Raw genomic sequence first — 51503 nt, forward strand, 5'->3', positions numbered from 1 at the left:
CCATCTTACAGATGAAGAACCAGGGCCCACAGAGCGGACAGGGAGAGACGCGGGGTCAGGATTAGACCAGGGGAGACAGGATGTTGGCGAAGGATGGAGCCCGTGGCTCACTGTGTGTCTTCCCCCGACCCCCCCAGAGGGGAGCGGGTCTGTGGCTGACCGGGGTCCCCCCTGACCCCCCAGCCTGCCTGGCCCGGCTGGCTCCTCAGGTTTCCCAGCGAGCCACACGGGTGAGCCCACCTTGCCGCCCATGGCAGGGCTCCTTCAGAGGTTCTCTGGAGGATTGGAGTGGGTGCTGGGTGGCCCCCCGAGAGTCCAGACCTTTTTGGTCCCCGATGAGTTACTGGGGAAAGTCCCTCACCCTCTGGGCCACCTCCAGGTCCTCTGTCAGGAGGGCCGCGTCGGAGGCCTCCAGGGGCCCGACGGGCAGCGTGAGTGAGGGAAGCCAGTGGGGCCCACGTGCCCCAAGTCAGGGGCAGTTGGAACTCAGCTCCAGCCAACTCTTGGCCACGTGAGACATCCCCTTTTATTTCTTTTTTCTTTTTTAAAAAGAGATATGAGAAATGTCACGTTGGTTTTCAAACACTGGCAATAAACTCCATTAGAAAAAAAACCGCTCCATGGGCGCCTGGGTGGCTCAGTCGTTAAGCGTCTGCCTTCGGCTCCGGTCATGATCCCAGAGTCCTGGGATCGAGCCCCGCATCAGGCTCCCTGCTCGGCGGGAAGCCTGCTTCTCCCTCTCCCACTCCCCCTGCTTGTGTTCCTGCTCTCGCTGTGTCTCTCTCTGTCAAATAAATAAATAAAATCTTTAAAAAAAGAAAAAAGAAAAAAAACCGCTCCAGGACTTGAAATGGCCTCCGGCGGCCAGTTTGAGGCCTCTGGGGTTTGGGTTCCCTCCAGCTCTCCGGCTGCTTCTCTGATTGATTGGTCTGTGATTCCTTGGGGGGGGGAGGGGTCAGGTGGGGCTGATCCCAGAGGGGATTTCGGAGATGGTCATTCCTGCCTCCTGTTTTTTGGCACGTCCCCAAGCTGCCCTGTGTCACCCAGCCTTCCCCGGGGTGGGGGGGGCACAGACTTCATCCTGCCAACGCTGTGTGTGCCGAGCGCTCGGGGGACCAGTGTCATCTGCGCTGTTGTCATCATTCCAGCCGAGTGAAGTCTTCAGGGACGGGTCATCATGGTCCAGTCCCTTGGGAGTTTAGTGGCTGGTCTGGGTTTCATGGCGACTGGAGCCCTGCTTCGACTAAAGAAGAAAAGGAAAGAAAAATCTGCTCATTCCTTGGGTGTCTGGGAAGACAAGGGCTGTGGCTTGCTCCTCGCTGAGTCCTCAGAGCCTAGCACAGAGCAGGGCAGGGTCACAGCGACGGCAGCCCCTGCGGGGACAAGGCCGGACGGACGCTGGGAATACTGAGCCCGGCCTTCTGAGCTGGGGGAACAAGACTGAAGAAGGCAAATCAGGATCAAAGAGGGTGGGGTGTGTCTGTTTGCCCTAACCACCAGTTCGATTTTTTTTTTTTAAAGATTTTATTTATTTATTTGCGAGAGAGAGAATGAGAGACAGAGAGCATGAGAGGGAGGAGGGTCAGAGGGAGAAGCAGACTCCCCGCCGAGCAGGGAGCCCTGTATGGGACTCGATCCCGGGACTCCAGGATCATGACCCGAGCCGAAGGCAGTCGCTTAACCAACTGAGCCACTCAGGCGCCCTCGATTTTTTTTTTAAGTGACCTTTAAAAAGTTTACTTAAGTAATCAAAGCCACACAGCTTGTAGGTTGTGAAGCCCAGAGGTGGTGGTGTTTTTGTTTTTTGTTTTCATTGTGGTAAAATACACATAACATAAAATTCACCATTTTAACCATTTTCAAGCATGTAGTTCAGTGGTGTTAAAGACATTCATACAATTGTGTGACCAGCACCACCATCAGGCTCCTGTACTTTTCCCATCATCCCAAACTGAGACAAAGTACACATTGAACAGTATGTCAGTTAGAGTTTATGGCTTCATTGATGGGTTGGCGTTGGTGAAAAGGGTTCCCATAGAAGGTGGTGAGTGTCCCATCACTGGAGGCACGCAAGCCAAGACTGACTTAACTACCAGAATGGCACCACCAGTCTATGACTGTGAACTTGTCCTTACCAGGTTTCTCTTGGAGGGTGAGACAAAAAGCCTTACCTGTTGCTGAGGTGAGAAGTTTTGCTAAGTGGGGGGTTTTTGTGTCCCAGGGGACATGATTTGACCTGCACTTTATCTGCATTACAAACAAGCTGCCCAATAATGAGGCTCCGTTATATCTCACACATCCCCCAGTCACACATCAGGCCAGTCTGGGTCCAGCGCCCAGATGTGGCAAGTTCATTCATGCTCCTTGCCCATGCCTCGCCTTCCAGAAACGTCGAATAGCCCCCTCCACTTCTGCAAGGAGTAGGAGAGTATGTAGTGTATGGTAATCTGAGGGATAATGTTGGTTTTCTACTCCACAGCCTCCCCCCTTCCCCTTGATGACAAGACTCCCAAGTTGTTCAGGATTCAGATGAAAACATGCTCAGGGAAGGTGGGCCCAGGGCCAGGGCATGAATCAGGATTGGTCTAAGGTGTGGACGCTAAGCTATCTTGTGGTTTATGCCATTCCTCTTTGCCAGCACAGTCATGGAGGTGAATTCCCAGATGGAGGAATGACATGGTCAGGAGGTTTGAAGTGACTTGTCTTGAGCTGAATCCTGAAGGGTGAGTTAGTTAACTGGGGGCCGGTAGGGCAGTTCTAGAGGGCACAGCACGTGCAAGGGCTCTGTGGTCAGGGTGTGAACTGTCTGAGGTGTGAAAGCCAGCCTCTGTGTGTAGAGTGCAGAGACCTGGAATGTGGCAGGGCGTAGACACCCCCTGACCCCCACCCCAGGGCCTGGGAGGCCAGGCTAGGAAGTGGGTCTCTAACCTGAGAGCAAGTGAAGGGTTTTAGGTGTGTGAGTGTGTTGGGGTTTGGTGTGGGGGTTTTGTGAAACCCGGTCAGATTAGCCTTTTGACATTTATTCTGGCTGCGTGTAAGGAAGGCGTTGTGGGGAGGGCAGAGTTGATGCTTTAATCCCCTTGCTTCACACCAAGTCCAAGTCCAAAGCCCTCTGAAGATCTCTCAGAGCCTGGATGCTGACGTTTTCACCACTTCCCCTGCCCCCACGGCTCCTGCTTCTTCCTCAGTGATTCTGCTGGTCCTGTGCTGACTCAGATGTGAAACTTCACCCCTTCTCCATTTACACAATCCTACTCTTGACAAATACTTGTGAGCAGAGGATTTACTAAAGATCCTGAGGTCACAGAGACACTTTCACATGGCAACTGCGATAGGTCTGTTCTTCCGGACCTTTTGGGGATACCCTGTTCCCTCCCCTCCCCGGGTCTTCCCTGCATCCTCGGCTCCTCCTCCCCTCTCGCAGGTGGTTTTGGAAACCTGGGATTCCCTGTCACAGGCAAAGTGGTTCCAGTCCCCCCAGCCTCCCATCCCCACGCTTACACATCCGAGTCATGTTCACAAACCTGAAGGTGACAGACAGCGGTTCACTTTCTCCCACCGCTGCCTTCATCCAGGCCCAGCCTCCTGTCCGCAGCCTTTGTGATGCCTCAGGCAGTTTTGCTAACTTTCTCGGCACTCACAAACTTGACAAATTCCCTTCCCAAGCTCATCCTCCTCTGGTTTGACCCCCCCCCACCTACCTGCCCCTCAGTACTTCGGGGCCTTGCTGGAGGGACATGGGGGTTCGAGTGCCTGCTCCCTCGCCCGCCTTGGCTCTGTCCTCCTCCGGGTCCCTTTCTTGTCTGGTGGGCTGTGGCAGGGAGGAGGGAGACGGAGGGGCCTCTCATCAGCAGGGGCCACCCTGGTTCTTGCTGCGTGACACCCCTCTCTGGCGGGCCCTTGATGTCTTCTGTGTGGCCGGTGTCCATGCAGGCTCTGGATGGACAGGGGTGGGGGCGGTGGGGGAGTGGAAGAAGGGATGGCTCCATCTGCGTCTGTGCTGGTTGAATGGACCGCAGGGCAGGATGAACGAGGGAGGGAGGTGGGGCTGGAACAGAATGCTCTGGCTGGCTCAGCCTAGGGGGCTCGACCACCCCCTCCTGGCCCCCCAGCTCTGCTGCAGCATCGGGAGACAGCCCAACGCTGTCTGCTCTTGACCCTCAGCTGGTCAGCCATGGCCAGGGCCACGGCCACGGCTGAAGGGCTGGTGGGACAATAACTGGGGGGCGAGGGAGGGAGAGGGGCTTCCTGCTGGAAGTTGGGAGGCTAAAAGCCAAGATCCCCAAGTGCCGGGGAGGGCGGGGCCAAGGGGAGAGAACCAGTAGCTCATCTGAGAGTCAAGGTGCCCAACCTAGAGCCAAGTTTGCAGAGTGGAGGGACCAGTGCAGAGGCCAGGGTGGTCCGGACAGGTGGTGTGCGATGAAGAGTAAGGCCAAGGCCTGTGGCAGCCATGGTGGTGCCCCGGCCAGGGTGAGCCCAGCTGTCCTCAGCTCCTGCCAGTGTGGGTCGGGGTTCTGGGTGGGTGGGCCCAGTGGGGCTGGACGAACGTCCCTAGTTCCCAGGGACAAGGCGGCCTGGAATGTTCTGGCTGGAAGGAGAAACTGCCCGGCGAGCCACGCAGGACACAGAGTCCAATGATGATGCATACTGGAAAAGAAAAATATATTAATGCCTCCATGCATTGTAAAATGTTTTACAGACAACAAACCAAAACGGACAAGAAAACTTCCAAATCCAGGGTCCTTGGTGGAGAAGTCTACGCCCCGCTGGGCCAGTTGGTCTCTGGGGTGTAACATTCTGGAGGAATCTGGTGCAGGGGGAGGTGCCAAGGAGGGTTTCTGCACAGCAACTTCCAGTGCCCTTAGCCCCCCTTCTTGCTAGGCGGGTCCGGTGGGAGGTCTGCACTCTAGTCCCCCCTCCCTGCAGGTGGCCAGGAAGCTTCTCCAGACTCCATGGTGCAGTCCCGCCCCCCAGCTTAGGACCCCACCTGCATTTGCCCGTGCAAGCATGCACACACACACACACACACACACACGCTCACACACATTGTGCCTTTGCTGGCTCCCAAGCAGCCCCAGCCCTGGAATAAACTGCACCTTACCCCTACTCCCGCAAGGACCCTTTCTCCCCAGAAGAGAGCACTCAACAAGGCCTGTCCACTCCCCAAGCTGTGTGACCTTGCTCTGGTCGGCTGACCCTCCCGAGCCTTACTTTTCTCCTCTTTAAAATGAAGAGTCCTTTTCTTTCCGTCTCAGGAGCCTCAGGAGCGGCAAGGGCAGGGTTCCACTGCCTCAAGTGCATCCCAAGGGCAGGGAGCATCAACAGCCCCCTGGCCCTCCTCCTCAGTGGACCAGCTGCTTCCGCTTTCTGGGGGCTAGCTTGGGGTGGGGCCGGGGGTTGGGTGCCAGCGTGTTCCCAGCTTGGGTTTCACTTCCCTCCTGCCTCCGAGAGAGCGGGCCAAGCTCCCCAGTGGGCACCCAGCATGCTAGCGAGGGGGGATTGCCCGGGGACCTTGTCACTCAGAGCCACCCCGCCTCCCACGCCTGCTGCTGACCTGCCTGGCAGGTGGTTCCCCAGCCTGACTCAGGAGCCCCAGGCCAGGCTGGAACAAGGTAGCCTCCAGCCACCTTGCCCTGGGTGGGGAGGCAGCGTGGTGCCGAGGCAGGCCCCTCCCTTCCCTGGGCCTCTGTTTCCCTGTCTGAGGCCCTATCACAGTGGCCCCGCCGGCTGTGACTCTTATTATCAGGGATTTGTGGCCTGGGTAGGTATGGACTTCTTCCCGGTATCAGCCAAGTCCAGAGGTGCCGCGTGAACATGGGGCCAGACTGGACAGTGGGGGAAAGAGGAGTGGGGCGTGGAGTGGCCTAGGGCGGGGGCAGGAAGAGGCCACAGCCCTGAGTCAGAGGAGAGGGGAGAGGATGCTTCCCCAAGTGGGGTCCTGCCCTGGGGTAGGCAGGAGCGAACCCTGCAAACTCACGGTCTTGGGTCTGCTCTAAGACATATACTGGGTGGCGTGGGGACAAGGACAGCCCATAGCCCAGGCTCCATGTGGGCACCTGTGACCTCCTTTCCTCTACTCTCCCAACCCTAGTCTGCCCTTGGCCCCACTGGCGGCTCCTTCCTGGGCTCTCAAGGCCAGTCTGGCTCAAGGATGGCCCTTCGAGCCACCCCCACTCCTGTCCCAGGGGAGGGGGGCAGGGGAGTGGTGGGTGTTCCGCAGGGTCACCCTTCTGCAGAGCCCGTGTCCCCGTGCCGAGCAGGTGGGCCTGGGAGAATGGCCCCGGCCTGGAGGGCTCGGGTATATCTGACCTTGCTGGGCTGAGTGTGTCCCACCCCTGATTTAGTCTGTGAAGTCCTAGCCCCCAGGCCCTCAGAATGTGACTGTATCTGGCGATGGGCCTTGAAAGAGGGGATTACGGTTAACTGAGGTCATGAGGGTGGGCCCTGACCCGACCTGGCCGGACATTAGGACACTGCACACATAGGGACCGTGGGATCGCAGGGAGGCGGCGGCCCCCAGGGCGGACACGCACACCTTTGCTGTGGTTGAAGCTCCTCAGCCTGTTGTCCTTTGTGAGGACGACCCTACTTAACACGCCGACAACGCAGGGCTTTGGGGGGCTTTCTGACACAGGAGGTAGGCAGAGGCAGTTTGGGGGCGGAAATTCCAGAACCGCACAAACGTTCGGATGGTTTGTGGAGACAGTGGGGACGTGGACGTCACTTCAGAGAGGCTTACTCGGACCATCCTTCTTAGAAGCAAACGTCCTCGTCGTTCTCCTCCTGCTCCTGACCCAACAGTGGGTTGGAAGCCAGTAGATGGGGATGGGGCCCAGCAAGGCAGGCGGGGTGCGGGGTTGGCTGCCGCAGCCCGGAGTGGGCTGCCGGGGCCTGTGCAGGGTGAGGAGGGGTCTGAGCAGGGGCTCTGGGGGGTCCAAGCAGGGTGAGGAGGACGCCTGCGGGGCAGGGCAGTGGGGGCAGTGGGGGCAGCGGGGGTGGGGGGCCAGGTTCCGCTCTGTTGAAGGAAGCAACAGACAGGGAAGGGAAGGCCGGGAGGAATCCCGCGTGGCTGGATTGTAATCGGAGAGGCCGGTGTGAACGCGTGCGTTTCTGCGCGCACAGGCAGAACCGGGCACACACCATCTGAGCTGCACGCCCCTTCCGGTGGGAAGCGCGGGGCCAGAGCGCCCCGTGCCTTGTGGGAGGCACCGGCAGCTTCTGTGGGCTCAGAGAGGACAGGGCTATTTGCTGCCCCCCCCCATTGGTCTCATCCAATCCTTCCCATAACCCTGTGAGTCGGACGGAAGGAAAGGGCTGAGGTCCCTTGTCCAGACCCACAGAGGATCCTTCGCACTGGAGCTCCCAGCCCCGCACCAGTCAGAGACAGTGTCCTGGGGCCGGAGGCAGAGGGCAAGGGAGTTTGCGTGGTTTGGATTCGGGGACAAGGACCCTTGTGCGGTGGCGCTGAGGGCGGGGAGGGGGCAGTGCTGGAACTGGCAGCCACCTCGCCCCTCTCGGGGTCAACACCGGGATGGAGGAGGGCCGCCTGGGCGGTGTGGACCCTGTCCCACTTGCGGCTGCAGGCCCGGTGCATGCGGCGCTGCTGCCATCTCGTGGTCACCCTGGGACACGCCCTGAGCCCCCGAAACAGGCGGGGGGCGGCGGGGTGGGCTCTGCAAACCACCCACCGTCCGCTGAGCACGCACGGCCACCTGGGGTGGCAGCCCAGGCCCGTGAGTGGCACAAAGGCACGGTCGCAGGAACTGGGCTTGTCCTGGAGGCAGCGAGCGCCCTGGAGAGCTGGGGTCCCTGGAATGACCCGGGAGCCCGAGGCCCAGTGCCCCTGGCGGGGTGTCGGGAGCAGAGGCTGTTCCAGAAGGAAGGGGTACCCCCGTGGCAGTACGTAGGGGGTACTTGGACAGGGGCTGGGCTACTTGTCGTCTCAGTGAATCCTTACCACAGCCCCCCGAAAGAGCAGCGGCCACAGTCCGTTTTACAAGCGAGGCAACGGAGGCACAGAGAGGCTACTAATTTGCCTAAGATCACAGAGCTCAGGAGCAGCCCGGCCTGGATCTGCGGTGAGGACGGTTGGTGAGGCTGGATGCCGACACTGCGCTGAGGGACAGGTAGGGAGGTCAGTGTCGAAGCCCAGGGTGGGGTTCTGGAGGCCCCGGGAGGCCGGGAGGGAGCGCGGCGGGTGGAGGCTCTGCCGCAGCTCTGGGGTGTGCTTGCCACAGCCCCCAGGGGCCGCCTCCTGGGAGCCCCTTCCCCTGCCAGCGGGCTGGGCTCCATTCAACTTCCCCGTGTCCCTGGCCTCGTGCCACCTTCCGAGGCAGCTGGGCCCAGCAGGAGCGGCTGCTGCCTCATTAATCCTGTCCCACCGCCCCCGTGGCCCCCGCCGGCCGCTGGTCCTCTTTCCTGGGGGGCCGCGCGACTTCCGGCCGCTGCCGAGTGACGGCCCGGAGCCTGGGCCTGGGCCTCAGACACAGCCTCCTGCGGCAGCAGCGGGCTCTTGGGGGGAGGCTGCCCTTGGGGGGGTCCCCCCAGTGCTGCCCCCTGCAGGGGGAGCCCAGAGACCTTCCTGCCGGGCCCTGCCACCCGCCCCGGCTCACCTGTGCAGCCTCAGGCCGTCCCTGGCCTCCCAGCCCTGTCACTGCATCAGTCTCCTTCCTGCATGCAGAGCAGCACGTGGTGCTTTTGTATTTGTCTTTGTTGCCCCCTTCCCTGCCGAGTGACCCACCGGCCTGCCACCAGGCCGGTCACCTCGTGCTCCCAGCGCTTAGAACCACGCCCGGTGTGCAGCCGGCGCTCGGGGGATCCCACACACAGGAAAGAACCAACAACTTGGCCGCTCTAGCCATTAACTGGGCCACGAGCCCCTGGCGCCAGCCACAGAAGGTCCCCTGGGCTTCGGGGCCTGGATCCCCATAAAATCACCATTCCCCACAGGGGACCCCTGAAACGGTGCTGTCACTCACCTGGGGGACAGATGAGGGAGGAGGCAGGCAGTGGGGGGTGAGTCGGGCAGGGAGGAGAGGCAGCAGTGCAGAGGACTCTTCCATTACTTAGTGGGTGACTAGGCAAGTCCTTGCTTCCCTGAGCCTCAGTTTCCCCACCTGTAAGCAGCGATCAAAACCATCGACCACACAGGGCTGTCGTGACTGTGGAAAGGCCCAGGCTCCGCTGAATGAGGTGGGGAGTGCTGGGGGAGCTGCAGGGGAGAGGGAGGGAGGTCAGGCCTGGGGACAGAGGTCTGCGAGCAGCACCAGGATCGTGTGTCCCCCGTGCCCTGCCACGTGAGCAGGCATGCGTCTGTGTGTGTGTGGCCGTCAGCGGTCCAGCCAAGCCAGGAGCAGGGCAGTGGTCCTCTATGGTTGCCATAGGACTCTTGTCTGACCCGCAGCTGCCGCCGACCTCGGCCATGCAGGGGCCAGCCGGAGAAGGTTCGTATGCCGCTGGAGGTGAACTTCTCCCCGCGCATGGAATCAAGCACACAGCTCAGCTCAGTGCCCGACGCCGGTGGCCTGCCGTGTTGTTGCTGGCCGCCAGCAAGGAGGGGGCCTCTGGAGACCATGTGCTGGCGCGAGCGCGGACCCAAGGGGGCAGCGGGGCTAGCGACATAAAGCCGTCCGGGGCCATTCGGAGGAGGCCAAAGTCGCCAACACCTGGTCCCCTCTGAGTGCTGGGGCAGGCTAGGATGGAGGGGGTGCTGATGCCCGAGGGGAAGCAGGGAGAAGTGGTCAAGCCAAGCCACTCTGGCTTCCTCCCAGCTGTGAGTCAGAGCAGCCTAGCCAGGGCTGGCAGGGCTCCACACCTTGGCCTGGGGGACACGTGCCCGAGGACTAGCCCGTGTCCAGGAGCCCCTTAACACCTTGTTTAAAACCAGAGCCTTCCCGTTGCCCAAGCTCACGCGCAGCTCAGATGTGCAGGAGGCAGGAGGGCAGCTCGAGTCTGGACCAGCCGAGCCTGGTATGAGTGGATGGCGAGGGCCCAGGGGGCCTCTAGCTCACCGAAGCCATCCGACCAGGCTGATGGCTGGCTGCCCGGGGCAGTGGCATAGCTGCTCCCCCCTCGCCCCCAAAAAGAGGTGGTTTAGGTTGGAGAAAGAAATCAGATGTAGGGTGCGGCTGCCACCCGCCTCCAGGCTTGGCTTCTCTGCAAGCTCTGAAGCCTCGCCCAGACAAGGAGACCCCCGCCTCCCCTGCTCAGGGGATGGACAGGCCTAGGGCTGTCCCTGGAGTTCCTCGCCCCACCTCCACCTGGAGGGCTGGCAGGGCCCGGTCTCCTGCTTGCTCAGCTCCAGGCCACCCCTCACATCATAGGTGCTGCCTCCCTGTCACAGATGGGAGCCCGTGGCTGCTCAGAGGCAGACCCGGGCCACACCCAGGCCCCCCTGGACCCCGGCATTCTGACTTGTGCTCTCTCCCACAGGCTGACCTTTCAGGCAGGTCAATTGCTCCACCAGAGGGCTGGGCTATGAGGGTCCAGCACACGCCTTAAGCACTGACTCTCGGGGAGCCTGGCGTGGAGATTCCAGACTGGGAAAGGTGGTTCCCCAAGACCTGGAGCTCTCAAGCTGCCATGTTGCATGACCGAGTAAGAACGGACACCCTACGCCTGGCCTGTGGCTCAGCTCCCCGAGCTGTGTGCCAAGTCACCCAAACTGAGCCTCAGTGCTGCCATCTGGAAATTGGTGACAAGGTACTGATGCACGAGGAAACGCCCAGTACACGATCAACGACTGCATCTCCGCCATGTTTTCTGGGCCGGGGCAGCTCACGTGACCCACTGAGTCAGACTCAGCATCTGTAAGATGAGATGCTAACTTTACTTCCCCCGGCGTTTCGTGACACCTCCACGAGCCCACGTGGATGCCCGCACTGTCTACACCTGCTCCCACGTGCCTCTTGTTGCCGGGCAGGAGCTGGCCTGAGGCACGGCAGGGTGGAGGTGCCCTTGGGATGGAGGGATGCCACTCAGAGAGCGGTGCGGCCTCCTGGCAGGGCAAATCGTGGCTGACCTGCCCGTACCCAGTGACAGGTGTTGCTGGATACCCCGTCCTGCTGCTCGTCCTGTACCGTCTGCAGGTGCCCGTCTCCTGGACGGCCCCCAGCCCAGCCCAAAGCAGTCCCCGCAAGCCACTTCCCAGCTGGAGATGAACAGAGTCACTAGCAGGGTGCTTTTCTACCTTTAATTGGGGATACAAAAGGCACCTCTCCCAGTACGAGGATCGATCAACAGGTGGGTGGGCCCAGTGCCCGGTGGAGCCCTGCCCGGGAGGAAGAGAGGAAGGTTGCAGGAAAAGGCAGTGGAGGTCGTGGGGGGTCACAGGTGCTCCAGGCAGCCCCAGACGCCTCCCCTTTGCGGCCTGGGGAGGTCTCACCCCCACCATATGCAGCTTCGTACCTGGACAGCGTGCAGCTTGGCAGCCCCCTCAACAGCTAGCCAGAGCCCTTGGGCTCCACGAGGCGGGTGCCGGGGAATGGCCCAGGGCCTGTGACAGAAGCTTCTGCTGTCCCCAGCCCCTAGCCGAAGCCTCGGCTGACAGTGTGGGCCCCTCTGGGGATGGGTCCAGGGAGGGGATCACCCAGGGCAAGGAGTCACACCGGGGCGACCAAGCAGTCAGCCTGTCACAGGACCTCCCACTTCTCAGCAAAGTAGTGGTCGGTCGGGGTAGGGAAGGAGGCAGGAGTCGGCCGAGATTCCAACGTGGAACTGACCCGTTACCCCAGTTCATCCAGCTGCCTCTCCACAGCCCAGGCAGCGTGGCCCAGCCACAGCTGGGTCAGCCCATACTTGAGGAGAGAAGGGGATAACAAGCCATCCTCAAAGCAGCCTTAACACCGAAGGAGGGAAAGAAGCCCCGGCCAAGAGGTGCGGGAGCAGCAGGGGCTTGAGCTGCAGGCGCCAGGCCCCACGCTCATAAGGCAAACAGCTTGTCCTCATCTTTCTCTTGGGTCTTCTTTCGAGGGGCAGTGCCACGAGGGGGCCCTGGGGGCCCTGGGGGCCCCTCGGCCGAGGGGCTGGAGAGGTTGGGCAACCGATCAGCTGCTTTGGCCCGTTCTTCCAGGAACTTGTCAAATTCTAGAGGAACAAGAGAGGGGCTGAGGGTGGGTTCTGCGGCCCCGGGGTGGGGGGAGGAGGGGCAGGGGGCTAGGGCCTTCTACCTTCGCTGGTGACGCCCTTGGGCTCCTCTGCGTCATTCCCCTGAGAATGCAGAAGGAGGCAGAGGTTAGCCAGGGTGGTCCTCCAAGGCAGGCACAGGCTGCTGAACCCCAGTGGGCCAGGCTCAGGCTCTGGCTGGGCCCAGAACCTGAACCTCAGCCCACCCCTTCCTGAGCTGCAGTCTTAGGTTTTGCCTGACTGCTCTGTGCCTCAGTTTCCTGCGTGGCAAAATTGGTTGTCGGGAAGCTAAAATGGAATATTACACAGAACGCCAAGCCCAGTGTGTGGGGTGCCATGGGTCCTCAATAAACACCAGTTCCTTTCCTTCCAGTGTGTAGAGGGTGGACAGACTTTGCCTTGTGGTGGGAAGGGACCCAGAAGCGGAGACCACGCAGGCTAAAGTTGGGTGGGGGTGCCTTGTGCCACCACCCGACATGGACCCTTGCCTGACCTCAGGCAGAAACACGGTCTTGGCCGCCGGCAAAAGGCAGCCTCTGGGCCTGGGAGCGCTCAGGCCCTTGGTCTTTGCTGCCCAAAGGTGAGGCGGCAGATGCGGGGGAAGGAGCCCTGGACGGGAGGGCTGAGGCTGGTCACCCCTTCTGATCCCTGGGGGCCGCAAGGCTCTGCAGACAGCCTGGACCCCTGCTTCCTCCTGGGCTCAGCAGGCCTCCTGGCTGCTCATCAGCCTCCTGATCTGTGATGGGGCTGCCGGTGGTTTCTCTCGGACAGGTGCTGGAGGGCTCCCCGGGCTGGTGCAGGCGCAGGGCGCAGCGTGCTCACGGTTACCCTCAGCCTGGCCTGCCTTCCCTCCAGCCTGCCGAGACTCCCGGGGACGCACAGTGGTGGCACGCTCAGAAAGGGTCCGCTCCAGCAGCTGTGAGGCGTGCAGGGCCCAGGCCCTCCTCTGAAGGGAGTGCCCACCAGAGGGTGGGGGGAGGTGTCCCACGCTGATGCTCCCCTCCCTGCCAGCTGTTCGCCCTGCCCCGTGACAGTTACTTCCTCGTGAGACGAACGGGAGCCTGGGGTCAGCTGGGTGAGGAATATGCCTGAGCCTCTGTTCCTGGGCTGGGCGGGCCCTGGCTTACCACGTCCGTGGACAGCCACTGCTCGATGTCCTCCATGAGGCAGGCCTGGGTGACAGGGATCTGGAGGGAAGGGCAGAGGGTGAGGCAGTGAGGGGCAGAGCACTGGGCGCCAAGATGGAAGGCCTCAGCAGCTTGGAGTCCACTGGCTGGCCGGCTTATAGCTGTCACCCGCCCCCCCCCCCCCATGAAATGGGGCCACACACCCTTCTGGGGAGGTCAAGATCCTGGTAGCCCCTCTACCATGGCTCCTGCCAGCTCCCTCCCCTGCTGGGCTGGGCTGTGGGCAAGGGGGCTACAGGGCCACTAGGCTAGGCAGGGCGCAGGGAGGGGGCTCCTAACAGCTGGAGCACGGACATGAGGAAAGAACCAACCCCCCCCGCTGCCTCATGCCAAGGGCGCTGAGGTGGTGCCGGGCATCAGGGCCGGGCCTAAGCACAGCTGCTCAGGAGCATCCGATGGAAGAGTATCTGAAGCCCGGGGAGGGGCCGGCCATCAGGGGTGGGGTAGGAACGGCTGCGGGGCTGGAGCAGCCAGCCTCTGTCCCCGCGGCCCCTCTGCAGACTCAGAGCTCCCGTGTGAAGGGGCGGAGAAGCACCAGAGTGCAGGGATGTGCCCAGATGACCAGACCAGGCCAGGCTGGTGCGCTCAGGTGCTGGGGCTACTCACGGGGCCTTTCGCTTTGTGCTGCCGACGCACGGGCTCTGCCACAGAGCCTCGCACACAGCGGCGGGGGGCTTCCGTCTACACTGGGAGAACCCAGTGGGGGGGGTTTGGGGACAGAGTCAGAGACCGCAGTCTGGCTCGGTCCGTGACGCGGAACCTACTGGCCAGGCCGCTGCGGGGATGAAAGGAGGGGATGGAGAGAAGGGCTCGCACAGAGGGGGTGCTCGAGAAGCCCTAGTTACTATTCACCTCCTTCAGGCAAGAGAGGGAGACTGACAGTCTTTCCCCAGCCAGGCGGGCTCTGTCCCCAAGCTCTGTCCCCGGCACACGAGGAGAGCCCGGAGCGGAGCAGAAGCCCCCTTCCCAGCAGCGGCAGCGGCGGCGCGTGCTCTGGGCTGCCCACACCAGCCCCCTCTCCCCCTCAGCTCTCTGCTGCCACTCAGCCCAGCACCGGCGAGCCCCAGTCACCTCCCGGCTGCCAGACGGGCCACCTGGGCCTGGCTTCCGAGGCAGGAGCCGGAAGTGGGCACCGAGGGGCCGTGGAAGCAGGAGCAGAGGGGGTGGGACGGTGCCGATGCTGGGTGGGGGGGGCACCCACAGCACCCCTTGTTCTTCTCTGCGTCTCACGGTCCTGCCCCCGCCAATGGCACCACTAGGTGGGACCCCTGCCAGTGGCAGCCTCCGCTCTCTGGGCTGGCCGGCCTGGCCTCTCCTCACCATGCCTTGTCTCCTCATCCAGGCACTGAGGCTCTTCTCACTGCTGCCTCCCATCTGGGTGAGGAAAGGTCACGCCGAGGGTGGTGGGAAGGGCAGGGCCAGGGCCGCTGTGTGCTGGCAGCCTTCTCCACCACGGACGCCCCTCTCGGGTCGGCAGGCCGATCACTGCCTTAGGAGGCCGTGCGCGCAAGTGTCTGGGTGTGGGCGTGCACGTGCGTACGCACACCTGTGCAGCTGCTGGGCTGTGGTGGCAGTTGGCGGGGCGGGGGGGGGACAGGAAGCAGCAGAGGGTGTCTCACTGTGGGATGAACCACAACGGCCCTGGGACCCCAGGGTCCTGAATACGCTGGGCAAAGCTTCTCCTCCCTTTCCAGAACGATCCTGGGGGCGGGCCTGTGCAAGCTCAGAAGGGCGGAGTAGGCAGCTGTCAGCCCGTCTGGTGCCTCTGCAGCGATGCTGATGGGTGTCCCAGGATTAGAACACGGGCTTACCCAGTCCCCTCATGTGTATCGATGGGCAACCGGGATTCTCGAGGACCCCAGAGATGACTGGTGCAGAGACAGGCTAGAGTCCTGCCTCCCCGACCCTGGACAGACCGGCCTGGAGCCAGGAACTCGCTGTCCAACACCCCCGCGACTTGTGGAGCCCGGGGGCAAACCCTGGCTGCCCCCAGAGCTGGAACTGGACGCCACGCTGCACCTGGCTGCTTGGAATCACAACCTGACAGCTTGGTGGGAGAAAGCCTTACCAGCACCCAGCCAGACGTACCCACGTCGGGAGCAGGTGTGTAGGGACAGTTTTGAGAACATCATACCCTGATCTAATGGAAGCCGCTTAAATCTCTCGAGGGATCAGCGAGGAATAAGCAATCATTTAGCAGCTTCTGCTCTTGTGCAAGTGGAGCTGTGTGTACGTGACCTCTTTGGGGCCGTGAGGCCGTGTTGGAGCTAGGAGACCTGGGCTCTAGTTCTTGTCATGCCCCCGACACGTGTGCCCCTGAGTCGCTGTGTGCCCTGGGCCAGGGACATCTGTCCTGGGCAGCAGCTCCTTCATCTGCCACTGGAAGGGGTTGGCTACGAAGTTAGCCTCTGCGCATGAGAGGCCAGGTGGCCCGAGAGGGAAGAGCTTCTAACAGGCTTCCAGAGTGTTTGGATTCATCTGGATTCCGGGCGCCAGATTTTCTGGAGTGTTCCCCCCTGTTCCTTAGAACTCTGCAGGCCATCTGGGGCTTTTACTACCAGCTCCAGCCATGGAGCCAGAAAGACCAACGGCCGTGAGATCTTGGCAAAGGACCTCGCCATGCTAAGCCTCGGTTTTCCCATCCGTAGGTGGGGGTAACCATCCAGCAGCGCTGGGAAGATCAAATGCCTCCCTACGTGCCAGGTACCACGCTAAAAATGTTACACCTGCTGCCTCCCCTGGCCTGTCTCTGGATCTCAGTCTTCTCACCTGTCAAAGGGGATAATAACACACCCTAAGGGTTTGTGTGAGGACTCAGAAAGGGGGATACGTAGAGGGTCTGGCACAGGGCACCGGCTGGACAGATGCCCGCTTACAAAGGAAAATCACGGAGGCTCTGAGACACGGGTGTGAATGCGCTCTGCTTGGAGCTAGCCACACAGCACGCTCGGGGGACGTGTCACGTTCTAGCTGCTCCTGCCTCCACAGAGTACCACGTCTTGCTCTGCTCTCACTTGGGAAGGCCTCCTGAGATGCTGGGGACGCCTTTGGCGAGTCTCTGGGATGCCCCACCCACTGGCATACTGGGCAGCTTCCGCCTCCTAGCTGCTCTCCCAGCCTCCCACGCTGGATCCTTCTAAAATGGACAGATAAACCTTCCCTCTGCTCAAGACTGACCATGGCCTCCACCTCACACAGTGCTCCTGGCTGCCAGAGGCCCTCTGGTCCCTGCTGCCTCTCAGGCTCTGTCTCCCGTCACCTAGTCCCACCCTGGCCTCAGAAACCTGTGCTGTGCCCGGGCCTCTCCTCTGCCAGCCCTTCACCCCTGCCTTTCCGATTCCTGGGCCCTGCCGTTTCTAGCTGCCTCCCAAGAAGCCACTCTGTCCACTTACTGGAATAGGAACTCTCGCCGCCCCAAAGGCATCCAGAGACAAATTCAAAGGGACGAGAACGGGACCTGGAGTTCTTGCCAAGGGGGAGGGGCCACCCAGAGAGCGCGCTCAGTGCCGGGCACGTGGCTCTCACTCTGTACGTGGCCAAGCACTTCGAGGGAACTAAAATGGTGCCCCTGGATGCCTCCCTGCAGTTTTAGGGTCTGTCCTCTGGTCCTCTGTGTCCACACTCCTGCCAACAGCGGGGCTCTAGAGAGGCGGTGAGGTAGAGTGTTGACGGAGCTCAAACTCTGCCAAGCACCTTACACACTCCCTGTCACACATCCTTCTGTAAGCCACCGTACAGGTTAGCCACGTGCCTCAGGACACACAGCCAGCAAGCCATGGCGCTGGGATGGGAACCCAGGCTGTGGGAGTCCAGCTTCCCGGCCCAGACCCAGGTGCATCCGAGTCCTTGCTCCAACCCTTCCTTGCTGGGTGAACTTGGGCAGATGACTTAACCTCTCGGAGCGTTGCCTCCGCTGTGTGATGGCAATTACCACATAAGCGGCAAAGGGCCCAGCACACGGGGCAGGGACACCGGTGGGCAAGCATTCCTTGGCTTCCCTTCTGGAAAAAGTGGCCGCAGGACCCTCTGCTTACCGCTCCAGTGTTCTGCTGTCGGGCATCCAGGGCTCCCGCCAGACTATCTGCTGCTTGGGGGGCTTCGTATTTCACCCTGAAACACAGAAGCCACCGCCACCATGAACACTGCCCTTGCTGTTCCAGGTATGGCGGGATCCAGCTGGGGCCTAAGGGAGGGGCTCCGAAGCAGGACAAAGCAAAGAGGAAGTCGACGCTAGGGCACTCTCCTCTCTGTGGGCTGTCTTCTGCTGTGCTGGAAGCCAGTCCCCAGGGAGGGCGTGCAGGAGAACCCATGACTCGAGGACGTACAGGATGTGCCCTCCCCCCAGCATCTCATGCTCTCCTTGCCTCCGAGCCTTTGCACACACTGTTCCTATAGCCTGAAACGGTCTTCCTGCCTCTCATCCCCGAGGTCCAGCCCTAAGCACCCTCTGCAGAGTTGCCAGCCACCACGCATGCGTCCACAGTGCCTGGCACGCCCCTCCAGGATAGCGGTTAGCACTGCATGGTCTCCCCATGAGACCGCAGGCTCTGGAGAGTAGGCGCCGGGTATGCTTTTCTCTGCCCCACCCAGGGCCCTGCTTCCGAAAGGAGCGATGGCACAACAGCGAGCCTCAGCCAGGCTGGTGGGCCAGGCCAAGTGCCAGGGGCTCTCTGGCACGGCCCGTGTGCTGCCTGCTGGGGCCCGGCGGGCGGGCCACCCTCCTGGCTGCAAATCCCACTGGACTCATTAGCTTCCACCCACACAGCGGCCTCACAGTGCCCCAAACTCCATGGCAACCGTGAGCTGCTGGTCCCTGAGCACCGGAGCTTGGGAGTGCAGACTGCTCAGACTGAAGACGCAGCTCATAGCCCAGGCTGCCTCTGGTCAGTGGGCAGGGCTGAGCAACCTCACTGAGCCAGGCCAGCCTCTCAGATCTGACCTGGCTGTGGTGTGCAGAGGGCATCCCTGGGCCCTCGGAGGCCCACTGACAGTTCCCAAAGACAGGGCAAGGTGGGGAGGCCAAAGGTCATTCAAATGACCAGAATGACCACTGGGGAGCCACGGGCAACTGCTGAGGGGATCCCTTAATCCAGAGCTTCCCTTGGCTGTAAATCCTGGCTGCCCAGAACTCAGTCCTGGGTCCTGAGCAAAGGGCTGAGAATACCAAGCAAACTGCTTCCCCTGACAAGCCTGTATGGGGCCAGTCTTGAGAAGCTGAGGCAAGGGGCTGGTCTGGGCTGCTGAAAGCACCTCCCTGAAAACACTGTCCCCAGGAAAGGACAGAACCCCAGCTCTGGTGCGGAGGGGTCAGATCTGAGCAGAGCAACAGGGACCTCTGGGGGAAAGTTAAGGGTGGCGAGTGATCACAAGAAATGACAAGTCCCTGAGGTTTTATCAGGGATCTTCCCTGCCTGCCTTGGAGGGCTTGGTGTGTGGCCTACAGTGTAGTGGGGAGGTGGGTCGGGCTGGAGACGGTTCTGGAACCAGCAGCCTTGGGCTCTCAACCTAGTGCTGCCACGTATCAACGGCCTGACTTGGGGCAAATGACCCAGCCCCTCAATGCCAAGGCTTCCTCCTCTGATCAGATCATGTAAGACTCTGGCACACAGTTGCTCATCAAACCACAGGGGTCCCTTCCCCCTCCCAGGCCTGCCTGTGGGGCATGAAGTCTACCTCTTGGCCACAGGGCTGTCCGGGCCACGAGGACTGATCTAGGGAGTAGGAACTCTGCCGTCCTGAGGGGTACAGGCAGGGGGCTGTGTGTCCTTCCACGTGGCGTGCCCAACAACTGGGTTCAGGGACCCAGAGAGGCTCTGCCCTAACAGAGGGCAGCCCAAACTGTGGAGGATGGGGTGGGGCGGGGGCAGGCCACTCACTCTTTCCGTTGGTCAGCCAGAGAGCTGCCCCGGGTCAGCGCAAACATGTCAAACTCGCCTTCCAGTTGGCCAGAGGCCTCCAGAGACTGCAGGCCAGCCCTCACGCTGCTGGAGCCCAGGTCTGCAAGGACAGAAAGGCACGTGAAGGGCCCGCCACCTATTCCTGCACACTGAGCAGGGGCTGAGCTGCCAGGCCCAGGGATGATTCTGGAGAAGCAGCAGGGTGGGGGGTGGGGACAGTGCGGGCGTAGGAGGGGGCAGGCCGCCTGCTGGCTGAGGGACCGTGGGCACGTGACTTGCTCTCCCTAAGGAGGAGACCCAGGCCCCCTTCCAGGGCAGCTGTGCGGACAGCAGGTAAAACGCGGCCCAGCGCATCTGGCGCAGTACATGGCTGAGCAGGGGGTGGGAGGTGAGACGTGCGGCTAAGTTTTCAAACAGCCTAGCAGCAGGGCTTCTGGGCTCTTGACTACTTCCTAGGGCTTGGCACAAGCACGCAGCCAGCTGTAGGGACACTAGTCGCAGCGATGGTGATGGCGACTGCTGGCGTGCTGGGGGCGTGCACCCCGGGCCCGGCGCCGGTCTAAGCCCCCTTTGCGCGTGTGCTTACCCGGTCCTCACGGCGACCCTGCCTGTTACACGGCAGCGAGAGGGACACAGGGCGTTCAAGTGACTAGCCCAAGCTCGCCTGGATGGCTCGGGCCACAGAGAATTCAGTGTTGAGGGGCGACCACAGAGCACTGGGCTTCTGAGGTCTGAGGGCGCTCGGGAGTTGGCGGGCTGGGAGGGAGAGCTCCACGTGTTCGGTCCTGGGCACCCAACCTTGCAGTGGGGGTCCGGCCCAGCGAGGTGAGGTCAGGGCCGACCTTCTGCTGCTGGCACTCCAGCTCCAACAGTCTAACAGGAGGGCACCCCCAAACTGCAGCGGTGCCCACAGCACCATAATGTGCCCTCGGCCAGAACCCCCCACACGGCACTTACTCATTCCCGCCAGCTGGGACGAGAGGCTGCCGGTGGCCGCCTGGTCAGGGCCCATGTCGATCAGGTCGGCTGCCGCCTCGACCTCTTGTGGGGCCTGGGGAGAAGGGAGATGCCACCGTTGCTCGAGGATGTGCCACGAGGGCCCCAGCAGCTACGACTGGGAATCAGCCCCACTCTGCCTCTAGCTCAGCAGCACCCCTGGGAGGCTGGGAAGACCCTGGGGCATCAGCTGGTGGCAGAGCCTTAGTTACCTTAAAGGAACAGTGACAGAAAAAGTGAGAAGGGGACTTCTCTCTGGGCCTGGATAAGAAGGCACATCCTATGCAGGATGTCCAGGGAGGGAGGTGAGCACAGCCCTCCTCTTCCTTCCCATCAACACGGGCATGATCTGGTCCCAGAAAAGCGCCTTTACCTTGCCGGTCTGGCCTGTTCGGAACCGTTCAAACCTACGAAGACAGAAACAAGGCGGGTCAGAGAGACAGAGAGGCCCCTCAGCACAGCCCAGCTCTTCACGCTGCTGGCCACCAAATCCACGGCAGTGAGTCACGATTAGGGGGACCGATCCAATTTATGCCTGCTGTCCCCAGGGAACTGTTAACAACAGTGCCCCTTGTTCACTTGCCAGTCTGTCCCACTTTGAATGATCAATCATCTGGCCCCTTGTCATGACCAGCAGTAAATGAACCAACAGGAATAGGCTAGAAAAGAGGAAAATGGGGATGCACAGCACATGGCAAAGCTGAGTGCTGTTCTATCAAACATGTTCGGGGATTCGCTTACACACGTGTTCCTGTGTCACTGGCTCTCCGAAGTGGTGTCGGAAGACATGCATCTCTTATGCTGCTTCCTGGAGCCACTGGGACTAGCCTCCAGGCTGCCGAGGTGGCTGCAGAAGGCCGTGGTCTGCTGAGGCCTGGCCTGTCACTTACTGAGTGACCGTGGGTACGTCCTTTCTGAACCTCAGCCTCCTCATCTATTACAAGGGGACAGCGGAAGCTCCCTCCCAGATGTGAGGATCCAGTGAAGACCCTGACTTTAGGTAGGACCGTGAACTAGGAGGCAGCAGCCATATGTCAGGCCTGACGCCTGTGCGTGTCAAGGGGCCCTAGTCATCCCCAGATCGGGCCCTTGGGCCACCTCAGCCTACACCTCAAAATGGCAGAAAGTGACTCTTCTATTCCACTGGGCCAGGGAGCAGGAAGGGCTGGGCAGACGTGGCCCCCAGCAGGCCACCCCCCCTTCCCCTACTCTCCACTGACTCAGAATCACTCGGGGTCTGTTGCTGCAGAAAGACAGGAAATGAACGAAGGCTGGAGAAGGCTGGATAACTGTGTCTTGACCCAGACATCCCTGGTTGCTAAGTGCTTACAGGTATCACTGCGCGGACTCTTCGTCACCCCACGGGGCAGATACAGAGAGCCCGGCACCCCCTTCTCCCTTCTTTGGTAATAGCACCCGAGTGCCGTCTGGGGAGCAGCTCTTCCCCCATTTCCTAGGGTCCTGGTACAACCACCTGCAAGGGGCCCTCTTCCCTTCGCCAACTGGTGGGTACAACAAAGCTGAGCAAATCCATTTCTCCTGGGGAGCTGACTCTTGAACAGAATGACAGAAAGTGGGCAAGTGTCTGGGGCCCATTTCCTGATGGCCACACCCTAGGAACATGGTCTGGGAGTTTCTGCCCTGAGACCTCCGAGCCAGCCTGGGATCTCTCTTTCCCGCTCTGCTGGTGGGACTCGCTGTTTGACTCTTCTTTGGACTCTGAAAGCTCTCCTGTCCGTAAAGGCTATTCTCCTCATGAACTCTTTCCTGCTTAAGTGAGTTCGTGTAGCGTGCAAAGAGCCAAAGTCAAGTACGTAGCGGGCCCACGGCAAGGACAGAGCAGCCGCGCGCAGGGACGCAGCGGCAGGGCACGCTCGGGCCTGGAGAGCAGCGGTGGCAGGCTGCGTGGAGCTCATGCCCACCGGGGAGGGAGAGAGCTGACGGCACGCATGTCTGAGAGGGCGGCGGGAGGAGGCCAGACGGTGCAGACAGGCCGGCCGGGGAGGGAGCGGGCTGGGGCACTGCCGGCCAGAGGCCGGGGGAGGTGGCAGGCTACCGTTCATGGCGCAGGAACACATTGTTGAGGTTGTCATTGACGATGAGCAGCTCCTCGGTGAGCTGCTCATTGGCGATTCGGGGGATGAGCTCCAGGACCCGCTGCTGCATGGCTCGGCACGTCCGGTTGAGCTCCTGCGGAGGGAGGGGGAGAGATGGCCTCAGCCCCTGGGCCCAGAACGCGGCCGTCGCCGGGGGCCGGGCCCCACAAACGCGCTTCTGGATCCCGCCGCCAGTGTCCTACGCCAACAATGAGCACAGGGGAGACAAGCTACAGGCGAGACGGTGCGTGCAGACTTCCCGCTGCCGCCTTTGCTCGGGTGAAAACCAACAGTGCCAGTGGTCGGGGGGACGCACCGCAACTTTTCTGGGTGATTGGGATCTTTTCGTAACCGAGACATAAAAACACCAAACCAGACCTCTCCAGCTATTATCTGCAAACCCTGATTTTGAATTTTCCCTAATTTTTTTAAAAAAGATTTTATTTATTTGAGAGAGAGAGAGAGAGAGCATGCACGTGTGTGCAGGAGCCAGAACACGAGCTGTGGGGAGGGCAGAGGCAGAGGGAGAAGCAGACTCCCAGCGGAGCATGGAGCCCAACACGGGGCTCAATCCCAGGACCCTGAGATCATGACCTGAGCCGAAGGCAGGCGCTTAACTGACTGAGCCACCCAGGTACCCCTTCCCTAATTTCTTTTTAAATACTTTTTACTTTGGACTAATTTTAGATTTGCAAAAAAGTGGCCAAGACAGTAGAGCTCTCCACTCAGCTTCTCCTCAGGTTGGCGTTTGTCAAGACGAAGACATTAACACCGACCCAATGCTACGAACTCAACTCCAGGCTTTCTTCAGTCTCGCTGTTCTCCGACTAATGTCCTTCTGCTCCAGGATCCCACACTGCACTCGGTCGCCGTGTCACTGACTGACTTTTAACTGGTAAATTATATATTTAAACTCTCTTTGGGAAAGAGAAAAAAACTAAACGCCACAGCTGTGTAAGTTTCTCATTTGTAAGACGGACTCTTTCTTCAGGTACCAGCCACTAGGCGGCCGGGTGCCTGGGTCACGGTCTCAAGGTGCAAGGAAGCGGTCGGCTCTTTTCTCCCACAAGCACCGTGAAGACCAGACGCTGCCCCACTACTGACTTTGGTTCTCTTTTGGACCGTTACCCCCACTCCTAGAATCTCCTCATCTGCCTTTATCGTGGGGCAGGGCGGGCCCGAGTGACTTTCAACACCCTATGGGCCTCCCTTCTCTTCCTCCTGTGACCAAGCACACTTGTGGCTTTGTCCCCACTTCCTCACCCTCCTCGGAGCAGAATAGCAGTGGCCGGACCCAGGCTCCTGGGTTCGAATTCCAGCTCTGCTGCTTACGAGCCATGTGACCCCGGGCACATTACGTGCCCTCTCTTCGCCTCAGTTTGCTGACCTGGGCAACGGGGATGATGACAGTACCTACCTCCTGTGGGGGGTGGTGAAGATTAGGTGAATGACTGTACATCAAGTGTCTACATCAGAGCCTGGTGCACGGGAAGTGCTCATTACTTGTGAGCTGTTACCATGAAAACGTAATCACTCACACCTGGTGGCTCCTGGGCCTTAGGGTCCCCCAGCTTTCTTGGTAGCGCTATGAACTGACCTCCACAGGTAGGGTAGGGCCTTCAGTGGTCCCCAGCTGGGGATGGGACGGTGGGAATACTGTGTGACACGTGGAGCGAAAACCCGTGGCTCCCACCGGCCCCGGGGGCCGGAGACCAGCTGCCCTCTCCTCCCCAAGCTGGCACTGCTCTCACACCAGCCTGCTAAGCTCCGTACTCTGAAAGGGGGAAATCAGAACAATCTTACAGATGAGGATACTGAGGCAAGAGAAGCTATTCTGTTCAAACCAGAAAATGCTAGAGCCCTGAATTCCAATGCAATGGAGCCCAAAGTCTCTGCCCGGTTTTGATCTCTCCCACTGTGACCACGAAGTTCTGAGTAAGCTGTGAGAACTGTAGCGTGGCTGGGGAAGAAATGTGTGTGGGCAAATGCTGGAGAAGTCACCTGGGGGCGGAAGGGTGCCTGCTCACCTGTAGCAGCTCCAGGTCTGCAGGCTCTGCCTGGGTGGGCACCAGCTCCGTCAGCATCTCCGACATCACCCTCACGTTCCCACTCACCATCTCGAGCTCGCTGCGCAGCTTCGCGATCTGAAATACACCGGCGGCCCTGGTGAGCTAAGCCAGGGGTCCAGAGCCACTGTCGCTAGCGAGGAGAGCCTGGCACCACGAGCTGGGGTGGGGTGGGGGGGTACCCAGAGGAACCGACCTGCCAGTACGCTCTAGGCTCTTGAGCCACAGTCCTCGGTGGGTTGCTCCCACCACCCTGAGACCCCCTTACAGAGGTGCTACCAACCGTTACCATCTCCAAACTGGGGAGCCTGGTTCAGGGAAGGCCAAAAGCAGCGGAGCTGAGAGTAAATGCACAGAGTACGGCTGGAGGCCGCCAGCATTCCCTGGGCCCCAGGCAGCAGCTAACAAGGCCCTGGAGGGCAGCTCCCTGCCACGGGGAGAGGGGACAATCAGCAGGCCTGCTTCCCTCCCTAGGGTGACAGGATATCACTCTGTCTCCTAGGACAGCAGGATTTTACTCCCCCGTCCTGTCCTGTGAGGACGGGATTTTGTCTTGCTCCTGGCCTGCTCCTCCTGGTCTGTTTCGGTGTCCCGGGCTCTTCCAAGCAGGAGTCCCAGTGCCACCCGCCCTCTTGAGTATGACACTGAGATTTAGCACTGGTTAAAAAGACGGTAGCAAGTTTTCAGAGACCCTTGGCTTGGGGAATCAGTGTAAATCAAGTTGCAGAGTCTCCACACAGGGGAGGTGGTGAAGGGTCTTATGCTGTGGGGCTCTGTGGGAAGTGAGGTCTCCTCAGGAGCACTATGGACACTGTGAATGTCCAGGAAGCAAGCAGTATGGAAGTTCTGAAATTAATCTGGACGAAGAACCCTTTGCCATGGAATACCGCATGGGTCTAGGATTAAGTGGCCTACATTTTGAGAAATGCATGTGACCCCGCTGATTCCAGAACAGGAGTGTCACTAGATAAATTCGCGATGCCTGTGCGAGCAGTGACCATTCACTGACTGCCTACTAAGTGCCAAGCATTTAACTTTTATTGCTAATTAAACTTCACCCCAGTCTTAGGAGGCACATATCATTATCCCAGCCTCTGCAGGTGAAGAAATGGGGGTGCAGACACTGCGGCTCACGGACACCTTCCAAACCCCGCAAAATGTTTGGTGTGTTTGGCCTATCTAATGAACACTCTCGGTATACATAAGTGGAAAGACTACTGACCACAAGCCCAGTGTGTCTGGGTCAGATGGGACCTAATTACAACGGAGTCTGGGAGTGATATCACTGCATGCCTGAAAGCCTTAACATGCCCCAGGAGACAAAAGGGAAGCTGGACATTAACTCCTACTCAGTTGGGTTTTGCAAACTGAGCAGGCACTGGATGTAATCAGTCTTAATCCACACAGATGCTAGACTTCAGGCAAATTGGTTAAAATCATAACCTGGTGACATAAAATTTAGATCACAGGGTGATTTTACAATTTTTTTTTTTTAAAGATTTTATTTATTTATTTAAGAGAGAGATTGAGAGACAGAGAGCACGAGAGGGAAGAGGGTCAGAGGGAGAAGCAGACCCCCCGCTGAGCAGGGAGCCCGATGTGGGACTCGATCCCGGGACTCCAGGATCATGACCTGAGCCGAAGGCAGTCGCTTAACCAACTGAGCCACCCAGGCACCCCTGATTTTACAATTTTTATATACCTTTAATTGTCCGGTCAGGAAAACTTTTCTAGTAATACTTGTGAGTCTGGGAGGTGATTTTATAACTTGCTATAAGGTATCAAATACGGAAGTCTCTCTTCAGATAGGCTGGGGTGGGAAGGGCTGCTGGGAGGCTTGTTCATAAATCCAAATGAGACAGTGCAGATCAGCAGGTGCGCTTTGGAAGGTCAAGTTTCACTTTGTTTCTGTCACACACCTGTGTCTCTCTCCCAAGTACCTTTAGCAGCTGAGCTTTCACACTTAGCGGGTATGATGGCTCTGAAGTTCTTAACACGCCTCAAAAGTGGGCACCCCAACCACGCAAGGCCTCCACCTGCATCCCAACAGCCACGGCTAAAATGAGAGCGCACTAGGGTGCTGAGCGTGCAACTCTTGATCTCAGGGTTGTGAGTTCGAGCCCCGTGTTGGGTGTAGAGATAGATAGATAGATGATAGATAGATAGATAGATAGATAAATAAATAAATAAATAAAATGAGCACACACCCAGCGCATGCTGGCCATGGCAGCAGACACCCCTTGTTGGGGCGAGCAGTCTCAGCAGGTGGCCTTGCCCCCCTGTTCCCGGTGGAGGAAAATGAGGGACAGAAGCTAGTCAGTGGCCGAGAGTCTCTGGTGGGTAAGCCTGCAAAGCTACTCACAGAGCCCTAGACTCCGGCCCCTGGAATCTCACACTACACCTCAAACCTTCTTCTTGGGGCTTGGTGGGAAGCATCATGGTGCAAAGGAAGGGTTTAAAAATTTTTCTGTGTGCAGATGGTTTAAAACTGTTTTTAGCCAGAACCTCTGTTCAAATGGAATCTTATTTGAGCACATAAACAAACCCCAAAAGAAAATGGAGATGCTGTTGTTGAGGAGGCCGCCTGCTGGGCACTCCCCACCCCCACCCCCTCAGGGGTCCTGCCTGAAGGGCTCCGCGCACAACACAGCTTGGCAAAGGGCTGGCCTGGCCGAGGTGCAGGACAGAGCCTGCTGGGAGTCAGGCAGACCTGAGCTTGAGTCCCACCACCATCTCTGATGAGCTGTGTGTGGCTCTGGGCAAGTGAGTTTATGTAAGCCTCATCTTTGAAACATGGGGCTGCTACGAGGACAGTACTTTTCAGACTGAGAGGGGCGCTCCCTGACCCTTGTGGCTCTCACTCAGGCTTGTTTACCTGCTCAGGGGTGGGTGTGATGGGTGTGTCACTGGGGAGTGTGGCCGGCACAGGCAGAGGGGTGGTGTGCGGGGTGGAGTCTCCTCCATGGCTGGCGTCCGTGCCCACTGAATTCGGCCCTGATGGCTCCTCTGAGCTGAACACGGTCTAGACGGCGGAAAACGGGATCAGTGAGGCCTGTAAGGGAGGAGGCAGCTCCCCCACCCCCGGCTCCCTTTCCCACTGCCCCCACCGGCTGTGTCTCCTCACCCTCTGGGGCGTGTGGATGGGTGACAGCATGTCCAAGTCGGTCATCGGGAATTCCAGGCCCTTCCTCCGCAGGTCCTCATAGACGGCCACCACACCTGTCAAGTCGGGCGAGCTGCGGAACGCGTCAGCCCAGGACTGAGAGGGGACAAGGGGACACGGCCAGTAACCACTGCTCACAGTCTCCCCTGCGAGCCCGCTTCCCTGCCCCCCCCGCCGCCCCGCCACTGGAGAGCAGAAATTCCCTCGCTGACTTGCTGGTCCTTGGACTATTGTGCCCAGGCCTCCCCACATGCAGAGCCCTCCAGTCAGCGGACGACCAAGACGGCCCCGCACGAGAAACAGATGGAAGCAAAGGGACACAGAGCAGCAATGGCAGGGGGCACCAGCTCTCCACCGGCAGGAAGCTGGCCCAGAGCTCGGTCCAGTGCACCTGCCCACCCGCCCGCGCTCACCTGGATGAGGTGGAGCACCTTGTCGTGCACGACGGTGGGCGGGTTGTTCTTGGGCAGGATGGTCCTCACCAGCACGCCCTCCACGAAGTCCTGGCTGGCTACCAGCAGGTGGAAACGGTGCCCGCAGTTCTTGACGCAGGTTTCTAAAACCTGGAGGCCGGGAGGTGCCCGTGAGCACTCATCCGCGGACGGGGGGGAAGGGGGTGTCCAGGACTCCCACCCTGGCACTCCGCCTCCATCCCAGAGGACAGGCTTAGTCCAGGCGGGGCTCCCTCAAGTGAGATCCTGGAACATGGAGAAGGGGGGGACAGTGCCCTGATTTGGGGGCTGGTGTGCTGGCTAGCGGCCCCCCTGCGGGGTGGCCTCCGTGCCTAGAGAAGCCTGCTCGGATGCCGTTTCCGAGGGGGCCACAGCCTAGAGGGAAGGTAGCTCTCTGAGTAGAAACCAAAGTGAACTTTCATAATCCTGTGGTGACCCCACAGGCCCAGAAAAAAAGGCACTGAACTTCCCTCCCCATTTCTGCTCCCACTTCCCGGCAGGAGGTGCCTTGCTCTTCCGGGGAGCTGGATTCACCAGCTGTAAGCCCTGCTCTCATCTCCACCCCAGCCAAGCCCCTCTGGCAGCCAGGATGCCCACTCTCGCCTGGCTTGTCCTCAGCCGCTGGCATTTGCTTTATGTTCATTTCTCAGGGCACCAAGTGCCAGTCAGCAGCACCCAGTGTGGCCTGCCAGGCTTTCTGCCCCGCCAACGCCTGGCTTCGCTGAGCTTCTGTGTCACCTGGCAGGTCCTCCAGCGCAAGCTCTCCGTGTCTGGTTCTGGAGGGATGTGGGCCTCAGTGTGTCTGCTCCCCATGCCCGCGGGCTGGAGAGAACTTTTCCAAATGGTCTCTCTTGCCGCTCCGTATCTGCTGGCACTGTAGACAGGACAGCGCTCTGCCCACAGACCTTTCCTTCCCAGCCCTTGGAAGAGGAGCCGCAGGGTGGCTGGAGTCCTGCTGGGCCTGGGGGACGTGTGGTTCTACCATGGATGGACAGACGGATGGATGGGGCACTCACCGTGAGAGCCAGCATCACCTCGTGGAAGTTCTTATTCCCTACGATTCTCTTCTTCACTGCTCGGAAGGCATCTTTGGGACTGGGCAGAAGAACAAAAGGAAGGATGCGCTGAGGAATGGAACCTTCTTATCCAACATGCGGGGCTGCCTACCTAAGATCAGGACTACTGGAACACGGGGATGGCTTTTACTTATCTGTCTTCCCTGTGTCCCGTTTCCTGTTGAACACACGAGTTCTAATCACAACACAAACTACTTGCACCAAAGTCCTCAGTAGATCATAAATACTTGGCAGAGATTCTCTGCGTGGACCCTGGACCCCCTGCACCAGAATCCCCTTCGGGGGGGAAGTGTGAGGATGTGTTAAAAATGCAAAACCCTGGGCTCCCATCCTAGACCCCTGAAGCAAGCTCTCAGGGAGGCCCCCAGGGGCGCTGTGTACATACTGAGGTTTAAGAACCAATCAGCTGCCAACATAGAGTCCCAACGCCCCATCCTGGCCACCTCCTCTCTCCACCCATCCTTCTACTTGGCTAAGTAGCCACACGTGCCAGCACTGTGCGGGGTGACGCATTCCCGGGAGACCCACATCAACGTGGGAAAGAAGAGGGGCCTGCAGTCGGAGTGAGTGGCGGCCGGGGAGGGCGGCTCAGGGCAGTCGTCTCTGAGGAGGTGGCATCACAGCTGGGTGTGAAGGACGAGATGGAGCCAGCTGCGGGGAGCAGGGGAAGGGGTTCAGGCAGAGGAGGGAGGGACTGAATGGAGGCCGTGCAGGGAGGCAGAGGGAGAGGCTGAAGAGGCCCAGTGGTCACGGTAGGGAGGGTGGATACACCTAAGTGCAGGGGGAGCCCTGAAGGCCTTGGCGGCCGCCTGCTCCCCCTGCCCCCCCGCTGCTCGTACCCCCTCGCCCTTGCATCCTGCCCTTCAGCACCGTGCAGGTGAAATCAATGTTGCCCCGACGGCTCTGGCCTAAAAGCCTTTGTGGCCCCCGACTTCCACGTCTAGCTGGTGAAGGCACAGCTAAAATCCGCCTTGCGCATGACTCTTTCCCAGTCCCCCATTTCCCTGGTGCGCACTGCCACACGGCCCCCACACGGCCCCCACCGGCGCTGCCCGGCTAAAGAAGCCACCTCCCAGAGGGCGGGGATGGGGTCCCCTTTTGACACTCTGCCTCCCCAGAGGAGCACTCTCCACCCACAGGAGCATAAGCAGCATTTCCTAGGCTGGTGAGTGGCCCCTGGGGCCTGTCCTGCTGTCTGCCAGGCATCTGTCTGTACCGTGCTGACCCCGTCAGGGGCAGGTGAGGGAAGGCGGGCGGCAAGCAAGGTGGGGAAGCGCCATGGAGGCCTATCAAGGCTGTGACAGAGAGGACACGCACCGTGGTCCCTGACGGGTGGGCCCCTGTCCCCGAAGTGTGAGGGCAGTTTGCAACCCAATGCCCTGGGGCCCCTCCTCACCCTCGGGACTCCTCGCCTGTGGCCACTTCAGCTAAAAGGACTTGTCCCCGCCTCTCAAAGCGTGGCCCAGAGAAAGGGCATGGCATTGGGAATCAGAGGTCCCGGCTTAGGTGCCCCTCTCCCCACAAAGCACTATCAGGCTGAGGGGGACCTCGCTGGCCAACTGGGTTATCCCAGTGAGAAATGGAGATGGAAGTGAGGTCTACTCTGGCTGTAGATTCTGATTTTCCGGAACACAGGCCTTGTCAGGCAGTCTTTCCCGATCACCTTGGCCTTCACACCACATCCCACCCTTCCTGGGTTTTCCTGAGGACAGTGACCCTGCTTTGCCTCTCTGCTCCCCTTAGGACCTTGGGTTTATTGCTGGAAGAATCTAAAAGAGCTTTATGTCTGAGGATAAAGACCCAGGGAGGTACGGTGCCTTGCCCAAGGTCACACAGCTGGTCAATGACAGCTAGTCAGAGACCAAGAGCCCAGGGCCAGGATGCCTCCTCCACAGCACGTGCCCTGGTGTGACCTGCAGACGGGAAATGTTCAGCAAAGGCTAACGCTGATGGGCTCTCAGTTTGCTTTACTGTCACTGCCTTCTCAGTGGCCCCTGACCCAAATCTTAGGGAAATAAAAGTCTATTCTTGCTCACAGAGAAAGCTGGGAGTCCCCCTGCCCATTCCAGCTCACAGAATGCAGAACGGTGCTTGGGGCCACGTCCCAGTGCCGGGGCTGCCAGCTGGCCTTGTCCCAGGAGGATGTGGCCCAGGTGACATTCTAAAAGATCCAGTTGGCCAGGCTGCCGCTGAGACACACGCGTGGGCTGGCAGCCTCCTGGGGCGTCTCTCTCTCGTCTAACTCATGACAGGGCTGTGTGGAATCTTGGTTCCCAAATACCTAAAATGCCACACTGTTGCCTAGGGTGGGATTCAGACAACATCTGTAGCCCTCCTGGCACCAAGGACCGCCAGCGGGGTCTACCTGAGCACCACAGCAGGGGTGGATGGGAGCGCTCCGTAGCAGAGGGCAGGCTGGGTCCCCACCCCCAGCCTCCCCTGCGGGCCTCACCCTTCCTCCGTCTCGTTGATGATGTCGCAGATCTCCATGTTGAGGGCCCAGTCCTCGCTCTGCAGGGAGCCATCTGTCGCCTTCTCTGTGGAGGAGAAACCACAAGTCACAGTGTGGGGGCGCCCAGACGGATAAACTTAGCTGTGTGCAGGTGTGTGGTGCGGGGCCAGGGCAGGAAAGAGCCAGGGAGGAGGAAGACGACAGATGCTTTCTGGGCACCCAAGAAGGAAGGGCCGGGCAGTACAAACGGCTACCTACCTTGTCCTGTTTTGTCATTTAATGTGTTTTTTGGCTGTACTTTATCTCTGTATTATTTTTACTTTTCAAATTGTGTTAAAATGCACCTAATGTTTGCCATCTCAACCATTTTTTAGCGTACAGATCACTGGCATCAAATGTACTCAGTGTTGTGCAGCCACGCCCACCACCCTCTCCATCTTCTAAATCTGCAGCTCCCCCTTCCCCTCCTCCCCTCTGGCAGCCCTGGTAACGACCACTTTTTTTTTTTTAAGATTTATTTATCCGACAGAGCACAAGCAGAGGGAGGGAGAAGCAGGCTCCCTGCTGAGCAGCGAGCCCGATGTGGGGCTCGATCCCAGGACCCCGGGATCATGACCTGCGCCGAAGGCAGACGCTTAACCGACTGAGCCACCCCGGCGTCCCAGCACTACACTGTCTTTGCAGTTCTGACTCCCTAGAGACCTCATTATGTAGAATCGTACAGGACATGGCCATCTGCATGTTCTTGCCAAAACACAGGTGCTCGGTAAGGCGGTTCTTTTATTATTACATTGAGGTGAAGGTCGCCTCTCATAAAATTAGCCATTTTCAAGTGTACCATCCAGTGGCACTTAGTGCCCTCACAGTGCTGTACAATCATGACCTCTACCTCGGTCAGGTTGGGCTGAATCAGGATAAGATTTCCAGGCCGGAGTCAGCTAGGACATTCTCGAGGCTGTCAAGGCCAGGGTCACTCCAAGTAGGCTCTACGCCCAGTGTGGAGCCCCACGTGGGGCTTGAACTCACAACCCTGAGATCAGAGCTGAGCTGAGATCAAGCGTCGAATGCTTGACTGACTGAGCCACCCAGGCGCCCCACTAAATAAGCTCCACCACAGCACAAAGACAGTCTGATCCCCCGCTTTTTGGAGCCGACACTCAACCACACAAATTACCCCTGGCTGGCATGCGCTGTACCCTAGTTAGGACTCTGGGACTAGCCAGGGCTGGTCAATGTTTTTTTTTTTAAAGATTTTATTTATTTATTTGAAAGAGAGAGAAACAGCATGAGAGGGGAGAGGGCCAGAGGGAGAAGCAGGCTCCCCGCCGAGCCGGGAGCCCGATGTGGGACTCGATCCCAGGATTCCGGGATCATGACCTGAGCTGAAGGCAGTCGCCTAACCAACTGAGCCACCCAGGCACCCCAGGGCTGGTCAATGTTTTAAGGTTCAGGGAGTAAAACCCTTGGTGTCCTGACCCTGGGCTCTATCCAAGTCCCCCTCCATCACGGCCCTCTCCTCTGGCTCCCACACCTGGCCCTGCCGGCACAGTGTCCCCACCGGCCATCTGTCACATACCAATAGCACCTGTGGGACCAGGCACGTGCAGCTCATTATCCCCCGTGACTGTACAGCCGTCCCGCACGGGAGGCCCCCTCGCTCTCTTCACACCGACAGCTGCCCCCTCACTGGCTGTATAACTGGTGCCCAGAGGGGCTGAGGCGTCTTCTGAGCCCAGGCCCTGTGACCAGGCAGGGCCCGTCCTGCAGGACAATGCCTGGGCTGGGCTGGCGGTCAGCTCCCTAGAACTGTGGCTTCTGTGATGTCGGTTTTGAAACTGGCCTGACCTCAGCTCCGCCTTAGGTCCTGCGGACAGATGGATGCTAGGGGAGCTGAGGGCACAAGCCCGGCAGCTGGGGCGTCCAGGGAGGGACCCAGCAGCAGGGCGGGGTGCTTTTCTCCCTAGACTGTGGCTGCGGGAGGGGAAGAAGAAGGCTTCCTTTAAAAGGGTTGAAAGGTGGGCTGTTTCATCCCACAATGATGTCCTGAGTGTGGCTTCTTTGTGTCACACTCCCCACCCTTGGGGACTTACACACTTACTGACCACGTGGGAAGAACTAAAGAGAGCTGGACAAGTGCCACTCTGGGCAGAGGGAGCCACGCTCCATTTTGGAGGGTCTGGGGGGACAGTGCTAATCAAACATGCGGGACCTGCTGCTCCTTCAGGAACCACACCTCGGCGACCCCCAGTCACGTGGGCCAGACTTCCGGCCACAATATTCTGCCACCTCCAGCTCCTGACTCTCCACCCTACCTGATCCTTCTCACCTTGCCGTCTGCCTCTGCGGGCCTCTTCCCCGCAGACCACGGCCTCCGCCCCTCCGGCCTCGCTCCTACCCCTCCACGCCCCCTGCTGCCCCAGACTGAACTTTCTGAACCCTGGAAGCGACCCCGCTCCCCTCGTGGCCCCAGTGCTCCACAGGCTCCACGGCCCTCGGCCCGGCCCACATGCCCGTCCTCAGCAGCAGGGCACTCACTCCCCAGTTACAGACCAAGCGCCGTGAGCTGTTGACACGCGGACACAGCTGAATCCTCCCAGCCCCGTGCAGTGTGCCTCCCTGCCCTCACCCAAGTGGTGAGGGAATGGGGACGCGGGGAGGTCACACAGTGGTCACCAGGGGCCAGGGAGCTCTGCCATCCCCAAAGCGTCCTCCTGCCCCCTCCTCCCGGATCCCTGGCTCCAGCAGCAGGCCTTTCGATGCTTCCTCAACGGACCCTCCCAGTGACCCCCGAAAAGGAGGGGCACCTCGCTTCTCCCGGGGGAGGATCCTTACCGTTTTAGAAGGGATTCAGGGCATTCTGGAAAGGCAAGCGGGCTGGTAAGGGGCAGCTGGGGCATTTATAAGCCAGAGGAAGGCAGTGGCCGGGAAATGGGCGGGTGCAGGAGGACCCAGAGCACAGGAATCCGGGGACATCTGTTTTGTTTTTGTTTGGAACCGCAGAAGTAACTCAGCTTTGCAGTTTTGGAAAGGAGGGAGAAAAACACTGGCACTGGTCATCAGTTCCAGGAGAATGATAACCGGCTTCCCGCCCTCTGGGCTGGGGGGGTTGTAACCTCCCAAGGTCCCGGGCAGCTGCTCTGCTCTCGTCCCTAGCTCCTGAGGCCGCCAGACCCTGCACCGCCCAACCGCCCCCCCCGCCCGCCTGGGTTCAGGCTGCAGGGCGGCTGTCTGGGGCTGGCAGTCCGGTGGCCATGGCCATGGATCACGGCCCTCCCCTCCCCGCCCCGCCCCACCCCCGCTCCGGTCTGCCTGTCCTCTCTGTGTCAGGCTGGGTGCAGACACCACCTTTCCGGAAGGCTCCAGAGAGTCTGCCTGGTGCGGTGGCAGGCCCAGTCAGGCTGGGCAGTGGCAGAGGCTTTCGAGTGGGATGAGTCTAGCCCCTTGTCCTAACTCGGGGACCGTTCTCTCCTCCGTGAAACGGAGATAAGACGGCCTGCCTCACAGGCCCTGCGACTTTCCGGGTAAAGAGCAGTCCTGAGTAACTGCTACTTATCCTGACTGTGACCCGGGCCGAGAGCAGGCAAAAGTGGCCCCCAAAGATGCGCCAGCTCCAGGCCCCTGGTCCCAGCCTGCTCATTCTTGGGGGGGCTCTGAACAGCTAGCTGGAGGACAGTGGCCTTCCGGCTCCTTCCACTGCTTTGGAGAAGTCCATGTCTGCAGGTGCTCCGCCCCACGCACTCAAACCCCACTGACCATGTGCTCCCACGTCAGCCTTGGGGGCAGCAGCCTAGAGCCTTCTCCCCACCACCCTGCATGTTCAAACAGCCACCAAGTCTGTGAATTCCAGCTGGTCAACGCACCTCTGAGTTGTCCCCAGTTCTGTCATCACTGTGGCGGCTCTCAGTCAGGCCCTGTCACCTCCCCCAGGCCTGGACGTCACCTCCACACTCTTCTCTTCAAACATAAATCCAACTAGTACTTTCTTCCATCTAAAAATTGTCCCTTCACCCCCTCAACTGCCTGAGGGTCAAAAACCTGAACTCTGCAGGGCGGAGAGGGACATGTGGGACTGACCTCGGCCACAGCTGGCTGTCTTCCCCTCCCTCTGGGGCCTTGTTCTTGCCTGCCTCTGGGCTTCTGCCTGGCATGCCTTTCTTCCCTTTGCTACGGCGCCGGCGTCACAGATGATGATGACAACCCCCACTACCAGTATACCCACCCGACACTCAGTAAGCACCAAGTATGGGACTCAGCACTTCGCACTAACCCCTCACCACACCCTTAAGCAAGAGGATGAATAAACTGAGGAGCACAGAGGGGTCCGTGCCTTGCCCACAGTCACACAGCTCACACACTACAGAGCAGAGATTCAGACTCAGCGAGGTCTGGTTACCAAATCTCTACTCTTACCACTACCTTCTGTTCCTGGACGACAACAAACACTGAGTGTGTTCAGGAGGCACAGAAGGTAGTGGAGATCGCATGTGCCGACACAGAGAAGGAAATGAGCCGGCTAATCCCGGCTCATCTTTTAAGGCCCTAACCCCAGTGCCAGCTCCTCAGTGTATCTGCCAACCGGGAGGACTGGGTCACTGTGACCTACACTGTCATCCTGCATGGTGACAGTAACACCGGGAGGAACAGTGGCAAAATGACTGGCATCCACTGACTGTCCACTTGTGCAAGGTGCTCAGTAGACCTCCTCTCGGGTCACCTCCCCCCGTCCCTACCATGGAGGGGGGCAGCTGAGGTCCACCACCTGGAAGCGCAGGAGTGTGTGGCTCTGAACCCCTGCACCTCTCACTCTGCTCGGGCCCTTCAAGGACGTCTCTACCCAACTAGGGTGGGCCCTGAGCTCTCGGGGGCCTCTCTCTCTCACCAGGGCCCTACCTCTGCTGGGACGGAGAGGAGAGGCTCATTCAGTGTTTGTGGAAGGCGAACAGCCCTCAGACTGCTTTGATGCTCTGGTTCCGCTCTGAGTACCTGCCCCCTCCCTCCCCGCCCCACCTGCCCCGATGCCACACACGGTGTTTCTATGATTGTAAGCTCCCTTCCCCCTTTCCATTTTGAACTCCTCTCATATTGGGGTGGCTCTTACAAACGATGACCTGCCAGAGCTCAGTTGCCAGTTTTTTTCTTTTCATTCTCCATGGTGTCTTAGGTTGAACGAAATGTGGCTTGTAAGCAGTGAGGGATGGCCTTAAAGGACACGGACAACCTGCAGACCTGGTCCCACCCTAGGCTCTGACCCAGTCTAGGGCAGGTTCCAGACCCAGGGCAGAGAGATGCAAATAGGAGTCAGCTGACCGTGATAAGGAAAACAATGACATGGCAGATCAGCTCGAGTGGCTCCCATAGGCCCTCTTCGAGACCTTAGCCCAGCAAGGGCGTAGGCAGCCATGTTCCGTTTAGACCACATTTACTGAACACCATCTTTCCATCGGGAACACCACCCTCTCATGTCACTCAAAGGAACCACAGTGATCCCTCCGGGGACTTCCTTCTAGGCTTTACTGTTTGGGTTTTTTTTTTTTTTTTTTTTAAAGATTTTTATTTTATTGAGAGAGAGAGAATGATAGAGAGAGAACATGAGAGGGTGGAGGGTCAGAGGGAGAAGCAGACTCCCTGCTGAGCAGGGAGCCCGATGAGGGACTCGATCCTGGGACTCCAGGATCATGACCTGAGCCGAAGGCAGTTGCTTAACCAACTGAGCCACCCAGGCGCCCATGTTTGGGGGTTTTAAAAAACATTTATATACTTTTATACACTGGTACTGTGGCTAAGGCTTGTTTGTTTGTTTGTAAATAAGAATCCGATTCCTTACCTTTTAGAGATACACTGAAATATTTATGAGTGAAATGATACGATGTTTGGAATTTGCTGTAAGTAATACCCGCCCTCTGTTCGCTTCCCTGCTCCCTACCCATCTGCCATCTGCCTCCATCCCCTGCCTAGTGCCCCTTATCCCACCACCCATCCTTCTACTTGCTTTCTGTACACCTTCTTCCCGCCCATCTCCCTTGCATCCTTCTCTCTGCCCTCCCACAACATTCTCGGAGCCGTATTATTCGTCCAGCCCTGTGGCAGGTGCTAGAGAGGCAAAGATGAAGAACAGAATCCTGGTCCTAAAGTGGTCAGGGATGGCAGCTAGACAAACATTTTCAGAGCAGAGTGACATGACTGAGGCCAGCTCAGGGTGCTGGAGAGCCAGGAGGCAGGGGTGAACACCTGCAGAGGGAATAGGAAAGGTCTGAGCTGAGCACAGAGCACAAGGCATCGGGCTGGGCGGCGGGGGTGGGGGGGTGGGGGGGTAGAGAAGGAGGTTCTTGGGAGAGGAATGGCATTTGCTGAATGAATGAATCAATGATGAGTCATGGAGGATGCCGGGAAGAAGAGGAGAGAAGAGGGGCTTGCAGGTCAGTCTCAGGCACTGGGGAGAAGTGACCTGAGGGAGGGAGAAAATCCCAGGGGGAGTGAGGCAGCCAGAGGAGAAAGGTGAGGCTGCTGAGGTAGAGGGAAATATGCCAGCAGCCCAGGATGGCCCATCCTCAAAGCTGGCATGGACCCGTGCCAAGACCCACAGCGGCAGACACTGTTCAGTCTACCCAGCAGCCATCCTCCCTGCCCCGCCCAGAGCGCCAATACCGTTCCCCTTCGCAGCACCTGCTCCAGAAGTGGGCAAGAGACCCTGTTCTGGTTCCTGGGGGGAAGAGGGCTGTCTGCTGGGCGGTGGTGGGGAGAGGCATCCCTTCTGGAACACAGAGGCACTCAGGGAGGAGCAAGCCTTTTCTCCCCCTTCTCCTTTTTCCCTCTCTTCTCGGAGGCCAGCCAGGGTGGTGCCTGCAGCTTGAGCCCAGGAGGTGACAAGCTCAGGACAAACACCTTGGTATTTATTTTTTAAAAAGATTTTATTTATTTATTTGACAGAGAGAAAGACAGCGAGAGAGGGAACACAAGCAGGGGGAGAAGGAGGAGAAGCAGGCTTCCCGCTGAGCAGGGAGCCCGATGCGGGGCTCGATCCCAGGACCCTGGGATCATGACCTGAGCTGAAGGCAGACGCTTAACGACTGAGGCACCCAGGTGCCCCACCCTGGGTGTTTAAAGACACTCTTGAACAAACCAACCCTGCAACTTCAGACCAGACTCAGCTGTGGGACCTGAGCTACGCTGGGCTGCACCGGGGCTTGGCAGGCAGGACTTGGGGTGGAGACCCAACTCAGGCCTTCTGTCCACACCCCCGGGTCCTGCTCCTTCAGGGCTCTGTGCTGTGAGCTTGTCCCCCTTCCAGGAATGTGCTCCTGCCTGCCTCCCCACCTTAAATCATGCTCCTAAGCCCAGCTCAAGGTCAGGTCACCATGCGGAGCCTGCCCTGACCCCCTAGAGGGCCTGCTCCTTCCCTCCTGGGGCCAACAGCATTTTGCACAGGCCCCAACTGTTAAGTTCTGCTTGGCGGGGCTGTTAAAATAACTACAGAATTGATTTCTTTGTTTCTGTCTCTCCCATTAGGCTGTGAGCTCAAGGGTGGAGATTATTATGGCTCAGGAATTGGGTACAGCAGACGGGACCTGGCCCCTGATAAACCTGTGGTACGTGTTTGCTAAATAACTGAATGAAGGATGAGGTCATACACACCAGGATAATAAACCTTTTTAACATTTTAATTTAAATGACATACTCCCACCCTTCGGCCTCCATTGATCCCTTAGTAGATATTGTGTAGAATCTTAATCTTCTCCCAACTGGCAGTCCTCTGAGTATTTTTTTTAAAGATTTATTTGTTTTAGAGAGAGAGTGAGCGCACATGTGCTTGAGCAGGGGCAGGGGCAGAGGGAAGGAGAGGGAGAATCTCCAGCAAACTCTGCGAGGAGCCCAACATGGGGCTCGATCTCACGACCCCAAGATCATGACCTGAGCCAAAATCAAGAGCCAGTGGCTTAACCGACCTAGCCACTGAGGCGCCCCTCCTTTGAATATTTTTAAAAAGTGCCATGTGCCCCCTTAATCTGTCCTCTACACTAATGTCCTCAGTCCCTGCAACCATGCCACCCTAGACGTGATCTCTAGAGCCTTGCCATTCTGACTGATCCACTGGGGTGCAGGCCAGCTCAGCAGTCCTTCTGGAAATGCAGCATGGGAACTCACCCACCTGCCCACACTGGATACTGTATTTGTATTAACGCACTCTGTGACTATGTGAGATATTTATTAATTCCACCTTGTGGAGCTGACTCCTACAGAATTTGTCCTTGTGAAAGGCACTCATTCTCCACTGGCCACAGCACTTAGCTTTTCTAGTCTCCCCCGCAGCTAGAAGTGGCCAGGTAACGCAGGTCTGACAGCTCCTGAGGAAGGTTCTGCTCCCCTGATAAGAGGGGCAGGGTAGCTGGCCCCTCCACCTGCGCCTCCTGCCACACAGGGACAAGTGACAAGCATGAGGATGAAAGCAATATCCTAATGATGGGGTGGGGGAGAACTATAGAAAGAGCCATTACAAACAAAATCATTCCAGATGGACGCAGACATTTTCACTCAAAAGGAAACCCAGCACCCTCCTTCCAATTCTAAGGGGAAGCAATGAGGCGAAAAAGTTAGAAGAGTGGGATCTGGACAAAGACAAATCCCACTTTAAGTCCCGATTCACTGGCTGTGGGACCCTGAATGAATTCCCCTTTCTTAAAAAAAAAAAAAAAAAAAAAATATATATATATATATATATATATATATATATTTGTTCACTTATTTACTTATTTGAGTAAACTCTCCACCTAACGTGGGGCTTGAACTCACGACCCCAAGATCAAGCATCGCATGCACTACCGACTGAGCCAGCCAGGAGCCCCCATCCTGAATGAATTCCTTAAACTCTCTGTACCTCAGTTTGTCCCCTGCAGAATGGGGATAAAGAAAACATTCACCTTCCAGGGTTGTGTGAGGAGGAAATGAGAGAATGCATTTCAAGTGCTTTGCATCCTAGCACACAGTGATGATGAAAACAAACGTTATCGACTACAAAAATGTCAATAAAAAAGTGTTTGGGGGCGCCTGGGTGGCTCAGTTGGTTAAGCGACTGACTTCGGCTCAGGTCATGATCCTGGAGTCCCGGGATCGAGTCCCGCATCGGGCTCCCTGCTCGGCAGGGAGTCTGCTTCTCCCTCTGACCCTCCTCCCTCTCATGCTCTCTGTCTCTCATTCTCTCCCTCTCAAATAAATAAATAAAATCTTAAAAAAAAAAAAAGTTTGAAAATTTCAAGCGCTCCACAAAATGGATTTTTATTTTTATTTTTTTTAAAGTAGGCTCCACATCCAGCATGGAGCCCATCATGGGGCTTGAACTCATGACCCTGAGAGCAAGACCGGAGTGGAGATCAAGAGGATGCTTATCCAACTGAGCCACCCAGGCGCCCCATACAAATTAGATTTTTAAATCACATACATGCAGAAGCCATTTTTTCTCGGCCAGCAAACTGTCTTGAGGCCTACACTCCAAATGAACAAGTCTCTCCAGACCCAGCATGGAAAGTTCTACCAGTTTCCTAAGTTGCTGAGCCGTCCTTCCTCAAAACCCTGGCTCCCTCTCTCCTGCCACTCTAACCACAGGCCACAAGAGGAACTCTAAAATACCTTGAGAGGGCATTACTTCTGCAACCCACACTTTTAAAGTTGATGTAGCTAACTACAGTAGCTAACTGAAGAACAGTTTCGGTTACAAGGAGGAGGGTTTGGTAAAACTGTCGGGGTAAGAGGAGCCAAGGCCATGAAAGCAGAGGCTTGACGTGGCTGGCCAAAGTGCCTGTGACATTCTTTTTCCCTCCTCCAACTTGTGAGTGTAAAAGACGTTACTGACGACACCCTCTCCCCTCCCTCAGTCCTTCTTTTTCTCATCTCTCTTTACCTACTGAGAGAAATTAATTTTATTGGATTGGCTCCTGTGAGTGTGGAGGCTTGGTACATTCAAAGTCTGCAGGGCAGGCCAGCAGGCTGGACACCCGGGGAACAGAGGCAGCTTGAGTCCAAAGGCTGTCTGCTGGTGGAATTCCCTCACCTGGGGAAGGCGCCTTTCTTCTATCAAAACCGTCACTTAATTAGACAAAGCGCACCCACACTATGGAGAATCATCTGCTTTACTCAAAGTCTACTGAACTCATTTGAAAAATACCTTCACAGAAACATCTAGAATAATGTTTGACCAAATAGCTGTGGATATCATGGCCCGGCCAAGTTGACACATAAAGTTAACCACCCCAGGTTTATACTGCCTCAACGCCAACAAGTTCCCACTGAACAGGGGACACCTCTGTTTGTTCTGAGATTCTGCAGGTCTCAGCCTCACGCAGTCTGGAGGGCTCTGTTCTCTTCTCCTCTCGCCCTTGTCCCTGGCTCTTCCCTTCCCTCCTCCACCTTCCCCGTTTGAGGAGGCAGGGGTCTCTCAGAGGTTTTGTCACTTGCCTGGGGGGCACAGAAAGGGCCAGGAAAGGGCAGAGTTGGTGCTGACACCAGATCTTCTGATGCAGGATCCAAGCTCTGACCCTATTCACACTGCTGTCATCGGAGTGACCAGAAGGTGCTACGCAGGATCACATCAGGTGGGCTCACGGGCCAACTTGGACATTGTTAGAGTTGTGCATTTACTTGAACGTGGAAGAGAAAAACACGAATTCCTTCATGATTTCATGGATATAATTACACAGGATGAGGTCATATTAACAATGGTGAGCCAATAAAAGGAAAACCCTATGAAAATAAAATGAAAGGTGGCACAGGGCAGATATAAACCACAAAGGTGGTGCATGAGGGACAAAAGTCTGCAGAGTGCTAGCCTAGAGAGAGACCTCCTTGGTAAGAAGGTAAAGAGTTAACTTGTCCTGAATCCCTGTTTCTCACGGGGGCGGGGGGGGGGATGGTCCCTAATTAGAAGACACTGAAGGTTTTGTTTTTCGTTTTTTTCTAAAACCAGAAGAGCGGAAATCCGGCACTTTATTCTTATTTCTTTGAGCTCAGCGAGGGAACAAAACCTATTCACCAGTTCTATCCGCAGGGTCAGGCAAAGGCTTTAATTCCCAAGGAAGAATGGGATCCACCCCACAGCCTGAAACCTGACCTGTCTATGAATGTGGCTGCCACCAGCCAGTGACTGCTCATCACCCAGGGAGAGCAAGACCAACACCAGAGCCACAGTCCCAGGTTGATACCTTGGCTCTGTCATAATTTAGACTATGCCCTAGCAACAAGGATAACACCAGTAAAGAAATTGCAGCGGCTGACAGCTACGGACACTTACTGCCTGGCAGGCCCTGGGCTGCATGCTGCCCAACACAGGAAAATGGCAACCCCAAGTGATAACGTGTAAAAAATTCTTATTTTACAGATGTGAAACTGAAGAACAGGGAGGTTATGTAACTCGCCCCAGTAACAAAGCCGGTGGAGGCTGAACCAGGACTCAGACCATCTGGTGTGGCTCAAGAGCTCATCCTGGATGCCTTACTATGTAGCCCCAGTTGACCCAAAGCCCTTTCTAGACATCATTCCCTGTTGTCCTCAAAACAGAGACTTGGGCTCTCAGCTGGTTCTAGCACTTAGAGAGCAGGGACCCAGAGCTTTAAGACATGAGCCCTCTACCCCCCACACCCCGAAGGGCACACTCTGGGAAGTAGGAGGGATTTAGACTTGGGAGGCCCAGTGCTGGAGCATCCTCAGGCATCTGTGACGTGGGGTTCTCTGGGATCCCACTCTGAGGAACACTGCCTCCCATCATTCTGCATCTGGCCAGCTGGTCTGATCCAGGGCAGCGAACTATGAATGCACGTGCCAGTTAAGTCTGCTTTTGTATGGCCCAAAGGCTAAGAATGGTTTTCACATTTTTAAATGGCTGAAAACAAATCCAAATAATATTATTTCATGACATGTGAAAATGATATGAAATTCACATTTTAGTACCCACAAACAGTCGGACTGGAACACAGTCTTGCCCATTCACCTACACATGGTCTATGCTGCTTTTCCGGTAGAGCGGCAGAGCTGAGCAATCACAACAGACTCCACAGGCCCACGGAGCTGTGAACATTTACTTTCTGGCCCCTTCCAGAACGTTTGCAAATCCTGGTCTAGTCCTTCTTGGCAGCCACTGTGGGAATCCTCCTTACAGCCTCCCTCCCTCCAGCCTCTACCTTCGCCCCTCCAGCGGTGGAGAGCAAGCAACACCGATGCAAAGGGCTGGGGCTGTGTGTGCTGACCCTGAGCTCCCCTCTGGTGACGTCGCTCTCTGCCCTCCAAGTCCGTGGAGTCGCTCTACCACTCCTCTTGAGGCCATTAGTTCCTTTCTTCCCTCTAGGGCCCACCCTTCCCCGTCCTCCTCCGTCCCCTCGGCTGTTCCTCCTCAGTGCTCTGGAAGGAAAGGGAGCACGGCAGCACATTGCAGGCAGGCTACGGGCAACGGCGAGGGGGATGTGCCATAGGTAGGAGCAGAACTGGAGCTGGGCCCAAAGGCAGCTCTGCCTGACTTCTTCCCCTCTCCCGTCCACCCCAGGGCTTGGCCTTAGGCGCAGAGCTCTCCCGTCATCCAGCATCCAGCAGCCACCACCTCCAGCCCAAGCCCTGGGAGCTGGTCCTCGGGGACTGCCCATGTTGACAGCATCTGTCGCGTGCAGTGTGCTTTCTGAGTCAGTCGGGTCTCTGACTCAAAGCGCCAGGGCTGAGCTGGCAGTCAGAAACGGGCCATGCGCTTCTTGGGTTGCCTTCTGATGTCTGTCTATAAAAGAACCCTTAGGATCTGTCCTCAGAGGATACTGGAAAGGGTTTTGAAATCCTTGCAAGGAGAGAGCTGTGTCAATACCACCTCATACTAATGATCTGGCATCCTTTCAGCCACAGGCTGCTGCACTTGGGAAGCTCTCCTACTGAACGATAAGGCTGAATGACCTGGCAGTGGCATGGACTCACGTGCACGTGATCATCAGCAAAGCTAATCTGTGGGTAGAGCAGAGACTGTGGAACTTGGAGGGCTGGACTAATGTGAATTCCAAATAGGCACTGATCAGCCAGATACAGCGTGGTGAGGGGTAGGAGAGGACAGGGGCTCTGAGCCAGAGAAACCTGGGTCTGGATCCCGACCCCAAGTAACTGTGAAATGATATGTTCCCTCACACTTATTTTTGGTGAAATGGAAAAAACAGCAAAACCTTGCAGCGTCACCGTGAATATTAATAACCATGCATGGTCCGTGGCCATGGTATTTGCTCCCAGGATGTTACTTTCTTTTTCTCCTTTCTTCCCTCCTATTATGGGCCCGGGACCATGCCAGGTGCCGAGGGTCCTGACCAGTGGGGTCCAGTCCCTGTTCTCAGGAAGTCTAGTCTAGCTGGGGAGACACACATGCACAAGTACTAACAGAACGGGACAGTGCTCTGTTAGCGTGCGATGGTGGAAATAATAAAAACAATGGTGAGGACAGCAAAAGCTAATGTTTCCTGCACACTCACAATGTGCCAGGCACTCCTGGGGAGGGTGGGGGGCGGCTTGCTTCATTCTCACCACCACCCGGAGAGGTGGTGGATGCTCTTGTAAGCCACTGTTCCAGCCAGGAGGAAGTGGAGGCTCAGGGCCCAAAGGCAGAGAGTGAAGAAGCCTGAGGAGCGGGGGAGATGCAAGGGCACGAAAGCAATGGCTGGATCTGAAGGGGTCAGGAAAGGGGTCAGGGAAGGCCTCAGGGAGGAGGTGACAGTGCCTGAGCTTTGAAGGATGCACACTGGAGCAGGCACGCCGGGGAGAGGGAGCAGCAAACAGAAAGGTGCTTGGGTGTGTGGGAAGATGTGGGCTTTGTGAGTTGAGTGACACTCACCCCTGATGAACATCACTGGAACTCTCTGTGCTCAGGGAGGCCAACTCTACAGGGCCCTACTTGCAATAAAGGGGATGGAGTCGGCAGCCTGGAGATTCTTTTACTCCTACAGCTTATAAAAATACTAGGTCATCAATAATCACAGCCAATCAGCAGTCCTTCCATCTCTTTGTCTAAAACATATGGACTACTGAAGGCAAGGCGCCTGGGTGGCTCAGTCAGTTAAACGTCTGCCCTTCGGCTCAGGTCATGATCCCAGGGTCCTGGGATCGAGTCCTACGTTGGGCTGCCTGCTCAGCAGGAAGTCTACTTCTCCCTCTGACCCTACCCCCTCTTGTGCTCTCTCTCTCTCACTCTCTGAAACAAAATCTTAAAAAAAAAAGACTCACCTCCTTTAAAAAAAAAAAAAAAAGAATACTGATGGCATTTACTCAAATGGCAGCTATTCTTCACTTAATTCTACTTTTAGAGCCTCTTCAGCTTTGGTTCAAATTTCATAATTTCATGGGTTCTGGGGAGTTCATCACAGCTTCACTACCAATTCACTGGGGGCTTGGGTGAGTCAGAGTCTTCTCCTGCGTAAAATGAAGGGGATGGGCTAGAATGGAGCTTTTCAACATGTGGTTTCCAATTCAGTGGCATTAGTCTCTCCTGGGAATTTGTTAGTAATGCATAGTCTAGGGCTCACTCCAGAACCTAGAGTCAGAAACTCTGGGGGTGGGGCCCAGCCATCTGTCTTTAACAAGTCTTCCAGGGAATTCTGAGGAGAACTCTGAGTTGGAAGACCCCTAGGGTAAAGACCCCTTCAGTAGTAAAATTTGGTTTGGGATCTAAGCTATTATAACTTAGTAGTATTTTCTCTGGGCAGAGTACTTCTTGTGACAGACAGGCAACCCTCAGGATAAGAAGAGAAGCTGTTTTCTTTGACAAACTAAGGCCCAGAGCTCAGGTGAGCTTTTCTAGAAAGGTTCAGAAAATGTGGCTGACTTTGAAGGTAAGAAATAAGAAGTCTCCAACTTGGCATGTGATGAAAGAGCAGTATCTGTTGTTGGAGAAATAAAGATGAGGGAAGAGCCGCTTTCTCTTTTCAGCTCCAATACAATGACTCATTGCGGGGTGTGGGTGGCCAGGAGCCATCAAGAGGATGAAGAAGAATTTCACAGTAATGGCCACAGTCTCCTAATTGGAGGAGGCACATCCAGACTGCCCCTGGGGAAGTGTTAGCTGTTTGGGCCAGGGCCTGTGGTTCTTCCCTCTGTTGGTGCACAACAAGGAGTACCTATGAAACCCTCCGCCCAGCTATTTCCAGGGATTCCCGACCCTCACTTGGTGGTATCTCAGTAACAGTGCGGATAAATATTACCACTTTCTTTTATATAGCAGGGCCATGTGCCAGGCACGGTTCTGAGTACTTTACAATTATTAGCGAGCTGAACCTTCACAACCACCCCACGGAAGCAGGGACCATTAATATACCCCTAATGACAGTGAGGAAACAGGGAGGAGGCAACGTCACAGAGCTAGTAAGTCTCCCATCAACAGGGGGCAGGAGAGCCAGGAGACCCGGGCTCTCAGTGAGTCTGTGCCTCCCGCCAGGGTGCTTGGCCCACCCGTCTACTGAGAAACGAGGGAGGCGGAATCAGGTGGTTCCTGAGATCACTTCCAGCTCGAGGAGTCTGCGACCGTGCGGTCGACCTGCTGCTGGTCTGGCAGGTTCGCCAGCGTCCGGCCGGGCCCCGGGAGTAGCAGGGTTGCCTGTCCCCGTCCCCACAAGTCGCCGGCCCAGACGCCAAGCCCCGGTCTCCTGGTCCTGAGAGAAGGGACTTACAGCCCTTCTCCGGTATCCGTGTCCCGAGAGCGCGGCGAGCCAGGAGGGAGTAGGCAAGAGCCCAGGCGCCAAGCCCCGGGCTGGGGAGGCGACGAAGGAGACAGGCCAGGGGCCCCAAAACGGTAAAACCACGCAGCCCCTTCCTCCCCCAAAACTTTCTCCCTGGATTCACCGACCCCAGCAGCCACACGTTGGCTGAGCCGCAACAGCCCGGACCCGCCCTCTCTCTTTAGCTATTGGCTGGCGTAGGCATCCATCACAAGTCGAGGCTTCCTAATGGACCACAGCTTTTGTCCATCAAGGTAGGCGGGAGGCTGGGCGGGGCCAGGTCGGGGAGAGACACGCCAGCCTCGTTCCCCTCCCAGCCTGCCTCCAGAGGGTGGCTTGGGATCATGGAGGGGCCCCGGGAGACTGAGGCCGGGTGCAGGGCCCTGCAGCGGGGCTAGGTGGGGCTCCGGGGACTCACCGATGCGCTGTCCCACCGGAGAGCTGAACGGATTTCCCAGGAGAAAGTCCATCGCCGCGGCTGCCCCAGCCACCAACCCGGGGAATCAGCTGACAGCAACCGCCGGCAACGCCGACCTGTCACGTGACGTGCCGGAAGGTCCGCGAGGAGGCGTCCGTGGAGGCGGGGCGTAGGGAGTCGAGCGCAGCCACAGGCCCCACCCCTGACGTGGAGGGTCGGGTGCCGGGAGTCGGAGGGCGATGACCTCACTGCCACTCACTCGGCGTCTGCGGGCATCGCGCACAACGTAGGGCTGGGCGGATCTGGGGGCGTGGCCTCTCCAAGCCACGCCCCAGTGTTTTTTTTTTTTTTTTAAGGGCGCTGCTGTCAAACAGAGTCGTAGAGCGGGGAAATGACTTGGGTAAGGTTACACAGCAAGCTCAGATCAGTTCTCACTCTAGTGACCTCACTAGACTACGCCCCCATCGCTGGGGTTGACAGCATCTCTGGCCTGTTGTCTCCCTGCCCTGGTAGAGCTCTTCCTATCTGATGTCCAGGCCTCCGGTGGCAAGATGCACGCTGCTTGCAGCCCGCATTCGCTTATCTCGAATTGGAAGCCAGCACCAGGGGATTGCTATCCCTTGACAGAACCAACTCAGTGACCTGCAGCGAGGAATGGGCTAGAGCCCGGAGTGGCAGAAAGCACCCAGATGTAGTCGTAAGTGGGGCCTGGGACTCATCTCTACCATTTACTGTGTGATTCAGACAGCGAGCTTCCATTTTTTCCGGATGCTGGAATTCGATCAAGGACTGTACACCTTTCTTTTTTTTTTTTTTTTTTTTTTAAGGTCACAGGCTCCTTTGAGAACTTGAAGAAAACCACCAACCTTTCTGAAGAAAAAAGGGCAGAGATACAATTTAACTTCAGGGACTTTCTGGGGTCCCCGAAGTACAGCAGTAGACCCCAAGTTAAAAATTTTAAGACTCTCGGGCGCCTGGGTGGCTCAGTCGTTAAGCGTCTGCCTTCAGCTCAGGTCATGATCCCAGGGTCCTGGGATCGAGTCCCACATCGGGCTCCCTGTTCCGCGGGAAGCCTGTTTCTCCCTCTCCCACTCCCCCTGCTTGTGTTCCTGCTCTTGCTATGTCTCTGTCAAATAAATAAATAAAATCTTTAAGAAAAAAAAAATTTAAGACTCTCAAAGGCCTTTCCTAGTTCTAGGATTCTAATATCTTCTTCAACCTTCCTATGTACCAGGTTTTAGATATTTCACCCACGCATTAGATCAGATCTGACCTATTATGTTTTTTTTTTTTTTTTTTTTTTGATCATATGTAGTCCAAAAGATACAATAACCACTGCTTTGGTAGTCTGGGTTACTGCAGGGTGCTTTCATATTTAATTGATCACAGTTAATTGTGATTTTAATTAGAAAGGCTAGTAAATTGTACCAAGTTAGGATGAAGGAGAACCTAAATTAAAACTTAATCACTTCCTTATGTTACCTTGTTTGAGCAGCCACAGGGGCTGATGACTTTACTGTACAGTATAAGAACTTTATGGAAGTCTTGTACTCCTGTGCTTTGAAGTGTTTTAATAATGCTCATGAGACCTATTCATAAATACCCTTCTCCCCACTAGTCTAGCTACTCTGGGAGGGCTGGGATACTATCTACTTTGCTCACCACTGTTATCTAGCATGGTGACTAATATATGAAAATTTATTTATTTTCAAAGATTTTATTTGAGAGACAGAACACGAGTGGGGGGGGGAGGGGTAGAGGGAGAGGGACAAGCAGATCCCCTGCTGAGCAGGGCTAGATCCTAGATCTAGGACCCTGAGATCATGACCTGAACTGAAGTCAGATGCTTAACTGACTGAGCCACCCAGGTGCCCCTGAAATTTAAATCAATCTACCAAATAATGGTATTTGGACTATAAAGGGGGGGATGTACATTTAAGATGACTTCCATGTCAGGTACCCACCATGCTTTTTTTCATTAAGCATATTGCTAGATTGTATGGAGGATATTTTAGCATAAACTTCTTTTGGATTCTTCCATTAGCAACCTTTAACATGCTCATGTTGGTGGTGATTTACCTGAATGAGGTTCTTGCCTCCTTGCACCACTCTGGTTTAAAGTGATTATGGGCAGATCTTGGCTTTATTGACAAGAATAAAACAGCCACAAGTTATATCCTTCATGGTGAAAAAGCAGAAACAATCCACATACTCCCAAACAGGGAGTGGAATCATATCAACTCCATGCAAACAGAATACAATATAGCTCTTAAATTAGAAGTGGAAGTATGTGGATTTGTCAACACAACAGATAGGAATGTAAATGGCAAACATTAAGTGTAGATAAAACTGATTAAAACTAGTGATTGCTGGGGCACCTGGGTGGCTCCGATGGTTAATTATCTGCCTTCGGCTCAGGTCATGATCCCAGGATCCTGGGATCGAGTCCCGCATTGGGCTCCCTGCTATCCGGGGAGCCTGCTTCTCCCTCTGCTTTGGCCTCTCTCTCTCTCTCTCTCTCTGGCTTTCATGAATAAATAAGTAAAACATTTAAAAAAAACACAAAAAACTAGTGATTGCTAAGGGGCACCTGGCTGGCTCAGTTGGTAGAGCATGTGACTCTTGTTCTCAGGGTCCTGAGAACCTATTTTTTTTTTTTTAAGATTTTATTTATTTATTTGACATAGAGCACAAGCAGAGGGGAAGGGCAGAGGGAGAGGGAGAAGCAGACTCCCCGCTGAGCGGGGAGCCCGATGTGGGACTTGATCCCAGGACCCTGGGATCATGACCTGAGCCGGAGGCAGACGCTTAACTGACTGAGCCACCCAGCTGTTCCCAGCCTATTTTTTTTAAGTGTTTGCTAACAAGGAATAAACTCATTTAATAAACGGTGTTTTAATTTTTTAAGTATTTTAGTAATATTGATATAAAATGCCTTCTTGAGGGCAAATATGTCCCTAAGACTGACATATTGCATAAATGGGATGTAATCGGTTATATCCGTCAAGTCCTTTTAGACAAAAATCAAGATCCTCTACCTCTAAAGTTGAAAGACAATAGTATGACAAGAAAAGTGAGGCCTGTCTAGCAAAAGCCAGCCAGGACAAGCAGACATTTGAACAATGGAAAAGTCTTGGGTAGTCTTCCTATGATCTCATTTGCTCAGGACTGTCGACAACAGAGAAGGATTCTGATGGATTCCATACATGATCCGACTGTGAATGTGGTTTGGGGCAGAAGAGAGCCTGGCCCTGGGTCAGCTGTGCCAGCGTGCTGCTTCCGGCTTTGCCATTTACTAGCTGTGCGACCCAAGGAAGAGCACTTTTCTGCATCTGTCTCATTTGTAAAGGGGGTAACACTCATAAGGCTCGTGGGAGGATTAAGAGAGAGAAAACATGCAAATCGCTCTTTCCTAGTCACTCAGCAGTCTTGGTCTCTTTCTTGTAGCCTCTCCGTAAGAGGTCAGCCTTCCTATTGATCGAATATTCCACCATTTCTGACTAGTACCACCTTGGGTTTGCATTGAAATTTTTACCTTGAGAGGTCGGGTCTCCATATATTAAATGTTCACAGTGTTACTAGACACTCATGTCAGGCTGGCTGGCCGCAGGCTTGGGGGTGGGAGTGACCTGAACACTATTTTACTGGTGGGACTTCAGATGCCCATAAGGACTAAGTGACCTATCCAACATCACTCATTTAGTCAGGAGAGGACTGAAACGGCATGAAATATATCATGTCTAAGCACATGGTTCAGATGTGACCCTTAATACACGACTGCTATTTTCTTGTGTTAGGCCAACACTGTGGTGTACATACAATTTCATTTATCAGTGAATAGAGCTTCTCTTATCAGAGTCACTGGTT

At 56.9% G+C, this 51503-nt stretch overlaps 1 protein-coding gene across 3 annotated transcripts; it reads right to left on the minus strand.

The window, feature by feature from the left end:
- Positions 1-11172: 11172 nt before the first annotated feature.
- On the minus strand, positions 11173-47826 carry TOM1 (target of myb1 membrane trafficking protein). 3 transcript variants are annotated; one of them, XM_045872634.3, is made up of 15 exons: positions 47637-47826; positions 31509-31593; positions 28997-29075; positions 27942-28091; positions 27490-27624; positions 27241-27387; positions 24327-24443; positions 22260-22393; positions 20577-20610; positions 20165-20258; positions 19187-19307; positions 17345-17420; positions 13251-13310; positions 12168-12207; positions 11173-12084 (listed from the first exon to the last, which is right to left on the minus strand). In XM_045872634.3, exons 1-15 carry the CDS (start codon positions 47686-47688, stop codon positions 11921-11923), a joined length of 1488 nt encoding a protein of 495 aa, XP_045728590.1. In that variant the 5' UTR covers positions 47689-47826; the 3' UTR covers positions 11173-11920. The 3 variants fall into 3 exon arrangements, with proteins under 3 accessions (XP_045728590.1, XP_064446722.1, XP_064446721.1); XM_064590652.1 differs by lacking the exon at positions 13251-13310; XM_064590651.1 differs by lacking the exon at positions 12168-12207.
- Positions 47827-51503: the final 3677 nt, after the last annotated feature.

Source organism: Mirounga angustirostris, unplaced genomic scaffold (genome assembly GCF_029215605.1).
Source record: "Mirounga angustirostris isolate CCGP_5_RB_7025 unplaced genomic scaffold, mMirAng1.0.hap1 SCAF_5, whole genome shotgun sequence".
Taxonomy (NCBI): Eukaryota; Metazoa; Chordata; class Mammalia; order Carnivora; family Phocidae; genus Mirounga; species Mirounga angustirostris.

Bases quoted from the DNA above. Each gene is read 5' to 3' on its own strand.
- TOM1 (XM_064590651.1), bottom strand. From the start codon at position 47,688: ATGGACTTTCTCCTGGGAAATCCGTTCAGCTCTCCGGTGGGACAGCGC. The intron at 28,092-28,996 runs GTGAGTGCCCCA...CCCGGCCTCCAG, and splicing joins AGGTGATGCTGGCTCTCACG to GTTTTAGAAACCTGCGTCAA. The intron at 24,444-27,240 runs GTAAACAAGCCT...GGTGTATTTCAG, and splicing joins TCACACCCACCCCTGAGCAG to ATCGCGAAGCTGCGCAGCGA.